Source organism: Lethenteron reissneri, chromosome 18 (genome assembly GCF_015708825.2).
Source record: "Lethenteron reissneri isolate LAM-NWPU_2019-01 chromosome 18, ASM1570882v1, whole genome shotgun sequence".
In the NCBI taxonomy this organism is placed as follows: Eukaryota; Metazoa; Chordata; class Hyperoartia; order Petromyzontiformes; family Petromyzontidae; genus Lethenteron; species Lethenteron reissneri.
In genome coordinates, this window is record NC_083796.1 from 5,370,736 (window position 1) to 5,442,824 (window position 72,089).

The 72,089-nt window shown below is 41.6% G+C and overlaps 2 protein-coding genes across 5 annotated transcripts in view; one reads left to right on the top strand and one right to left on the bottom strand.

The window, feature by feature from the left end:
• Nucleotides 1-20,021: 20,021 nt before the first annotated feature.
• GRAMD2B (GRAM domain containing 2B) lies at nucleotides 20,022-49,490 on the top strand. Of its 4 annotated transcripts, XM_061553520.1 has the most exons (15): nucleotides 20,022-20,143; nucleotides 23,236-23,362; nucleotides 38,390-38,512; nucleotides 39,432-39,504; nucleotides 40,776-40,848; nucleotides 40,944-41,047; nucleotides 42,199-42,294; nucleotides 42,506-42,577; nucleotides 43,368-43,457; nucleotides 44,270-44,369; nucleotides 44,810-44,917; nucleotides 46,081-46,177; nucleotides 46,296-46,403; nucleotides 47,250-47,346; nucleotides 48,102-49,490. In XM_061553520.1, exons 2-15 carry the CDS (start codon nucleotides 23,298-23,300, stop codon nucleotides 48,168-48,170), a joined length of 1,275 nt encoding a protein of 424 aa, XP_061409504.1. In that variant the 5' UTR covers nucleotides 20,022-20,143; nucleotides 23,236-23,297; the 3' UTR covers nucleotides 48,171-49,490. The 4 variants fall into 4 exon arrangements, with proteins under 4 accessions (XP_061409504.1, XP_061409507.1, XP_061409508.1 ...); XM_061553523.1 differs by lacking the exon at nucleotides 23,236-23,362 and having other exon boundaries at nucleotides 20,031-20,143; XM_061553522.1 differs by lacking the exons at nucleotides 20,022-20,143; nucleotides 23,236-23,362 and adding an exon at nucleotides 35,470-35,626.
• A 19,475-nt stretch (nucleotides 49,491-68,965) lies between these two features.
• ALDH7A1 (aldehyde dehydrogenase 7 family member A1) overlaps nucleotides 68,966-72,089 on the bottom strand; it is a 14,814-nt gene continuing 11,690 nt past the window's right edge. The window contains exons 16-18 of the mRNA XM_061553525.1: nucleotides 72,073-72,089; nucleotides 70,759-70,834; nucleotides 68,966-69,441 (exon numbers count right to left, since the gene is read on the bottom strand). The exon at nucleotides 72,073-72,089 is cut by the window's right edge and continues 57 nt beyond it. Coding sequence (XP_061409509.1) covers nucleotides 69,387-69,441; nucleotides 70,759-70,834; nucleotides 72,073-72,089 — 148 coding nt within the window. The 3' untranslated portion in view covers nucleotides 68,966-69,386. The remainder of the gene's footprint in view (nucleotides 69,442-70,758; nucleotides 70,835-72,072) is intronic.

A 72,089-nucleotide genomic window follows, 5' to 3' on the forward strand; every position in this document is an offset into this window, starting at 1 on the left:
TTCATACCATGGAATCGGCGATGAAAAATATGCTCATTTTCTTGGTTATTTCGGTAAAGTCACGTAGAATGTAAATAATAAAATAATAATAAAGCATACAAATATAATAATATAATAAAATATAATAAAATAAAAGTATTAACATTTTTTTATTTTTTTATTTCCATTCTACGTGACTTTACCGAAAGAACCAAGAAGATGAATCCCTGCAGGCACGAAAGCTTTAAATCGAAATATGCTCATTGTTCAAAAATGACGGTTAATGCAAAATATGCAAAACAGCCAAAACCAGAAGTAACAATGATGATGTCTAAAATCTTCAGCCTCTCACTAATGGATGTGTAAATCATCTTAACAGCTAGCCAAAGGTGGCATGTGTGCTTCATATTCATTAGAGTTGCACTTGCATACTGCCTTCATTCCTTTTTACTGCAGAGCTGCCAGATAATTACTGCCGTAAATCCCTTGTGCATTTCCCACAGCCCAAACAGATGTGACGTGGAGTTTAACATTGGATGGTGCAGGTTTCAAGGGAATAACAAAAAATTCTACACCGATATTTTGTGCCAAAATATAGTAATATAAACATTGGTACATTGGTATTATAAAAAAGTAGATTTACATTGTCTCAGCTTATATTTTACCATTACCGGCGGAGGAAGAAAAAAACAGCTTGAGATATAATTATATTCAGCCTCTAATTAGTGCATTACCAGAGATTAAACAACCATGCACGTGCTCAACATCATAATTCCACGAGCCATCTCTCCATGAGAAATGTAATTGTTTTCCTTTATCATAATATAACATGCCAAATGTTGCAACGCTACTGTGAGCATCGGAGCAAAAAAGTGGCAGCAATGGAAGTTGTTTTACGAGTTTTACAAAACGACTATCATCTATTTGACATTTTATTTGACCGATATTATATAAAGGAGAGCCAGTGGTTTCCAAAAAGTCTTGTTAAAGATCTTCACATGTCATATTTCACTCCATGGTCTTTTCCATAGAATATTTATTAATTACTCTATTCAGGTAATTGCACGAAGGTCACAAACGGAGGAAACCAACATTTTAAATAACAAATATAATATATGGTTTGTATTATGCTTAAACATACATTAAATGTTCCCATGCAAACATAAATCTATTTATATTTTTTTGGAAAAATAGCTTTATTTCCACAAATATCTTGAATAAAACGAATGTAATATTCGCTGTTCAGACAAGATGTCCAGATCCTATCAATATAATTTGGTGTTTGAAGGCCACAAATGGCCCCCAAGTGGAAGTAATAATTGAAAGTGATGAATCTCTTCTTATGCTTTAATTATTCATCATGTGCTAATTTCAGAATCCATATATAATTTAGCAGCATTGGCATAACATGTGGGTAGGCACAAATGGCAACGATTACCCATGCAAGCTGTTCCTGAAAAATAAATGTTGTAAAAATTAGGTGAAATGAATAGGGGACTCCATACACTTTGGAAACAGAATACAAATTTCAATTAAGTGACATAATGATAAATATGGTGATAACCTGTTGTTTTAAATAGTTTTTGTAGTTTCTTTGTCGATCTCATTTTTGAACTTTAATCACACTATTATCCCATCGCTAATGAGGCTGTGCAAATGCAACTTTTTTTTAATGAGAGAATGGCATCATTGCCAAATAGTATGAAAACATTTGCATGAACATTTATCATTGGGAATTAAAAGATGATTTCGTAAAATATGTGTTTCAAAGTCCCTCAGTTATATATATCTATTACTTCGTGTTCTACAGCATATGCATTATATTCGTTAATTTATTTCAAACTAGCATAAGTACCCGGCGTTGCCCGGGTGAAAAATATATTTCTTAATAACCTTACATATATATACAGATGGGCTGCTACCCCTGCCCCCCCCCCAGCCACGATCTCCTCGGCCGCTGTGCAGTAGTATGTACCGCCTATAGTGTGGTGGGGTGTCGAGGCCTAGTACCGTGCAGAGCCTCCGGCCTCGCCTAAATTGCCCACCCGGCTGAGGCTGGGTTTTAAAAATATTTCAAAACCACTGTTAATAATGTAACTGCAGTGCGTACTGACTGTGGTGGTACCTGCTTTCACTGCAGCAGTGCATACTGTGGTGGTACCTGCTATGATTACAGCAGTACATGGTGACTCTATAGCGGTATTTATGGACTGTATAGCACAAAGTACTCACCTGTCAGAGTGGCGTGGTGAGGCCTAGTCCCGTGCAGAGCCTCCGGCCTCGCCTAAATTTGCCACCCGGCTGAGGCTGGGTACTGGGGCCGCTACCCCCCCCCCCGCGCTACAATAATACTGTCTAATCGCTATAATTTTATTATCTACCGAGCCTATAATAGTAATTGCACACATTGTGGTGGGGGGGGAGTGAAGAGGACGTGAAACTTTGATGAATTTACCTCAGAGTCGCGTGTTAATGCATGCGCATATTTTTTACGGGAATTCAAAATGGCGTCCACCCCGCATTGAATGCGTCGCTACCCGTTGCCAGGGGCAACCGCCGTGGAAAACCAAACGGACCAATCGCGTCTCGCAAATCCCTGACATTTCGTCCAATGAAACTGCGTATGGTCCGGCGACACACAGACAGACAGACAGATTTGCGATTTTATATATATAGACTAGCTGTACTACACGGCTTCGCCCGGGACTTGGATCCACCACGCCCGGCCGCCTTTGTCTCCCCAGTGGCGATGTTAATACGCCACACCAGTTACTCGTTTTGAGGCTGAGTCCCTCCCTCACCACTCTCCCTCCCTCACCACTCTCCCTCCCTCACCACTCTCCCTCCTTCACCACTCTCCCTCCCTCACCACTCTCCCTCCCTCACCACTATCCCTCCCTCACCACTCTCCCTCCCTCACCACTCTCCCTCCCTCACCACTCTCCCTCCCTCACCACTCTCCCTCCCTCACCACTCTCCCTCCCTCAGCACTCTCCCTCCCTCACCACTCTCCCTCCCTCACCACTCTCCCTCCCTCACCACTATCCCTCCCTCACCACTCTCCCTCCCTCACCACTCTCCCTCCCTCACCACTCTCCCTCCCTCACCACTCTCCCTCCCTCACCACTCTCCCTCCCTCACCACTCTCCCTCACCACTCTCCCTCCCTCACCACTCTCCCTCCCTCACCACTCTCCCTCCCTCACCACTCTCTAGAGGACGTGAAACTTTGATGAATTTACCTCAGAGTCGCGTGGTGGGTGTCGAGGCCTAGCACCGTGCAGAGCCTCCGGCCTCGTCTAAATTGCCCACCCGGCTGAGGCTGGGTACGGGTGCCGTTCCCCCCCCCCCCCCCCCCCGCGCTACAATAATACTGTCTAATCGCTATAATTTTATAATCTACCGACCCTATAATAGTAATTGCACACATTGTGGTGGGGGGGGGGAGTGAAGAGGACGTGAAACTTTGATGAATTTACCTCAGAGTCGCGTGTTAATGCGTGCGCCTATTTTTAACGGGAATTAAAAATGGCGTCCACCCCGCGGCGAAGGCGACGCTACCCGTTGCCAGGGGCAACCGCCGTCCAATGAAACTGCGTATGGTCCGGCGACACACAGACAGACAGACAGATTCGCGATTTTATATATATAGATATGTAATTATTTCATCAAGGAAAATATAAAGCAGCCCACTTCAACTATCAAAAGGTAAGAAAACATTTGTTTTCTTTTCCAATATTTATTCGCCTTTATATTGAACCAATTTACTACAATTGTATTATTTAATAATGGGTAATAAGACGTAATCTATTCACAAATCTTGTAGACCAGTTCGCCTTCTGCGACAGAAAATAACGTTCCTTCAAGTAGCCTTTTTATTATTTACACAGCAGGGGGCGTAATTTCTCATACATTCTGCAGTTTGTCACTTGATAGCCAAAATAATCTTCTTATTGGTTCTTTCGGTAAAGTCACGTAGAAGGGTAATAGCAAAATAATAAAAATAATAAAACATAATAAAATACAGGTCTGTCGGAAAGACTGCGTCTGAATGAGATTCAGACGCTGTCTTTCCGACAGACCTGTTCTTCACCTGAGGAGGGCTGCTTGCGTTGTGGCCGAAACGTCGTGAGAATTGTATTTTATTATATTTTGTTATTTTTATTATTTTATTATTTCCCTTCTACGTGACTTTACCGAAAGAACCAAGAAGATGAAACCCTGCAGTCACGAAAGCTTTAAATCGAAAAAGCCAAACGAATATTTTAAATCTCAGAGCTGGGGACATTGAATATGATGGGGATTGTTGTGTAAGTCATTAGTGACCAGGCTGATACCATCAACTCATTTTCACACGCCTCAGAGTCACAGTCAGTTATGTCTGTGAAATATTATGTGTGTATCAAATCGGATTATTTTATTACTACAACGCCTACATCTGAGAACTCGGTTGAATAAAAGGTATCTACTATAAAACCCTTGATATAAACCCAGGACTTCTCACAAGTGCTGGCTCAATGCTTTGATCTGTGAGCCACCTGTATTTAGATACAGTATGCATTGTACGTGTTGGGCCGGTATTCTCCTTTGAAAAAAGCCACAACTCCCTATACTCTATGTTTATGTGCAGTATTTATGACCCTATACAGATAACAGATGTACTCCCCTAAATTGTGCCTTTATCATGAAATGCAAGTATAAGGTAAAATAATTAAAGTAAGTAAATTAACACGAGGTGTTATGCATGCTCAACCTTTGGAAATGTTACATTCAAAGTTAAACCCATTAAATCTTGAGTTAAAGCTTTCGTGACTGCAGAAATTCATATTCTTTGGGTCTTTTGGTGAAGTCACGTAGATGGGTTCAAATTAATAACAATAAAATAAACAAAAAACATTTTTATTTATTTTATTTTTACGTGACTTTACCGAAATACCCAAAGAATATTAAAACCATTACTTTATTGCATTGGCCTGCCTGTGACATTTAGATAAAATGCAGCAAGCAGCCAATCCATAGAATTAACATTTGATACTTAAAGCAGTAGACAAATTAATGGGCCATGTCTGCTGATGAAAGCTTAAAAAGCACTGTTTACATGGCATCAATGAATCATGACATATTCCATTCTGCTGAATAAGCCTCACAGCAGCATACCGATGTTGCTGTGAGAAGTAAATATTTACGATCAGAAGATTATTCCCAGTGGGAGTTAGAAATGCTCACGTTCGCCAATGAATCTCGTATAAACCAACCTTCATTTAATGAAACCGCCATTATTTGACACAGCGTATAAGGCAATTAAATGAGAGGACTGGTCAGAACAGCCCTCATGAACAATGCACTGCTCTGGAAACCAAAAATATGTATCTCAGGAACTCTTGCGAGCATCATCGCAACATTGTGTTAGCATATTTCTTACCAAAGTGGGTTTTCTTTTATCGTTTTCCATTTCTTACATTTCCTTTCAAAATATTCATGCACTGTGGCAGATAATAAAAGTGTTTCATCAAAGTGCGCAACAAAAAGCATATATTCACTTTGTTACATTTTTAATGCCCGTGTGTTTGTGTCATGCCTGCTACCACAAGCAATGGGTTTCGAGCCACTTAGCAATTTTCTAGCACGAGCTGATGAAAATGTGGTTATTATTATACACATGCATTTTGTCGACCAATTTATCTGGCGATTATTTTCCCAAAAAACACTTTGGTTTCAATTCAATGGCACTGTATTATGTTATTTTCAAAATGTAATTCTCCTGAGGGGGAAAAAAAAACAATTGTATATTTTGAAAAATAGTTATTCACATTCACTCTCCATTTTTTGTTTGATATAATTCGTTTATGAAATTCACTCCGGATTACATCATACTTCACTTAATGTGGAAGTGAATCCAGCGAAAGTATTTTTTTTTTTTTTACAAAATCACACGCTGAGAAGTGGCCAAGTGGCTTAGAGGTCAGAGTGCTGATGTGGCACCGCTGCGCTTCTGGGTTCAAATTCCGGTTCCACTCCTGTTTGTGATTAAACTGGGTTGTCGTGAGCAGTGAGTTGATGATGGTCTCCGCACAGTCAAGAATGATCGCACACACAAACAACACAATGCATTTGATTCTGCACGTAATTTGGGGATTTTTTTTAAAACTCTGAGGTTTGACGGTCATGCCACAAACATAACCCGAATACCAGGAGTGACTGCAGGGTTCCATACTCTGTGGTTCTTTCGGTAAAGTCACGTAGGTATAAATGTATTTACCGAAAGAACCAAAGAGTATACTGCCCTCTACTGTGAGGATCAAAGGGTCACTTTAAGCGACCTTGGAGGTATCACTGTGAAATCTGCTTCTTTTACGCGAAGGATTACGATGCCACTTGCACAATCGGTATAAAGTTTGTTAAAAATCACAATAAAAAAAAATTCTCAATCTCCAGGTATTGTGATAGAGGTTTGCTCGTCTGGCTGGTGGTCACGTGGCAAGCTGCAAAACTCCACGCTGGGCACACGCAGTGGCTTGTGCGCGCGCGCGAGCACACCCAGTGGTGTTAATCACATGGCTGCAATGAACAATGTTGGGCGCTTGGAACTGTGGAAGCATTCCATGCACGTTAGGGGCTTGCATCGTCGATCAATCATCGATTTCATTTCTGATTATTTTTAGCAAGGCGGGCACTTGTGAAAACACAGCATAACTTCCAATAGTAGTTATTAATTAGTGCAAGAACACAATTAATGAGCTAAATACATTGCACCTCCATTAACTAATGTTTAGAATTAGTTTTCGTTTGTATCAAGTTAGTTTTGTTATTCGTTTCCCATCATATTTACGTAATTTAATAGCGCGCATCACTCTTTTTTATACAATATGACAAAGAATGTAAAAGAGAGAGATTAGGATGTACTTAATTTGTTTTATCACGCGAGTTTTTTTTACATTTCTACTTAGAATGTTCCGTATAAAAGATTAATGCATTCGACAGTCAACTTCACATGTTACAAAGGAAGCATACGAATGAATGAAATGAGTAATTTATAAGTGGGCTTTATAAAGTAGTATTCATATTTAATGCTCATACTGTAATGAGATCCTTGGAGTAAAACGTAACTTTTTTTCTTTTCTTTTTTCCAGTGCAAGGACAGCCCCGACTGGTCTTGTTTCTTGGTAGCAGAGGTTTGCCACCTACTGAATCATTTTGTAAATAGGAACACAAAACAGTCAAGCCAACCCTTTCATGGTTAACGTGTTTTCCCTCATCCTCTATTGCCTCCTATGGGCCAGAGAGCATTATTGCATCTTGTAACGTGACGGACCTTCACACCTTTGTCATATTGTTTCAAAAGAGTGATGCGTGCTATTAAATTCCGTAAATGTGATGAGAAACGAATAACAAAACTAACTTAATACAAACTAAACTATAAACATTATTTACTTTTTTGTACCCTGGAATTTCGGCGGCCCACGCACACCGAAATTCTCGCTCCTGTGGAGGGCTTCTAGAACACATCGTGCCTCGCCCGTCGCCCCACTGATGCCACCCCCTCCTCCTCCTCCCACAATGTGTGCAGATGCTACTGACTCGATTGTATGTAGGGTGTGTATGCATATATGCCTACAAAATAAATTTCTGTTTTGGGGGGTTGGGGTCGGCAATTTTGTAAACATTTTCGATCAACGTTTTACCCCCATATCTGGACGGTGGGGCCCACTTTCTAATCCCTTTTTTTATTCAGGCCTTGAGAAAGGCTCCTATGATTTAGTTGATGGACAAACGGACAATCGGAACGCTTTTATAATAGATGTAAACACATTTAAGTGGTCATACTGTGTTGGTAGTGGTGCACACGAACATTTCACAAAAAATATAACAATTTCGATTTCATAAAACGTCGTTAAACAATAGGCCTCAAAGCGCCACGTATATACAGGAGGAAAACAAGTGAGAAGTAACAGGGAAGAGAGAACGACTAAAGAAATGCGATAGAGGCCTTTAAAAAATATTCAGCGTATTTGTTTTTACTGCCTCAAAAATAAAATAAAAAGTATATCCGAAGTGATATTTCAGGAAATGTCTTTCTTTCGCAGCACACTCAGATGCCTCTATATACTTGATATACTTTTTTAGCTTCTTGGTTCTTTCGGTAAAGTCACGTAGAAGGGACATAATAAAATATAAAATAATATAATAATAAAATAAAATAATACTAATGCTTTTATTATTTTATTATTTCCCTTCTACGTGACTTTACCGAAAGAATCACTGCAGTCACGAAAGCTTTAAATCGAAATATACTTTTGTACCTTAAGGAAGTATTATTGAGCAATTGGATTGTGAGGTTTTTTTATGGAATACAAGTCTGTATATAACTGATGTGCTGTAAAATTCTGCCTTATCACTGATCTACTCAGTGGCAGAGTGTTGTGCTCTGGCCTGGTCTGGAAGCTCGTACAAAAAACTGCTTTGTGCACAATTAAATAATGCAATGCACATTGTAAACGGCCAACAGAAACGGACACCAATCCCCTAGCTACCTGTGCTGGTGAATATTCTGCCAACTATCCATGGAGGCAAAGGAGTTTTCAAATTTTCTTGCCAACTACAACCACCTCCCCAACAACCAAGACCTCTTTAATGTACCTCGCCACCGACCCAATCCCCCTTCTGGGATTGTCCTGTCACTATCCTAGAATCTCATCCAGATCCAGAATAACGCTGTTGAAAAACAGAGTGGAACAACGGGGACTTCCATAATAAAATACCTCAGTCGGTACCCAAACAACGCACACACCTCTTGGCTTTGGCATTCCTCGACAACACCAGTGTAACCATCAACAGCATGATAACATCAACATACATCTCCTTCGTGAATGGAAGATTTAAAACAAGTCACAGCATGACTGTGGCCATGCAACCTCATCTATGGACCATATAGTCAACCACAGCAGTCTGCACTTCTCCAATGGAGGAAGAATTAAAACACTACACGAATTCTCTCCTGAAGCCCTCTCGTCACGAGCGGACCTCGACATTGGCAATTAGCTCCTGAATATATTTCCACATGCAAGAATAGTGGACGCAACTGCTAAATATGTATCTTACCAGCAGGAAGATAGGTGATGTCAACGTTGCCATGATTTTATTAGGACATATTAGAACACATTCCTGCAGAGGGAGTTGGGTTGCTCGGTCAATGGCCAGGGTCAACGGCGGCGTGGTGTATTCCGCAAATATGCCCGACTGTGAGGGTGGGCACAAGCCGGCGTGAATAGGTTAAACGTTGAGTTTTATAAGGGCACCAAGGGGTGACCAGCCCCTCCCCACCCAGCCCCCCCCCCCACCCAGCGTCTCCCCACCCTCCCCACCCAGCCCCTTCCCACCCTCCCCACCCAGCCCCTCCCCACCCTCCCCTCCCCACCCAGCCCCTCCCTCCCCATCCTCCCCACCCAGCCCCTCCCCACCCTCCCCTCCCCACCCAGCCCTTCCCTCTCCACCCAGCCCCACCCCTCCCATTTTTTGATGCACGACGGACGGACGGACCCAATAATCCCCTGTGGGCTGGTGGAACCAGGTGGTTCCTACCAGTACAATACTTAAGGCTGTGTATGACTTACATGGGAAGGGTGGTGCTTTAGTTCGGGCAATGCACTTTGAACCTGGTCACCTGAGGTCAGTTCCCAGTCAGGACAAACATGAGTGGTAAGTGGTATCTAAACCGGTCCTGGCCACCTGCCTGACCTCTTTCACCAATCCACATTGATATCAGTGGTGAGGTATGGTCAAACAATCCCCCATAACCAACGTGGCGTGGGATGGCCTAAGTCATCCAGTTGTGGATCAACATATGGCTTTGAGTGAAATTCGACTATTACAAAGAAATACATCTTCTGCATTTTTACATGTTATGCTTGTTTTTCACGTTGATCGAGGAAGTATTCTGTTCATCTTTTATTTTTTTGTGTAAAGTCAGTGGAATATAATTTCTGCTGTCGAAAGAAAAGTGCGACCTTATCAATGCTTAGACCTGCAGTACTTTGTCTACACAGAAGCCTTTTTTTCATGAAATTACAGCCCACGGACTTTGCACTACAATACGTCTTGTTGGCAGTGTGACACATTAACACGTGAAGAGATTGCACCACACTGTTCAGCGGTATAAAGTGCACACTTTATTGTAGATATGCTGAAAATTGCACACCAATCCAACCACGCTACATGGTTTTACAAATACCTACAATTCTGTTCTTGTTTAAGTGAAGGAAATGCTCGAGAGCCTAGCATAACTTTGTCAAATACAGCATCAAAACTTTCATTTAGAATTGCTCCACAACAAGGTGTATCTTCCTCAATGCACAGCCAGGGATAGTTAACGCACTGAGCTTACAATCCAGACGTCGCTGCTTCGATCGCCCCATCTCCCAACGCACCAGTTTGAAACGACGACGACGACGCACATTTGTTGAATCCCCCTGCCTCTATCCACCCAGTGGTAATAATTGGGTACAACAATATTTCGTTGATTGCCGAGATTGGCCTGTGGTCGTGTGTACTCTCACCTCTTCTTCAAAGATATGTGTGGCCAGTGTGGAAGGGTAGGCAAAATACTCTCTCGAGGAAGCTCACATTCTTGGTTCTTTCTGTAAAGTCACGTAGATAGAATTTTTTTTTTTATTGTATTTAATAATAAAATAAAAACACCGTTTCGATCGCAACACAAGCGGTCTTCATCAGACAGAAAGAAAAGAGGGCACAAGCCTCCAAATGCAACTGCTTTTCAGGGTTTACAAAGTAAGTGGGCTCTCTAGAGCTCCCTCTCGTGGAGACCCTTCTGGCAGCAGTGGCGCGAGCGAGCAATTGCAGGGCTGCGCCATTACCTCGAACACTTTTTAAAATCCTTTATATTAAGTTCGCTTGCTTGCTTGCGTGCTTGCTTGCTTACGACCGTGCAAATCTTTCGGTCGTTTTTTAACCCACTTCACGTGATCCAATCGAGCTGACATTTTGCACACAGACTCGTTGTGCGAGACAATTAATGTTCGTGAAATTGTTTTTCCAAAATTTTACACTGTTTAGGGAAAACAAATTAAATATTTAATTACCAATTGCTTAATACTGGCAGACAATCATCTGACCCATAGGTGGCAGCCATCTCAAGCCAGAGGACGAGAGGACTCTAGCCGCCACGCATATAAAGGATTTATAGTGAAAAACTTTGTTTTTACGGGTTATATTACACGGCGAGATCTGCACATCGGGTTATGCAAGTCGGGCAGCATAGCAAGTTCAGAATGGCCACGTCATTAAGCTATCGATGTCCAGGATGCACTGTTGCGAGTAGCGTCATAGGCAATAGCAAATGAAACGGCCTCAAGATTACAGCAGGCAAGGACATTGTGAGCAGTATAAGTTATTACGTCACTGGTATTCCTGAAGTGTTGTGAAAGCACGAACAGCTCCCAGGGGCAGTCTTACTCATCACAGAAACCCGAGGCTGCCATGGGCCCATTGTTGAGTGTGGAGCAAATGCATAGGTTCAGCAGTAGGATATAAATTAACTCGTTTATAACTAACAAGTCAACGATGACTTAAATAACAATACATATGTAAAGATGGGATAGCTTGGAAACCTAGCCATAGGTGGGTACCTCGAAAATCCTAATATTTCCTACTCTGACAACACGAAAAAAGATGATTTTCAAGTCAATTCGTTTCACCACAAATACTCTGCACACCGCTGCCATCGTTGATAGCGGTGACCTTCTATCTCGCTGTGTAATCCCAAGCATGCATCTCTCCACGCGTCTTCGCACACGTTTGAGCCCTTGGTCCACATTCTTCATCATTGTCAACGTTGCCGATCCATATGTTGTGGAAGGTGATTCGCAAGAATTCAACATACAATCTTGATTTGAAACTTTCGTGACTGCAGGAATCCACATTCTTTGGTTCTTTCTGTAAAGTCACGTTGGTGCAAAATAAAATAAATCACGACGTTTCGGGCGCAACACAAGCGTCCGTCATCGTGCTTTCCCACCTGATGACGGACGCTTGTGTTGCACCCGAAACGTCGTGATTTTTTTATTTTTACAATTCAACATACAGTATACATTTGGACGCATTGGCATATTGCTCTGCACATGGATTAGAGAACATACACACACACTAAAGACACATTATTGAATTTCGATTTTAAGCTTTCGTGACTGCAGGGATTCATCTTCTTGGTTCTTTCGGTAAAGTCACGTAGAATTCTACGTGACTTTACCGAAAGAACCAAGAAGACACATTATTGACTTAAGAAAAGTAAACTTAAAAACTTAAAGTTCGTGGTCTTGGGCAGAACATGTTGCTAGAAGGGGTGATGATCGCTGGGCAAAAATAACGATGCAGTAGCTGCCAAAAGAGGAAATGCGTCCAGGGGGAATCCGCCGTGAATATGGAGTGATGAAATGAGCTAGTTTGCAAATGCCAGGTGGATTTTTAAATCGCAAAAGATGGTTACAGCTTGGGGGGAGGGTTGATTCAGTGGTTGATTGACTACGGCTGATGATGATTCATTTCACAAACTATCTGTGATCAAACGTCACAAATTATCAAATGACAAAACCAGTACGTGCATTTCCAAAGCACGAACCAAATTACATCTGAAAATAGCTCCGAACGGAAGAACGCGGAAAACAATCTTACGAACTGACCACAAAAATTCCATATGTAGGATTTGCAGGCAAAAAGCATTGAAGCGTGTGTGTGTGTAATGTCTGTGAAGCATATGAGCGTATGCTGCCCCCTGATGTTGCATCCAAATAACAGGAGCACGTGTGACATTCTAAGATTAAAACATAAATAAATCACCGTGACTAATAAAAATACTGTATATGGCAGGAACCAAACACCCTTAATGTTCTCTTTAACAAAACCACTGAGCACATTCGTCAATAACACTGCCTTAAAATAAATATATAATCGGCGACATTTCAGGTCGTGCCTCTTCCTCATAGCACATCAATGTGTAATACCATTGCCATGAATGTGACTTATTACAGATGTTTCCTTATAAAGCGGTGCTATTAACGAATGTGAAGTTTTTGTTGTTGTTGTTTGTGCTTGTGCCAAAGCAACATCACCAAATAATTTGTTCTTTTAAATAATGTTAAATGTAAACGACGGTATATACGTATTTATGTTGTACTTCTTTCTCACCGTACGTAGCCAAACCATACCAATCGGAGGGCAGGCGTGGTGATGCAATGATGATGCAGTGGTGGGCAGACTGAGGTCAATTCCTGGCCTGTCATTAGAAACGAGTGACATCTAAACGAATGATATCGGAATCTTTATTGAGACTGGAGGAATCCGACTGAACGGTGAAGCTTTTGAGCTATGCAGCTATTTATTTTCCACACATATCTGAACGACCCTGCTCCCTATCCCTGCTTCCTATCCCCCTCCTCCCTCACCCATCTCATCACCAATATCCACTAACCAACATGGTGAAGTATGGTTAAACAATCTCCGGACTGACACGGCGTGAGGTCTTGCGTCGACAACAGTAGACTGGCGAAGGACCGTAATATTTTGAAATGAAAAGTTTTAAAACACGTTAAAGACAAACGTTACGTAGAATTTTCTACGTAATTATTATTGTATTACTGTGTGTAGCGTATGCATATGCTATCGATGCATGACAACTTGTGGTTATAAAATACCTATAACAATCCACTGGTGTCAGGTACTGTATTGTATTTCTGTACTGGACATAGTTTTTTTTTTACTTTTTGTCAAAAATTTTGTAGACTGGAATTTCAGTTCATACGTAAAAGTAGGGTCACAAACAAATAGAGCATACTGTTGTTTTGTTAGTTCCTATATAGCTCACTAAATATGTACCACAAAACGTACCCATTAAACTGTTTGTAGTGGCTTTTTCAGCCACACAGACATCCAGACCTCACCAAAACGATTCCTGTAGAACGCACACGAAGCCTTTTTTGTGATCTATGACACTCCGTGAACAACGCATAACAAAAGGTACATTTGAAACAAGTAAAACAAAGGCCATGTCCCACAATGAATGCTGTGCAGCTGTACGGCATACCCTTGTTTAAATGTTTGAAAAATACACGGAAATTAAAACTCAACGAGCAAAAACAATATGCCACGTCGAGTGTACTGATGATTGTTTTTGTTTAAGCCAAGAACAATGCAGGATATATGAGGTTTATGATACAAATGCAAAAAAAAATCACACAATGCAAGACAACTGTGGCTGAAAGAATAGATGTTACAGGCAATCTATATCCGTTTTAAGTCAATCACATACCATATTTTACATCGGCATATATTTAAAGGCGTTACTTCTAATAGCATACAAAATGTCATATTATCTTTGACAAGGCGTTTACAAATAGCATACACCCATCTAACGGTTTTAATTTTGGTTATGATTATCGGAATGGCTCATTTTATGAAGCATTGTTCCATGTAAATTATTTTTTGTGAGCCTTGACAGTATTCTTTGGGTCTTTCGGTAAAGTCACATAGATAGGTTCAAAAAAATAATCCAAAAAACTACGAGGGTTCGAACGCAACACAAGCGGTCGTCATCAGGAAAAGAAGGGTTAGCTTCGAAAGACAAACTGTTTATAAAAGTTTGAAATGGGCGTAGCCCAAATGTCAGCAGCCAATGCCAATGCAAGTGGTGGGCCGCAACCGCGGACATAGTGTGGATGCCTGGATGGCATCTGCCTCAAATTTTTCCATGAAAACGTTCGTCCTTGTGGAAGAGGTACATAGATGACACGTTTGTCATCTGGCCACATGGCCGACCAGCTCTGAACCAATTCCTCAACCACATCAATTCCATACACCCAGCCATCAAATTCACCATGGAGGTGGAAAAGGATGGCAAGTTACCATTCTTGGATGTTTTAATCGAAAAGAGACCAGATGGCTCAATGGGACACTCTGTCTACAGGAAAGCCACCCATACGGATGCCAACCTAAAACCTGACTCCCACCACCATCCATCTCAGAAGATTTCCCTCATCAAAACTCTACACCATAGAGCTCGATGTTTTTCTGACCATCATCATCCTAGCCAGAAAACTGGAACACGTACACCAAGCTCTTAAGATGAATGGATATTCAGACTACACAATCCGTAAAGCTATCACCCCAACCAGTAGGAAAGAACCATCTGAGGACCCAATCAAATCATCACCTTGCCATACAAAGCAGGGGTCATCAATTTTTTTCAAACATCATGAACAAACACAAGATCCAGGTTCGATTTAACACAGGATGTGATCCCTCACATGCAATACCCCGGCGTCTACAAACTACGTTGTGTCTGCAGCAGCAGCAGTTACATTGGGGAAACTAAGCGACATGTCTCGGATCGTGTTCATGAACATAAGGCAGATCTGAAACACGGTAGGACCAATACCTCGGCCGTGGCTGATCATTGCTTTTAACGCGGTGGGCTCACACGAAATTTATTTCTCCAAGACGAAGGTACTCTGCAAGCCCACTGGCTATCAACAAAGATTCGTTCATGAAGCCATCCAGATATATAGACACAGACATAATTTCAACCGAGAAGATGGGTACAAACTGAGCAATCATTGGAAGGACGTTATTAACCAGTTTAAGTCATAACTGGCTGTGATGTTCCCATCCTACCACCTTCCGATGTTAGTTGTTATTTTCGGCTCTCTGATTTTTTTACATTAACACAGCTACCTCGCGCGCCATCCTCGTAGCTGCTGCTTCACGATCTGCCATTAACATTCTAATCTCTCACATTAACATGCTCATCTGTCACATTAACAAAGCCACCTTGGCGCACACGCCGTGAAGGATGCTCGGCGATCTTGCATTGACATGCTAATTTTTCCCCGGCAGCCCTTTGATTGGTGGAAAGTCCACCACTTGCATTGGCATTGGCTGCTGACATTTGGGCTACGCCCATTTCAAACCTTTTATAAGCAGTTGTCTTTAGAAGCTAACCCCTCTTTTACTGTGTTGCAATCGAAACGTCGTAGTTTTTTTGTTATTTTGTTATTTTCTTTGAACCTATCTACGTGGCTTTACCGAAAGACCCAAAGATTATGAATTCCTGCAGTCACGAAAGCTTTAAGTCAAGATTTAGCCTTGACAATCTCAATCTTTCTGCGTTAATAAAGAAAATATCTGGGGAAATATATGCATATACTGTACCTGTTAATCCCTCACACGGACATTTATGTGCACATGTGAATAACACAATTAACAGTAGACTCACATTCGGACAAAATTAATAGATCAATGGACACACTTCATCAAGTTATATACCCACATGTAAAGTTAAAACCTGTTAATCATTGCAATGATGTCAGTTAAATAGCTATACACAAATCATGCTGTCATATAATGATATGGGGAGTCGGGGCTTAATTTCAGCCAGAGTCCAGAGCTGTCCAGGGCTGAGCTCTGGAAACATTTCCCCACAAGGAAGAGAGGGAGGGCAGGGGAGAGGGAAATTAATTCCTGTTGTAAGTAGATTGTTGATACGCTATATTTTAATACATGGTTCAATGTATTACTGTACGAACATTAAAACATCTAAAAGAATATACACTCAAACTCGTAAACATTGGCTGCACAGCTTGGCAAGTAGTGATTGATTGATTTTTTTTTATTTGTAAAATTGCACATTCCTAGAAGGACGATACATTAAAGTGAAAGAATAATGATAGTGGGAGGTGGTACTTGCTACAAATACCGGGAGCAGGTGTATACAATTAAAATTACAAACTTTGTAGAGGTGAAAGTAACACAACATGTTGATTTCCACATTTTACAAATGTCCTAATCATAAACAATGGCTCATAGCTTAGTCCCTTTTTGCCAAGCGTCAGAGAGAAGTTAGGAGCACTCACTTCAATTACACCTACAGAGGAACATGGAACCAAAAAAAGCTACATTTAGAAAAAATTTCCCCATTCATTTTATCATAACATGCGATCACATGCAAATGTTCTTCCTAGAAATGAGTCACGATTTCCATATCAACCACAAGGCTAGGTTCTCACGCAAAGGGCCTTTTAAAATGCCATGAAGTACCTTCCTGTGAATACAGTACACATTTAAACATACGTCTAACAAGTGAAACATTTGGAAATGATGTTTCAGAACTTGAAAATACCAAAGAATATTATGGGTCTTGGCATCTCATTCCGCCAATCTGCAAGGTAAGGTGAGAACACACTCTAACAATTGTTAAATCCCTCCTATAGCTTTCATTCCTTTCTAACAACTCCAGTTATTCTTGGACAGCCGTAATTAAATTCAGCTAACGGTCAGGCTTACTGAACCACATTAAGCCCACACATTCCACGAGCCCGGATTACTGAGGCTATGGCGAACACGCAACAACTGCACTCGTGATTTCACTGTGATGTTGCCAGTGAGGCAATATATTCGGTATATTTGTAAGTTCCCTCAAAACACTGCATAGAAACACATTTTCTTATAATGGGATATCAAACAGTGTCATCCTGGCGTAATGGTGGACTTATATTAAATCCCCCTATTTTGTGTACTAATAATAAAGCGTAGTCGATTAACCACGGTAACTGTTTAAAAATAATTCTAGATTTGAAGCTTTCGTGACTGCAAGGATTCATATTCTTAGGTTTTTTTTCGGTAAAGTCACGTAGGTAAAAATTTAAATTAATCAAAGTAAAGTGATACAGCTATCGTGCTGTGACGGTTCCACCTGAAGACAGAAGCTTGTGTTGCCTCCGAAACGTCGTGATTTTTATTTTATTTTTATTTTACTTTTATTAATTTAAATTTTTTACCTACGTGACTTTACCGAAAAAACCTAAGAATATGTTTAAAAATATGTGAGCGTGAGTGCCCACTTTATAATGTCCTATCCACAAAACATCGAACAGCTCCCAACAGCAGCACGTTTGTCAGAACATTAATCAGAGCAGGTTGGAGATACTAACATTTATAAGCGATTGCTACGTTCCATTGCCTTGTACATTTGGCGAACTAGTGTTTCAGCATTCCCCAACACATCGTCCACGCAAGCGGACATGCCCCATTTAGCATCTCCTCCGCCACGACCGCTCCGTTTGCCACGGAGGTCACACGACGCATTCTGCATAGATGGTGGTTATTGTGATGTTTTTTATGCGCTGTACGGTTCGAGAAAATGCTGACACGTAAGTAGAAAAAAATGGGTTTCCTTTTGCAGTTGAAAGGCACACGGCCGCAAGTACTGTAACGATCTAGTTCAACTCGAAGCTATTCAATTATTTGTTCGCATATAGATTACAAACGCGCTATTTTTAACTTCTAGCTGAAAACACCGCAGTGTTTACTCGTATATTTGCTACCTGTATTCCCACAGTTACATCCGGTAATGGATATACACATTTATTTCTTGCAAATTTGCTGCAACTAGGCTGCATAAAATTTACGTTTTGTGTGTTGCAGACAGTACTGAGATCCAGAGAGCCACCTTTGCTCTTTCAGGTCATCACGCATAGATCTTGCACTATCTTGGAGAACACTGACAAAGCACTTGAATGGCACGCTTTCGACACAGCGAATTTTCCCATGCAGGAATTTAATCGTTCACTCCCACTCTTCATTAATTACTACGCACTTTTGAGTCAAATTTAAAAGCCGAGGTCGAAGTATGAACAGCTATTTATGGCTTAACTATGTTCTGCTACTCATGCTACTGAGCCCCATAAAATATATATATTTTAAGTTGGATATTGTTGACAATTGCCTATGTACATTGGATTAACATACCTATTATATGAATAAAATAAATAAGCAATGTCTCTTTCACATATCTGTCTCCATATACAAAATATATATTTCTTACACAATCCATCAGCCACATGGCGTGATGGGAGTGCATCATTTCAGCAGCATTGTTTCAGTACAAGCAAACTGTGGACCGTTTTAAACACGTGTCTCCATCAGCGGAGTCAGACTTGCTTGAATCGGTCATAATGCACAATAACTTGACATCGTTTCTTGACCAAACCCACACTGACTGGAATGGTGAAGTATGGTCAAACAATCCCAACGACCGACAAGGTGTGGGGAGGCCTTCATCGTTGCAGTGGGTTGTGCTGTTTTTGTGTTGAACTTCTTTGGCGCCGTACGTAGCCAGCCATGCTCATCGGGGGTGCGGGTTTGACAGGGCTCAACACAAGTATTATTCTTCTTGGTTCTCTCGGTAAAGTCACGTAGAAGGGAAGTAATAAAATAATAAAAATAAAACATAATATTACTTCCCTTCTACGTGACTTTACCGAAAGAACCAAGAAGATGAATCCCTGCAGTCACGAAAGCTTTAAATCGAGATGTATTATTGACTCAGTAGGATAAAATGATATTAGGTATCACCATCGTCGTTTACGATTTTCTATCCGCTGCTGGATGTAGTCCTCCCCACACCATTCCCATCCTTTATGAACATTTATCTTACGCGATTGATTGATCCATGAAATAAAAAAACACTTCTGCAACTGCTAATTTATACAAAATTTTAGACGTGAGCTAACAACGTTTAGTACCTTAACAGTGAGACAAGCTGCTGCTATAAACGATTCATCATGTAACACATTAAGATTACTTCTTTGCTGTACAACTCCTCTGTGCCGGCCCGTGAAGTGTGATTGTCTCTTGCGTATGCCAGCGCGCTTGTGAGTGTTACCGTTAACATGTTGCGAATTTACAAGTCTCGTGTGACTCACAGCCCGCTCTCCCCCCCCCTCACTTATCTGGTTACACGCCCCATAAAGAAACTTTTGAATAGTTACGGTGCAACGTGGAGTCATTGGGCAAAAAGGCAACCTGTCATTTAAACAGCGAAGAAGAGGCCAACGGTAGGAAAGCAGGCTTGGTTGCTTCAACCAATTGTGACGATGAGATCACACCTGCTAAGAGTGACATATCGGGCCAACCCCCACCCACCCACTCTCTCGCCTCGAGTCCTGTTACATTTATTAGGCAACCGTGCCACCGCAATGCACACAACAGCGGGCGAATTTAAAAGTGCAGACCGCTGGCTGTCAACTGCAGCACTACTATTCTGCTGTCACCAAGCCAGTACAGCGAGGCCCTTTATTTGCAATGGATAAGTCACAGCAAGGGTAAGTGGCTTTTTTCATTTTCATAAGTGTCCCAGAGACGTATCATACACACCTTGCAAGAGACGGACTTTGTTTAAATTGGTTATCGAATATATCTGGTGAGCGACACCATCTCGTGTCACGTGCCATGTGCTTCCGTTTGTACCGTATGAGTTAATAATAGCTGCGTCATGTGACGTTATATGTGCGAAATGCATTTCCTGCACATTACTTGCTTAAATAATGGGAAGAAAAACCGATGACATTCTGTGATATCAACCACATGACATTACCTTGACATATATTTCTGTATATTATATGTATGATTATTTCAACCTGTGTAACATTTCATTGTCAATTATACATGTAATTTTAAGTACAAGACAATTATTCTGATAATAATTGTTATGAATAAGACACTTTTATTTCACTCCTGTGAATGTTTTAATGTTGCCACATAAGTGCAATACTTATAAATATTGTAAGTTATATAGTGGCATCAAGATAAAATGCACGTAATAACAAATATATGACATGGTTCAAATTGAAACCGTGGCTTGTATATCTGCAATATTTTTGAGAGACGCTATTCATACAGTATGTTACAGTGAAAATATATGAATTAATAAAGTGTTCCATAGAAACATGTAATAAAAGCTTGTAAGACATTCAGTATGTTTCCCATTTACCCTGTAGTTTATTGTATGAATGGAAACACAGTGTTTACTAAAATGGCAAGGCTTATGTACGCGTTCATAATTACCGGAAAAGAATGCAATGTTTTTATGCTTTCAGATTTTTAGGCCAACAACACTGTCACCCTTTAGCATTTTGGTTGGTATGTCGAGTGTAGAGTTCAGTGCATCCCGAACACACGGTGTGCGGCAACCCTTGACATAAAAAAGTGCAGAAAATATTTATGATTTTTGTGAATCCGCTCAAACAATTCACTTCTTATTGCGTGAGACTTACAGGCAGAAACTGCCTTGTCAGTTTTATGTCACTGGCTCGGAAACGGCTGCTTCGAGGGGGTCAGAAAACGTACTTAAACCTTGGCTTTGTGCCAAAGCACTGAAGCTTCTCTCTCGACATAAAAACCGGACATTGGTTCTCTGAGGAGGAAACTGGCATCGATCAGCCGGGTCGCGCAAACTACAGCTCACTTAAGGGCATCTATAATCATCGGAATGAGCACTCTCTTGAAAAGTTGCTGAGAAAGTGGTCTTCAAGAAGATATCCCGTCCATGACAGTTCAACCCCATGCCAGTCTCTCCCCCCCTGCCCAACATAAAACATTCCACACATAAGCCCCCACTACTGTGCACTAAACCACAACACAGTCGGGATAGTGCCAGGAATAACTGCCAGATTAAAAGATTTCAGATTTGAGGTTTTTAAGGAAATGTTTTAAAAAATATTCTTCAGATTTTCGGGTCATTGGCATAACATATTCATTCAACGTGCCTTCGTGCGAACCAAAGTGATGTCACGCAATGCCATGGTGAAGCCACTTTCTGTGGAATAAAAAGTGCTGAAGTGACATCATTTCATGTGATCCCACACGTATAAAACAGTCGGAAACAAAACATTTGCTTAGATCATCTAAAATGTTCTAATCTTGGCCTGATTATTTGATTTCATCGGATTAATACGAAAATCGGGAAGACATCCCTAAGTGCACCATTTTGTTTGGCGATGTCATCAGAAATTTATCTTGCTGTCTTGTAAATTGACCTGGTACATTTACATGCACACCTTGGTCCATGTCCTAATGTTTGTCTTCAGACGCTTGTGCGCTCACGTACCGGCGTGGCAATGTGTCGACACAAACGTCACAGACACGCCAGTAAAGAGGAGACAGGCATTACCAGTACTGTAAGGGACAATAAGTAATGCAGAAAATCATTCTTAAACATGAGACCCTGGTTACATTGAAAGCACGCGACACTAACTGAACTAGATTTAATATAGCGTTAGCTTTTCCATTAATCTTTGTCCTGAGCAATTGTGCATGACCTCACGTACCACCCCATGGGGATTCGTTTTCCTTATCTCGCTAATGAGGGATATGGGTCATTGTCATCAGCATACAATTATTTTAATTATTGTTGCATGGTATGCCCACTCAGTAACCAGAACAGGGCTCAACATTCAAAGACCTGCATTACAAGCAGTGTAAGTCAAGTATGGTCATTTGGATCTGCTGTTTTATACACATAAAACATCTGAACCCCTGAAGCATGTGTTTTTTTTTATTCAGACCGGCCATCTGCTTTAATTTTTTACAATGTTCTAAAGTGTAGACTAATACAGTCTAAAAAATATGATACTGGCAAGGGAGGTACCATGATGGAGGTCCCATGCTATAATGCAGTACTGTATTTAAAACTGCGTTTATGTGAAACTGGCTATTAAGGGCAGATTCTTAGGACTATATTTAATAATATAGGTATCATCTTCTTGGTTCTTTCGGTAAAGTCACGTAGAATGGAAATAATAAAATAATATAAATAAAACATAATAAAATAATTCTCACGACGTCTCGGCCACAACGCAAGCAGCCGTCCTCAGGTGAAGAACATTCTACGTGACTTTACCGAAAGAACCAAGAAGATGAATCCCTGCAGTCACGAAAGCTTTAAATCGAAATATAGGTATCCTTAAAAATCAGAATGAAGAAACTTTCACGCTACATCACTCTACTCTTTGAGCAATACATCGTACTTTTGTAAGTAGGTTAAATCACCCACTAAATTACTTTTAAAGCCCTATTGCAAACAAATGCCGTGTGAGGGGGTTACGTGACCGAACTTTGCCACACTACTCTGAAAGCTGTTGGTAACATTTGCCTATATTGAGAATCTTTTTTATATGAATATTACTAAACAGTTTTTTTAAGTTAAACTAACAACAAACAGTAGAGCCAAGTTAGTTTACTATTGTATGTTTAATGTTATATATGTCCCATGAGAAACAGAATGATGACATGTTTAATTTTACTGCATTGTATTAGCTGGCATAATTGACAAACTATTCGCTTTGAGGCAAATAATCTGAAGTGATTTTCTGCTCAATTGAATATTGAGGCATTGGTGCTTATTTCATGTTTACAGCCCTAAGCCAGTGGTGGAAATTCCACATTCCTCTGGCGGGGTCGAGTCCTCTCCATAGGACAATGACTGTTGACTTCCCCACAAAGTGGTACTCGTTTAATCGACCCCAGAAGGATGATGGGCTGAGGTGAGAAACCATTAGTTTAGGCACATACGACCTCATTCAGCAAAAAAATGTTGTACAGTATATGTTGTAATTAAATGTGAGTGTCCGTGAAAATGCAGGCACAGATCCCATAAGATTAATATTTAAGTGCATTGGCTTTCATTACCACCAGACCTACTTATGCAATAATTTAGATTATATTATACTGGCATTGAGGTTGATTCGGAAACATTATAACATATTTATTGCCAGCAGTTGTATGTCTTCCTCGTATTCAAGGCTTGTATTCAAATCAAGCTATAAACAAGGTCAAGGCTAAGTGACAGTGCAAAACTAAAACACCCATAACCACAAGCATCGTGCACTACGCTGAAGAGACATCTTGCTTTAACGATCCCATCAGCGCTTTGTGAGGTACTTCTTGCAGCATCAAGTATGTCCTTACTTAAATCCATAGGGAGCTCTAATGCATCATCAGCAACTACAACATATCCGTATCTTGTTTCTATAAATAACGTTAGTTACACGCGGATCAATAGTACAGTAAAATAGAGATATTTGTTAAACCCACCATCCAAGGAAGTTTCCAAGAAAAAGCCCCCCAATTAGCCACGATTTACATTGTGTTATATTGGACAGCCTGTGCAATTGCACAATATAAAAAAAACGGAAGATTGGCAAGAACTTATCTAAACTATTTTTTTTATTTTACCAGGTGAGGCCCACTGAGTTATTATATAGCTCTTTTTCAAAAGCGACCTGGGGAAAAATGATAGCTCAACGAAGTAGCTTATCACGTTGAATTGTATAACAGCCAAACACTCTCCACGCATGTTGATTCTAAATGTGGAGGGAAAACCCGCAGGATCTGGACAAAAATCCACGCGACCGCGGGGAGAACATGCAAACTCCAAATATACAACAGGAGTCAGGGTCGGGATCAAACCCACGACCTCCTGTATACCAGGCGAGGTAGTTAACATCTCGTCACCGTGGCGCCCAACCATCCTACATATCAGCATTTGCATCCTATTATTCAATATGAAGTTACAGTGTTACCGTGTCATTTTATTTTCCGTGCAAAAAGCCAAATATTTACGATCCGTGATGGGTATTTCAGAGCGCAAGGCAACAACATGCTGGGAAATATTGTTTTTTAATCTTAAACGATGGACTGAGCATCAGATCAATGACAGGTGGCTCTCCGCAAAAGCACTCCTGTAATGTGCCGTTTTGTTTTTCTTTTCAAGCGAAACAATAAGCCACGCGACGACGAGAGATGACAAACAATGCGTTTCTGCTGTTGATGCAGATGCGATCAATTATTCAAAGGGAGATTCTTCAGACAATTCCTCGTGGCTATAAAGCAAACCCCGTTGCGCCCACTTCAATGGCTAGACTCCTCTCATTACTTATTAACTGGACGAGAAAGTCATTTTCTCCTGTCATTTCCACCCGTGGTTATTTTGTTGTCTGTCGCCCAAACAAAGAATAATGCATTGTTTTTCATGCAAATTGCCTTGGACGCCGGTGCATGCATTGTCGCTCACTGCTGCTCCCTAGACATGCACATAAGCTAAATGAGAAATCCCTGGCTTATAATTTATAAGACTGTGCTAAAATCGTTGTTAAATAAGAATATACACGTGGTAACACAATATACAAAGATGCTTAGTTCAACGATGATACACTGAAAACAACATTCATACGTAATCGGCTCTCATTAAAGTACAGCATTTTGTTCCGAATGCCTTTGTATGGTAGTTAAAGTGCGTATTTTAGACTGGAACATATTACGTAGAACAATAACAACAGTGGGGAAAAAGAAGAGCAGAGCCTATACTTGAACAAAGAGGACAAAGCAATTTCTTAAGTTACGCCTATTTCCACGGTGGCATGTTTGTGTACAATATACAGTCTTGTAATAATTTCTGGTGTTTAAAATGTTTACTCTTTCACCTACACGTGATTGACCCTTGGGTTACACCCATCTCAAACCTTTATAACTCCCTGCCTTAGCAGCGCTCACGCCAGATATTTGTTCCTGCTTCAGCAGCTCTCACCTGATGACCATTGCTTGTGTTGCGATCGAAACGTCGTGTGATATTGTGATTATTTTTATTATTTTTCTATCTACGTGGCTTTACCGAAAGACCCAAAGAATATGACCTGAATAGTTTTTACAGCCTCTTGCATTGTCACCTAAGTTCACAATCCTGTCATGGAACTTATTTACTACTATAATGGGCCAAGAATGTCTGTGTGTCCCGCGTGTGACGTCACTCCACGTCGGCCAGCCCCCCCTCATTAATAATCATGACCCTGTGACGTCTTCCAAATGGACACCCCCCCCCCTCATTAATAATAATTAGCGGCTGACGTCACTCCACATGGGGGCCGAGGCACCTCCTCCCCCCTCCTCAGCGTCAACTCACAGCCCTCACTACAAAGGCAGAACCCTCACGTCACGTGATCTCCGTAACGCTATTGAGACATCGAAGTAAAAAGGACGTCATGATGAACAAGGGATTACAACCTTGAAATGAAATAAGTCTGTGTCACCGCGGCCTTACAAACTACACACGAATTGATGCAATGAATATCACGTCGCAATCTGCTTTTCGCTTGCAAGTTTCAGATTTACTGCAATACACCCGTCGTCCTTGGACGGGCAAAAGGCTAGTTTATGTTATAAAAGGTCAATGTTAAAAGCAATATCGTGGCAGTGCTTAAGTGTCTGTCAAATTATGATTGCAGTGCATCGTTTGTTAATTTGTTATTTAAAGGTTAATCAATAGATGGCTTCAACAGCATAATTTATTTGGTAAATAGTATACCAGCACATATTACAATTAAGTGCGTAATTTCTGACTGAATATTTTCCAGTTCTCTGGCAGACTGGAGTAGGTACGTAAATAATATCCATATATCTGTTATAACCACACCAAAGATCGTGTACTTGAAATAACTAAAAAAATGTAATTGTGCTGTTACTCTCCTGCAAACTGTGACTTCAGAAGCGATAATAAATTAAACAAAAATCATAAATCATGTAAATAGCAAAAACGACTCTCCAGTCTGGAAACATTCTTTGAAGTTAAAAAAAAATATCTATCAGTGATGAGACAAACCTATTAAAAGTATATCCACATAAAAGCTTCTCTAGATTCTATACTTTAAATCTTAACTGGGGTACACGTACCCCCTGGGGTGAGAGATGCCCTTTCTGGGGGTGCGAGACATTCCAGATTTTTTTCAGAAGGTTAATAACCGAAATCAAACTCATGTATTTGTTAACATTATACAAAGGGGTGCAAGGTTGCAGTAAAGGTTAAGAACGACTGATTTAACTGAATGGAATAATGTAGAGTGCAGTACTTCCTCTATGGCATCATGTCAAACGTCTAAGATAAGGGACACGGGCGTTTCTATCGCGAGTGGGTTTTTTTACCATACTTCACCACACTGGTCAATGGTGGTCGGTAGTAGTTGGGCACCTCGACACGAAAACACAGATCTACTGGACATCTGTGAAAAGGAGCTTCATAGCTCTTCGGATTCCTCCAATATGAATACATATTCCGATTCTGATTCTACAATACATCAATGTTAACCCACCACATAGCCGCACAGCCTATAACAACCTGTTTGTGCATGGTGATTACCAATAGAAGCAAAATACAGGCTGAAGATCTGCCTACTTTCCCAGATCGGGCACATTCCAGGCGATTTGGTCCGAGGCTAATGTGGAAACAGACGTGAGTCGGTGTGCATCTGGCTGATATCAATTACGTGGAAAGTTGTCATTACGTAAACACGTGAATGATGAAAGTTTCCTTTTTGGCGTGTCGGAAATCCTGAGTTGACTCATTTTCACGTCGACCGTAGGCTAATAAAAAAAAACCACTCCACCCTTCACCCACATTCATTCGTTATCTGCTATGACAAACATTGGCAAGATATGAGAACTGGCCAAATATTACGATACCGTACCTGCAATTGCTTTCAGGATCAAAGATAAACCTAGCAAACCCCTTGTCAGGTAATCGATAGCTACTATTAGGTAACTATGCATATGCCTATTTGTATGCATGTGTGTATGTTGGACTTCTTTCGCACCGTACATGTCATCATAAATACATTTTAATTTTCATCAGGCCCAGTAGTGATAAGTGCAGTATCCAACGCGTATTAACTCTCATCTCTCTGGTCTCTGTTCATGTGCTATGAAGAAGGACCATTGCCAAAACTGTCACCGATGACATTTGTGTACATGTATACGTGTTCTGTTGAGGCCGTGTTGTTGATTGATGTGTGTTGAGTAAAACTGTGCTTGTGCGCCGCTGCCAACACGACATGATTTCCTAATATTTTGTTTCAACAAAAAATTACGTGAGTGTGTCTCATTAACTGGGCAGCATGTGTGTGTGTATGTGCGCAAGACCACATTTTTACGTAACTTTGCCGACACGAGGAACACTTTGTAGTGCGTCTTACTCTCCGGAGCCACTTACAATCTGGAGAATATGTTATTTAATGTAATGACTTAAATTAATGTCAATATTGGACTCTATGTAATTTTAAAAAGTGACATTTATATATCAAGTGTCTGGGCTGGCTTCGGGTCCAGGTGTGCTGTACAATACAATTGCCCCACTTAAGTATCCCAAACGTGTAATTAAGGAACGTCCTGATGAATTATTCAGACCTCGGCAAACATTCCACCAAATATAAAATATGTATGGCACACACATCAGCGGTATTCTCCCAGCGCCCCCGGTGTGTCTGTTCCAAAGACAGGAAAGGAACTTGTAAATATTACTACAACATCCTGGCTTGGACATACTTACTGTACGTGGTCCTGAATGAAGCATCATTTGAAATATGCATATACACATAGAAATATTTTGGTTTACTGGAGATATTTCTGGGATAAAAAAAAACATGTTTAAAAAAAAACATCAATAAGTTCGTATCTGTATTACTCTATAAAGTATCACTTTTGTAAAATATTTATGAACAATTAGTGTAGGATTCTTTGGCACTGCCGCCGTGTACAAACGGGGCTCATCCTTACTCTCCAGCCCTTTCATTTCTAGAATCCAAAAGTGACATTACATTTTCAAATACGTCAATAGAACATATTGAACATTATGAAAACATTTGTTGAAAGAAATCAATACCGTAGTACATTCGTACGATTTGAAATGTGTTATTCTGTCATCTGTCAATAGGAGTCTCTCTAGCGAGCAATCAATCAACAGACCAAGCGTTCCCGCTCGCTCTCCAGATCAAAACTTTCCTTCTGCAAAGGTGTCAATTTTTGCTCATGTCTTTTCTCATTGCCTTTGGTTTTTAGAGTTGTACAACCGTGCGTAGCCAACCGCACCTTCGAATAGCACGGTTTTCTACAAAGGAAGTTTAACATACATACAATATTCTTGGTTCTTTGTTTGAATTTTTTACTCTTTCACCTACACGTGATTGACCATTGGGTTACACCCATCTCAAACCTTTATAACTCCCTGCCTTAGCAGCGCTGCCGCCATATATTTTCCTGCTTCAGCAGCTCTCACCTGATGACCATTGCTTGTGTTGCGATCGAAACGTCGTGTGATATTGTGATTCTTTTTATTATTTTTCTATCTACGTGACTTTACCGAAAGAACCAAGAACATGAATCCCTGCAGTCACGAAAGCTTTAAACAAAAATACATACAATAACACACACACGTCATGCATTAATAGTACATCGGTTTTTTTTTAGGTAAATGTCTGAACGTATAAATATAATACACAACTTTACCGAAAGAACCAAGAAGATACACAGCTCCTCTTAACTGTGGTGATGTGAGACCAATATCACTGATCCTATTATCCGCATTTGCGATATTAATTACTTCGTTTATTCGCGGGATTGGGCGGGGGGGGAGTTGCGGATAATAGGATTCGCTAGTAATAAGATCACAGCAAAGAGGAATTTCTCTATAAAAAGCTGGATACAAATTATGGTCTATACTCTACTCTGCGATAAATGCAGTTCCAGAAATAAAATGCTACATTTGCGTTAGTAACTTATATGACAGCACACATATCACCCTTCACAGATATCAATGCCGTGGCTACTTTGTCAGTGACAGCAGCAGCACATTAGGGTCAGCTAATGTGGCAATCACACACGCACATACAGATATATATTAACCTTTGCGCTGATAACCGAGCTCTCAGGGAGAAATGCCGAGCCAAGCAACACAGCGAAATGAGCTCAACAACCAAAAAGAGACAGAGACGAAAACTGAGACCTGTCGGCTACAATACACACACACCTCTAACACACACACACACCTCTTACTCTAACACACACACACACACCTCTAACACACACACACCTCTTACTCTAACACACACACACCTCTTACTCTAACACACACACACACACACCTCTAACACACACACACCTCTTACTCTAACACACACACACCTCTTACTCTAACACACACACACCTCTCACACACACACCTCTTACTCTAACACACGCACCTCTTACTCTAACACACACACCTCTTACTCTAACACACACCTCTTACTCTAACACACACACACACCTCTTACTCTAACACACACACACACCTCTAACACACACACACCTCTTACTCTAACACACACACACCTCTTACTCTAACACACACCCCTCTAGCACACACACCTCTTACTCTAACACACACAAACACACCTCTAACACACACACACACCTCTAACACACCTCTAACACACACACACACCTCTAACACACACACCTCTAACACACACACACCTCTAACACACCTCTAACACACACACACACCTCTAACACACACACACATACCCCTCACTCTAACAGACACCGCTCTTACTCTAACACACACACACCTCTAACACACACACACACACCTCTTACTCAAACACACACATACACACCTCTAACAAACCTCTCACTCCAACATACACCTCTAACACACACCTCTAACACACACCTCCAACACACACCTCTAACACACACCTCCAACACACACCTCTAACACACCCCTCCAACACACACACACCTCTAACACACACCTCCAACACACACACCTCTAACACACACCTCCAACACACACACACCTCTAACACACACCTCCAACACACACACCTCTAACACACACCTCCAACACACACACACCTCTAACACACACCTCCAACACACACACCTCTAACACACACCTCTAACACACACCTCCAACACACACCTCTAACACACACCTCTAACACACACCTCCAACACACACCTCTAACACACACCTCTAACACACACCTCCAACACACACACCTCTAACACACACCTCCAACACACACCTCTAACACACACCTCTAACACACACCTCCAACACACACCTCTAACACACACCTCCAACACACACCTCCAACATACACCTCTAACACACACCTCTAACACACACCTCCAACACACACCTCTAACACACACCTCTAACACACACCTCCAACACACACACCTCTAACACACACACACACCTCTAACACACACACACCTCTCTTACTCTAACACACACACCTCTCACAAAACAAAGACAAAGATCCCCCATGTAGCCTTCACAGACTGTTGGGGCAAGTGCTGTTAGCGAGCAGGCCGGCACGGCACACGAGGGGGGTGAGTTGGCCAGCACCACGCCCGGCCGCCTTTGTTTCCCCAGTGGCGATGCTTACACACCACACAAGATACTCTTTGAGGCTAAGTCGACCTAGGGAAGGCCCAGCACCGGTTCAAATAATCCGTGAGCGGGAATGGCACCCGGATTGCCAGGTTCGTAGCGCAGCGCGCTAGCCACTACACCACCGCTCCCCTCTCTTCCTCTAACACACACACACACACCTCTTACTCTAACACACACACCTCTGGGGCCGTCCATAAATGACGTCACGCGATTTTGGACGATTTTTGACCCCCCCCCCCCCCTCGTCACACGGCGTCACAAAAAGTCAGACCCCCCCCTCAAATATGACGTCACAAAGCTCTGCCCCCCCCCCCCCCAAAAGAAAAAACATGCTTCAAATCGCTTTAAACTATTGTCATTGTAGTGCGTATTTAATGTGGTGCTGCACTCTAATGTTGTAGGAGAAAACATTTATTTAAAAGTCTATTTAATTAAGTAGAACGTGTTGTCTATATTTATTTAAAGTTGCGGATTTTGATGTGACGTCACATTTCTCAACCCACCCCCCCCTCGTCACACATCGTCACAAATGTGTGACCCCTCCCCCCGCTAGGTGCGTGACGTCATTTATGAACGGCCCCTCTCTTCCTCTAACACACACACACGCCTCTAACACACACACACACCTCTAACACACACACACACCTCTAACACACACACACACCTCTCACTCCAAAACACACCCCTCTAACACACACACCTTTAACACACACACCTCTAACACACACACACCTCTAACACACACACACCTCTCACTCCAAAACACACCCCTCTAACACACACACCTCTAACACACACACCTCTAACACACACCCACCTCTCACTCCAACACACACCATTAGCACACACACACCTCTAACACACACACACCTCTAACACACACACCTCTAACACACACACACCTCTCACTCCAACACACACCATTAGCACACACACTCCTCTAATACACACACACCTCTAACACGCACACCTCTAACACACACACACACCTCTCACTCCAACACACACCATTAGCACACACACTCCTCTAATACACACACTCCTCTAATACACACACACCTCTAACACACACACACACCTCTCACTCCAACACACACACCTCTAACACACACACACCTCTAACACACACACCTCTAACACACACACACCTCTAACATACACACCTCTAACACACACACCTCTAACACACACACACCTCTAACATACACACCTTTAACACACACCTCTAACACACACACACCTCTAACACACACACCTCTAACACACACACCTCTAACACACACACACCTCTAACACACACACACCTCTAACACACACACCTCTAACATACACACCTCGAACATACACACCTCTACACACACAGCCGCTAACACACACACACCTCTACACACACACACACCTCTAACACACACCTCTAACACACCACACCTCTACACACACCTCTAACACACACACCTCTAACACACACACACACCTCTCACCTCAACACACACACCTCTACACACACACAACCTCTAACACACACACACCTCTAACACACACACACCTCTAACACACACACACACCTCTAACACACACACACCTCTAAACACACACACACCCTCTAACACACACACACCTCTAACACACACACACCTCTAACAGACACCACCTCTAACACACACACACCCTCTAACACACACACACCTCTAACACACACACCTCTAACACACACACACCTCTAACACACCTCTAACACACACCCACACAACCTCCTAACACACACACACCTCTAACACACACACACCTCTAACACCAACACACACCTCTACACACACACCACACCTCTAACACACACACACACCTCTAACACACACACCTCTAACACACACACACCTCTAACACACACACCTCTAACATACACACACCTCTAACACACACACCTCTAACACACACACCTCTAACACACACACACCTCTAACATACACACACCTCTAACACACACACCTCTAACACACACACACCTCTAACACACACACCTCTAACACACACACACCTCTAACACACACACACCTCTAACACACACACACCTCTAACACACACACCTCTAACACACACACACCTCTAACACACACACACCTCTAACATACACACACCTCTAACACACACACCTCTAACACACACACACCTCTACACACACACACCTCTAACACACACACACCTCTAACACACACACACCTCTAACACACACACACCTCTAACATACACACACACCTCTAACACACACACACCTCTAACACACACACACCTCTAACAACACACACCTCTAACACTACACACCTCTAACACACACACACCTCTAACACACCACACCTCAACATACACACACCTCTAACACACCACCTCTAACACACACACCACCTCTAACACACACACCTCTACACACACACACCTCTAACACACACACACCCCTCTAACACACACACCTCTAACACACCACACCTCTAACACACACACCTCTAACACACACACACCTCTAACACACACACACCTCTAACACACACACCTCTAACACACACACCTCTAACACACACACCTCTAACACCACACACCTCTAACACCACACACACCTCTAACATACACACCTCTAACACACACACCTCTAACACACACACACACCTCTAACACACACACCTCTAACACACACACCTCTAACACACACACCTCTAACACACACACACACACACCTCTAACACACACACACCTCTAACACACACACCTCTAACACACACACCTCTAACACACACACACACCTCTCACTCCAACACACACCATTAGCACACACACACCTCTAACACACACACCTCTAACACACACACCTCTAACACACACACCTCTAACACACTCCTCTAATACATACACACCTCTAACACACACACCTCTAACACACACACCTCTAACACACTCCTCTAACACACACACCTCTAACACACACACACCTCTAACACACACACCTCTAACACACACACCTCTAACACACACACACCTCTAACACACACACCTCTAACACACACACCTCTAACACACACACCTCTAACACACACACACCTCTAACACACACACCTCTAACACACACACCTCTAACACACACACACCTCTAACACACACACACCTCTAACACACACACACCTCTAACATACACACCTCTAACACACACACCTCTAACACACACACACCTCTAACACACACACACCTCTAACACACACCCCTCTAACACACACACACCTCTAACACACACACCTCTAACACACACACACCTCTAACACACACACCTCTAACACACACACCTCTAACACACACCTCTAACACACACACACCTCTAACACACACACACCTCTAACACACACACCTTTAACACACACCTCTAACACACACACACCTCTAACACACACACACCTCTAACACACACCCCTCTAACACACACACACCTCTAACACACACACACACCTCTAACACACACACACCTCTAACACACACACACACACCTCTAACACACACACCTCTAACACACACACACCCCTCTAACACACCTCTAACACACACACACACACCTCTCAAGAGTGGTTGCGTCTCCCTGTCCTGCAGCTGACAGATTGACCCGTGAAATATTCATGCTGGGGGTTTTCGTTGGCTGCTTGGATAGCCACAGGACAGGGCAGGGTGGGTGCGTGTATGTGGTGTGCGTGTGTAGCGTGTGTAGCGTGTGGTGGGTGCGTGTGTGTGGTGTGTGTGTGTAGCGTGTGGGGCGTGTGTGTGTGTGTAGCGTGTGGTGGGTGAGTGTGTGTAGCATGTGCGTGTGTGTGTGTAGCGTGTGGTGTGTGCGTGTGTGTAGCGTGTGGTGTGTGCGTGTGTGTGTAGCGTGTGGTGGGTGCGTGTGTGTAGCGTGTGGTGTGTGCGTGTGTGTGTAGCGTGTGGTGTGTGCGTGTGTGTGTAGCGTGTGGTGGGTGCGTGTGTGTGTCTAGCATGCCCGTGGGTGCGTGTGTGTGTGTAGCATGTGCGTGGGTAGCGCACAAACCGGTCAGGGATTAAAGGACCGCAAGCAGCGAGCTCCTGCGAATGTCCCCATGCTGTGACCTGCCCCCAGCCGGCGTGCTCCTACCCCACCTTGCCTGCCATTCGATTGGCTCCAATGAATAGCCACACGAGCTCGGCAGCCCAGCCCATCAAGGTCTCCTGCTCCTCCTCATCCTCCACACAGACTGGTGTGGTGTGTGTGTGTGCACAGGGGGGGTTTGGCTTGAACCCTCCTGAGCTGTTTCATCACTGCATTGAGAGCCGAGAGGAGGAGGAGGTGGTGGTGGTGTTGGTGTGTGTTGTGGGCGGGTGAAGGAGGAGGAGGGGAGGGCATTTGGTGGCTTGCCAGAAAGTGGTGGCCCGCTTGGTCAGCCACCACAACTCTCAGAAGGGGCAGGAAGCACGTTGTGCGTCTTTTTCATGGAGAAGTACTCAAGAAGATGACCATGATCAGGACGAAAGAGGAAGAGAATTGCACGAATTGGTGAGGCCTTAGTAGTGTATGACCGTTTAAATGTTTAATGGAAACCGCAGCTGGTCTCTCGTTCTCTCGATTTCTCTGGGGCACCACTGTTGTGTCTGTCTGTATGTGTGGGGTTTTTTTTCTCTCTCTCTCATCTCACACTTTCCCAGTGGCAAGAGTGAACGATTTGGTGAAGGTTGAGTGCCTTGAAGGAATGGGTGTTCTAAGTTGAAGAAACAACTCTTAGTTCGGCACGTGTTCTAAATGCGCCTGCCAATGTACATACTGTACTGCAGTGTGGTGTTGTCTTTGTGTGTGTGTTGACTTGTACCGAACAAAGTGACACCTCCATATGTATGCACGGTGACTTTCTTTCGCACCGTACGTAGCCAACCTTGTTCATCGGAGGTGCCGGGGTGGGCGGGAGGAGGACCGTATACTGAAGCAGTTTCTAAAGAAGTTAGTTTTTTACGAATGATGCGAATTATATTCTTGCCCCCGTGGAAATGTGTTTGGAAGCTAAATGCCACTGCCGAAGACTGCTGGTCACGACGAGGGGACTTTTGCTGTGCTAATTACCTCCTAATGTAAATCTGTTTCTGCTGGTTGTAGAGCATTGTGGCTGTACCGTATTGAAGTCAAAAAGAGGGCATAACAATTGTTTAAATTCGGTTGCCAAATAATTAGTTTTCAAAACGTATAGCAACTAAAATTAAACTTCTGGTGGTTAAGCGAAAGTTATTTAGACTCGTGTAATACATGGTTCGTTTATACAGGGTAAGCTAATCTAATCCGTGGTGGTGTGGAGTTACAGATGTTGACGATATTCACATTTAGGCCACTTACCTGCTTGGGAAAAATCGCGATTAATAATATCGCGGATTTTAGGAGTTTTCATAGAACCTGCAGCTGTGGATAATCGAAGACGCGGATATCGGGAAGTGTTGTTCTGTATATACCAAGACCGTAATTATAATAGATATTGAGGGGGACACCCCCCCCCCCCCCCCCATATTCAAATATTCTAAAAATGTCCCCCCCCCCCCCCAATATATTGCTATAAAATAGATTTCTGTTTATATGACTGTGGTTATGGTTGTACTTTATGAATCCCTAATCTCTGCCATTATATACAATGAAACAAGAAAAGGGGGAAAAAAAGAAAAAATAGCAATGTAATACAATACACTAGTAGACATTATTGTAAAAAATATATTATAATATAAAAGTCCATCCTATGTGTTAGATAATTTTTTTAATATTTCAGGCAGGAAATTCGTTTTCAAATTTTAATTTGTTTTCTGTGGGGGGGGGACCCCCAGACCTCCTGGAAGATTTGGTCCCCCCCAATGTTGACTCCATGGCTACGGCCTTGGTATATACATTCCTACGATGAAAGTGCTATTTAAACGAGTGTTACCTAATTAAAACTCTTAAGCGTAGTTTTTTTATACTAAATAAACTAGAGGACACATAGGCCTATGGGTAAAAGTACAACACTGTACAATATGTTGGCGTGGACGCTTTTGACTCATTTGAAATTGACAAGCTAAACTAGTGCATTCTATGGACGGGGCCGCCAAGGCAAGAATCGAAATCTTTGATCTTGGTTAGGTGGGATATGTGCAGTATTTTGCAATGGACCAAGTAATGTTGACCAACAAAGTTACCAGGTGTGTCTTTGTGAACACAGCTGCAGTATTGACCCCGTTTCCATGAAGCACACAAAGTCCCGTTGAATAGTTTGGTCCCCTGCTAGCACCCCCACGGTTAATGGGCACAAAAGCTATTTCCAACCGTGACCTGCAATTATCAACATACTTGCAATCGATCGGTAAATATTTGCTCAAATTATGCACTCGCACAGGTGCACAGCATTTCACCGTTTCGTGTTTAGCAATGCAATATTTGTGGTGGTCTACTTGGCGGAAACTAAAGTTTGCTCATAGGCGCCACGTCAGTCAGCTGACTCAAGGTCTTGATAGTTGACACTTGATGTTGTGTGCAAGTCATCCATATAGGCAGAAGCCACACAGCTGCTCAGTTCTCCAAGGAACACGATTGTGGCGAAGCTAATAATGGTTTTCAAGGGCTAGCCTGAGGCTAAGTTCTTATATACATTTTACCTATGACAGCATTACTTTTTTAACCTTTATAAACATGACTTCCCTTATGTAAGTTTATTTCTGAGGAGCCTCCAATATGCAACATTTTAAACTGCTTTGGATGCGTCCAATGTCCTGACTGCAGCCAACGCCTGTTAATAAACTTGCCAAAAATATTAAAAACTCAGAATGTGCACGCTAAAGTATCTGCCTTTTCAAAATGTCGTTTTAGCTTTTAGCAGTGTTTTACAGTCATTGGTTTCACAGCTGCAATTGTTTTGACCATCGACTACAAAAACACAACAGTGGCACCTATTGTTCCCTTTTATGTAGGTTTAAGGGCTTTACTCTGAAACGCAGTTTACCGTACATTCCAACCATTTTCAATCCGCCAACGGATGAAGGTCTCCCTCCCCAAGCCATGTCATTCATGGGGAGAAGGTTGATGAAGTTGGGGGTGGGAAGCTGCAGGACTGGTTCTGATCTCGATTGCCCACTGATGTCAGGTGTGGCCGGGAATCGAACTAGGCAGGCCAGGCTCGTAGTGTCGCAAGCTCACCATTGTACCACCAATCCACTCTTTAACAGCGTAATTCAAAGGGGGCTATTTAATATTGCTCACATTAAAATGTATCCAAAGTAACAGGATTTGTCTCATTGTGCCTCTTCTTTTTTCCAGTCGTTCTTCAGAAACCCCCATCACAACGCAAGTAGATGGATTCAATCAACGGGCAGACACGTTCAGCAGTGAAGCCGATGCCTTGATCGATATTAAAAAGAAGAAAAAGCCCCCCATCTTGAGGTAAACAGATCACTCTTGAATACATGCGACCCACGTGCTTTATCATTCACCGCAAAGCAGTTCAAAACATTCTTGGTGGAGCAGTTTACCCGCGCAATACGCCTTTTCAGACCTTTGTTGAGTACGCACAGTTACAATTGGATGCTGTTGAAAATTACTTTGTGTGCATGTGCTCCGATCTAATAATGGAAGCATATAATTACACAGACTGTAATGAATACTTGACAACAAATACACATTATGACTGCGGATACAATTCTCCTTTACCCGTATAATGAAGTGAAGGCCCTCTCATGCACCATTCTATTTCTGAATCTGCTGATTCCTGTTACCTGCCCTCTCAAATCAATCTATGGATCCTCATATTCATCATCGTCATGGTCCATGATCTATCCATCTCTGAATGAAGGCCTCCCTTTCTCACGGTCTCGCAAAGCAACGCTCCATCTGGCTTCTGCACATGAGCTGATTTCATCGCTCCATCTCCACAATGGATACCCTCTCGGGTTTGTTACCCTCCTTTGGCTGTCACTCTCGTTATTCTCCACAATTGTCCAACATCTTTTATTGTCACGTGACCTATTCTTGTCTCGTCACCAATTCTCAATCCTGTTTACTTTTAATGAAATTCAACTTGCGGGCGTTGTCTCATCTATGTATTCCTCTTTCTGCCTCCCAGTGTAATTCCAAGAATTCACATCTTCAAGCTTCTTCTCTGTGCACTTTTCAAGTATTGTTCTATTTTCGGTTACCGTTCGGATATCCATGCTTACCCGCAAATAAGAGTAACCAGGGAGTGCAGTTAAATTCATCCTATTACAGTGTTTGTGTTAAGTCTGGATAATCGGATCCACCACCAAAATCCCCACCTCCCCCTCCCCCATCAGCATGAATCTACTTTATGTTACTTTCGCCACAGATCCAACACGTATCATCCTTCCTTAGCAAGGACTGGAGAAGTTGAGAAAAAAAACAAGTCCCCATCAGTCTCTGTGAGTAACTCACTGCATATCACAAAGTATCGCCTTCTCAAAACGTCGTGTATATTGCTTGAAATATAACATCTCTGCAGCACCGCACAAACATGCATCGAACACGAGGGGCCAATCGTGCGTTCTTGCGTCAGTAAAGACGGTTTATCTAGCTTTGAGGTGCAAGTGTTACGTCAGTGATTGAACACATCTGTCGGTTTATTGGACAATTCACAGGAATCTTGCACTCACAATGGAATGTTCACCTAGGCACTGTATTTAAAGTGTGAACTTAATGACAGCCGTGCGCGTGACTTAACTCGATTGACGAGACCCCCATAGAGCAATAAAAGAATGAGGCAACGGAAGATAAGGGCCTTGATTCGAGGTCAAGGCCTCTGTAATATGACAGGCTGTACACCTCGGGGTTCAGCCGTTTGTTACTTTAATGGAGGGGTTACTTTCGAAAGATTGCAATTTTTGGTACATTGCACAGTTAAACTGCTTGCGGGTTGACCACCAATCAGGATGCAGAAAAGTAACAATGGTTGCTGATCGTATTGAATCTGACTTAACAAAAAAGAACGTACTGTATTTGCACAGCAAGGAGCAATGGAACTGCTCAGAGCCATACCGTTCTAAACCACACGGTACATAAAGGTTATTTCTCGCTAATGACAGGGTCATTTTTTCCTTTTGGTGCAGCATGTTTCACATCCTGGTGAGTTTTTTCTCAAGTGTGGCACAGTGGTTTTCTTGTTTTGGCCGTGTGTTTTTTTTTAGGGAAGCACAGAGCATCACGTCAACTAAAAACTATGCAAATAGAACGTTCAGACATCTGGTCGCAAACGTGCGCAGTGACGATGAAACTTGAAAATAATGGCTGACCTGATTTTAATTGTTTCCAACGTGGATGGTCATTACTATTTTTACAAATATTATTGCTTCGAATTAATAGTGAAATTGAACACTTTATTACATGGAAACATGACTTTCCAACATCTAAGATATGAGCCATACACGACACAATCATTGCATATATGACTTGCGGACCACTGAGGTTTATGCGGATATGGGAAACGTCTTGTTACGTGAATTTAGAGAAAAATGACATATTGCTGCACATGTAACCGCACTGGGCGTGGGCCGGTAAGTGGTCAAGGTGGATATGTGACGGTTGGAAATGCTGCATACTGTACACACTGTAGAAATTAAACAAATGCAGATTGTTGGTGCCCTTCCATAACGTGGCGCTTTGTCGGACTTTTATTTGCTCTATATTTGCTCTCTAGCCCCAGAACAAGTACACCAACCAGTTCCACAAGTTGTTCAAAGAAATTCCAGAGGAAGAAGATCCCATTGAGAGTAAGTATAATGACAGTTTTGGTTCACTATTTTGTATTTGTAGTCCATATTTTTGTTTCATGCAAACTTTGTATGTGTGCTTTCTCCCTCCACAGCCTTCAACTGTGCACTCCAAAGAGACCTCATATTTCAAGGCCGAATGTTTGTCTCCGAAAACTGGATCTGCTTTTTCGCCAACTTCTTTGGGAAAGACGTGAAGGCATGAAACACTTTCATTCTGCTCTTGGTTATGCAAGGGGTTCTACTGCCCACGTTTAAATAAATAAAAATACATTGAATATTGCTGTAATACATTACGGTACAATTCTAGTTTTTCTTTGATAAGAAAAGGTCCAATGTCTTGGTATACTGTTTTAGTTACACTTGTTAATACAATATTTAAACAAAGTAAGACATATTCAGAAATTAAATATTTTTAAATGTGGTAGCGATGGCCGACGCAGCTCATCGTGTCGTGCGTGGCATGTGCACTGTTAGTTGCCCCAGATGGGCACACTCGGGTAAATTAAAACTCAACGAAAAAGGGACCCATCTCTTCTGGCTTATTACGTTGCATTCACAATCCATTGCATTGGGGTGTCCTGAGTGGTCGTGGCTGGGCCATGGCAGAGTCAGATTTTATCTCGCATTTAAAAGCATTGTCAGATCTAATATTCCCACAAGCTCATTGAGCTAGTGGGTAAATTTGCGTTGACTCAATGCTGACCCAAGATGAAGGATTTTTTTTCCAGCAATGTAGCTGAAATGTGTGCAATAAATCAATAACTTTCTAGAATAATGTACCTGCCTACCTTGCCCTGTTCTGTAATAATATTAATAACCACATGTAACTCATTTGCAATCGGGCGATGTCTCACTTCTTGGTGATCAATTTGCATAATTATACAAGCATGGGCTTGAGTTCTCGCATGTCCTAAGAGACCAACTTATTGAATCCACCATATTATATTGCGATTTTAAGCTTCCTCCGAAGATCGTCGGCACATTCATAACATTCTCAATTTAGCATCAACACTCCCACAGCAGTCGGTAAAGATGAATGGTCATATTCGTAATGAAATGAACATGTACTTTCAATTTAAAAGGTGCTAATGATCCATCTGAATGGCTCAGTGGTTAGTGCACTGCATTTTTAATTCGGTCAATGGAGTTAGATTCCAGTCATAGCTAAAATAAGGGGTGAGTGATATTTTCACCAGTCCTGAGCATCACCTTAGCCAATCCAGACTGGTCAAATAGCCCTCATAAAGAGCGTGGCATGGGTAGGCTCGAGTCCAGCAGTAGATTAACAAATGGCTGTAAATGAATATTATTATTATACAATGATCGTGTTTTCGCATGTAATTTTAGGTTGCAATTCCGGTGTTGACTGTGAAAGCGATTAAAAAGCAGAGAAGTGCGCTTCTGCTACCAAATGCCATTGGCATAACATCTGCCTGTGAAAAAGTAAGTTTCATTTTGTTATCGTCACGAAGCTGTTCAATGTGTAATTTTTCACATTAAAACATTGCATACCAATTAAACATTTTTACAACACTGCCGCTTGAATTACACGAATATTAATTGTATGGACCAATAATGTCATTACATTATATACGTATATAAAAATTGCACTTGATTTTTGTATGAATTAACAGATGTGGTGTTCCGTTTTTAGCACATGTTCATCTCCTTCTTGGCCCGGGATGCCGCATACAAAGCCCTGCTGTCTGTCTGCAAGCAAGCCGAGGTAAAGCAATAGCCTCGTGCAAGCTGCTTCCTCTGTCATCTCATCTTTCTTTCTCTGAGCTGACTGCTTAACCCCTAAGTGATACTTACACTGTATCTGATACTAAGTTCATACTTACACTGTACCCCGGTGGACTCGATGAGAGCGGCTCTTTGCATACACTTCTTGATACTTAAAATGTCTAATTATAGGATCTGTCATTTTGGCAAATGTTCTGCTGTCTTCCACCCGATGGGCAATTCTCTCATGGTTGACTAAGCAAATACATTTTTCGTCCCACAAGACAGATGGGAATAATTTGTAGAGAGAAAAAAAGAGCAATAATGAGGAGGTGGCCATAAGATGGGAGAATCCATCTCTGTAAAGGTTTGCGTGTTATCCCTTTTTATATGTGTGGGTTTTCTCTGGGTACTCCTATTTCCTCCCACATACCACACTCAATAAAGGAATTGGCCAAACATACCATGGCAGACCCTTGTTGAAAAAGATTATCGAGACTATAGGGCATTACTGTGCTTTTAGCAGAGCTAAACGTCACTCCACAAAAGAAGTGACTCTCAAAGCATGCCATTTTAAAAGAACAACATAATAGTGAGTATTCTTAGCCGTCTTTAAAATGCATTTTAAAAGCATGTAATTAAACAAATGTTTTATCATACATTCACTATATCTGTCACAAAACTATTGGTCATGTAAAGAGATCTGTGGTGTATAGTGTTCGTAGTTTTAAAAATATATCAGATGTGCTGCATGTTAGTGTCAAACTAATATTTTGAAATGTTTCACATAGGCAGTAAACGAAAACAGTTCCAACAACCTTGTACAACTTGGGCAGGAACAAGCCTCCAGCAACTGCGCCAGGCCTGATGCCTTCAATACGGTAAAATGCTCATGTCTTTCAATATAAGAGTCTGGTGGAACAATTGCTAAATCCTCTTGACAGCACTGAGGAATACAAATTGTGTAGCATGGACCCATCTCCTGCATTCCTATATACTGTACTGAAAAATAAAATAAATAGATAAATGGACGTTTAGTATTTTCTGAAACCACAGTGGATATTTGCTTATTTCACCTTTTTTACATTCAACAACATTTAGTATAACAATTTCAATATTAAAATTTCTTTAAATCGAGGTAGCTATAGAGATTGGAGCCCTGAGCTGGCGTCACAGAGGCCCCTGGGCTCAAATCCAAGCAGCCACCTGTGTTTAAACTGGCTCTTCGACTGTACGGAGTGGATGGCCTCAACCAGTCAACCAATGACTGCATGAAAAAAATCATTATATGTGTTTTTCCACTTAATTTAATGCCAAAGTTTAGTCTTGAAAAAATATATAGGTTTCACTATCATGTGCCAATTGCAGCAAAATCATAGCATCATTGGAGGGGAAGTACAGCCTCTATTGTATAAATATAAAAAGGCCACTTGAAGGGTTTTTCAGAAGAGGTTCTTTAAAAATCTCTCTTGCAGTTGTTCCACATGAATTCTTTTTTCTGCAATTTTGCTAGCAGTAGACTGGAAATAAAATTCAGAAAAAGATTATAAATATTCATCCAAAAAAAAAGACGTGACACTTTACGTTAAATATTCATTTGAAATGCACATCATGTGAATGGGATTAAGGGTAAAATAAATTCAACACAAATCCTGACCTTAGCTTATATGTGTTTTTACGTGTTTTCGTTTAGACCACCACTGATGGATTGCGCCTTGAATTGGTCCCTTCCAATCAAACCACTCCAAGTACACAAAGCAGCAGCACCAGCTCTGTGTTTGAAGAGCATGAAGGTATGCAGCTGGAGTCCAGTCAAACATTTTCCGTTTTAAACATACAGTTCCTACTTAAGTCAAACATGTATTTAAACACTGTATCGCTGTACCAAAGACCTGTTGCATGATGGTGAACAAACTGGACTTGCAATCCAGAGGTCACCAGTTCAAATCCCCTGATGCAGCAGTTGAAATAGTGGTGATCTCTTTTTAAATCTCTCACACCTCTGTCCAACCGGCAATATAAATGAGTGCACCCACAGTGAATCGATCGGCAGGTCACGTGTGGTGCTCCTGCTTCAATCCAAGATGTCTGGCCAGCGTTGAAGAGTAGGCCAAATACCCTCTGTAGAGCTCCCTCTAATGGAGGAACGTCCACCAGCGATACTGGAAAGCACAACTTTGCAGAGCTTGTACCTTCATCAAAGATAACCTTTCTGCCCTTTACTTTATTATAGAAAGCAGCCCGACAGAGATCAAATGGAAAAACGGTCTGCATGAGACTGATGCCATCTCAAGGCCATCATCAACCCAGACAGCGGCTCCCCCAGCCCCCTCATTTACCAGTACGTATTTTGTTTTCCGCACGGCACAAAATAAGGAGAATAAGTGCGATCCATACAAGTTTCATGCGTGCGTCTCATACAATTGAAACCGCTCATGTGTATTGTATTCACACAGGTCTATTCATACTTTGAATTTCACTGATTCTGTGGGGAAAGTGGGGGTGTCGCCCGGCCAGGTGTCTCAGCAGTAGAGCGAATCAGCTAGCGGTTGGAAGTTTCGCGAGTTTAAATCCTAGTTGGGGGTTGACTCTGCCAATCATTCCTCCAGGGTCAAGGGATGATGTGGGGGGGAAGTAAACTGGTTTTCCCATGGATAGACTCGCCCCAGCCAAAAGATTGTTGAATCTCCATTGCTGCCTCAGGGATGTGAACTGGAGATGTACGTTGCCTCAATGCTCAATTGAGCAGGAAATGGCTTTGACTTGGATTTCCATTGCTCTTGCGGGGAAGGGGGGAGGTGACCAGGGGAACGATAGGATAGGGCGAGGGGAGGGCATTCGTTGGGAAAGAGTCCACAACCGTTTCGAAATATAGAGCTTTGTCTAACGTGTCAGGTCAGGTAGAGGGCATAAAAAGGTGAAAGTGAATGGGGGGACTATATTAGCTGGTAAACTGTCATCTTGTTCTAAATTGTATAAGCTGAAATGTTCCAATGCATAAAGCCCATAGAGCATGTGCACCCAATGCGCCAATCCAGTATGTATTTTAGAATTGTAAAAAACGCATTTTCTGCTTACCGTTAGAAAAGCGGCAGGTTTGTGTATGTTAATATTTGGTCAGGTGCTGTGGTTTTGTGCCAATTTGTATTTTCAGAATAAAGAGTGATGTGCACTGGCACATAACCATATAGAAGAAAAAGGGAAAAAATGAAATAACACTGCTGTAAAAGAAAAAAAAGGAAAATTAATATTTCAGGGCAATGGTCCTTATGCATAGCTCAGCTATCAAGTTGTGCCATTGCCCAAAATGTCAACTGTTACATACACTTGTTTTCATTTTGTATAATCAGTTGAAGTTGCATTCACGGAGCATTGATTCTTCACCCAGGTTGTCCTCTTGTCGGCATAGAGGTGTTTTGGGGCTTTCAGAGACTTTTGCAAAACAGCTACCATTCACCTCCTCGAACTGTGCAGTGACATGCTACTCTTGTTGTCTCTCCTCAGGCAGACTCCAACAAAAAATGTCTTACCTCTTAAGTTCAACACCAAGGACAGAAGATCAACAATCAGTGCATTACATTCTGGTTGTGTGCACTTTACTGTAAGTGTAATCAATTGTCGTGCATTAACAATACACTCGACGACAATTTGCATTATCGACGGATGCACGAGGAAATTACGCTCACGAATTGTAATTAACTCTGCCTCTCCGCTTTCAGGATCGTGTTGCTTATGGTGTCGTCTTGTTACATGGCGGTGAAAATAGCATCTTTGGAGGCTCACCTAACTTCAATCGGGATGGGACCTGAACAGCAATATGTTCCTGGGTAAGCCACTTTTTGCCATATATAACATTACCTGATAACTGCAACTCAGCAGAATATTTTTTATTTGGAAGAAAAAAAACCCATCATAGCTAAATTAAGAATTGTTTGAAAAGTTTCAGATTATGTTAAACATTACAAATCAAGCATACAAATCTGTTTAGTTAAGGATATGAGCCACATATCCACTGCTGAATGGAGGCCTCCCTTTGCCAACATCTTCCCTCATGGTCCTGTGATGCCACAATCCATCTCGTTGCTAGACACAAGTCAATATATTTCGCAACTCTATTTGCTTGAGGGTAATCAGTAATACGTTAATAATACTACTACATATTCTTGGTTCTTTCGGTAAAGTCATGTAGAAGGGAAACAATAAAATTATAAAAATATATAAGACAATACAATTATCACGACGTTTCGACTGCAACACAAACAATCATCGTCAGGTGTGAAATCCACAACAAGAAAATTTGAAAAAAGGTTTTTTTTTCTAAAAAAAATTAAAGGTTTTTTTCTCAATTTTTTTATTTTTCTTGCTGAGGATTTCACACCTGATGATGATTGCTTGTGTTTCAGTCGAAACGTCGTGAGAATTTTATTGTCTTATATTTTATTATTTTATTGTTTCCCTTCTACGTGACTTTACCGAAAGAACCAAGAATATGAATCCCTGCAGTCACGAAAGCTTTAAATCAAAATAATACTACAGTAGTAATGTGCATGAAATATTAAGCACTTTCACCATTTTTTTTTACAAAAATAAGGCAAACAACTGTTATGAATGTTGTCATGTAATTTAAATACATTAATACAAAATATTAACACTACCCATTTTATGCATTTTAGCCTTCCCGACCGAAGCAATTTGAATCCCATGTCATCTGCTGACAAAGTAGACCTCACCAACAGTGAACTGATGACTTCTCTGGCTACGCTAGGCAGTGTAAGTTCCTCTAACTACAGTATACTGTAGTGTGAATAGGTAACGTAACATTTGGTATATTGAATGCTAATCCCTTAGTCAATTTACAAGGTTTTCTTCACTAATAAAAAGTAAATATGATGAACCATGGAAGTGCATTGATGCTGTATATTGTGTGTTATATGGTATGGTTAAATGTCTTGTTCGGGGGGGGGTTACAGGTTAATGTGCTTGTCGGAGAGGTGCCATGCAAATGTGATCATTTTTAATCTAACTGTCACTAAGTAATGCTATGTGGCATTACCATCTGCTGTAGTGCTAAATTAAAAAGGGTATATATGCATGCCATTTTCTGTTGGCCCAAATCCTACATTTAAAATCAAATGGTAATGATATTTTTTCTTGCATGCTTGCGGAGGTCAAAAAGATTTGATAATTGACTATTAAAATTCAGCAGCCTGCACTCGTTAATTTACTTTGCAATGGAGTAGCCATGACGTCATTGTGCTCGATTATATTATATGATTGAATAAAGAAGGAACAATATAGGAAACTGTGTGCTGAACTAAGATATGCTTTTCATCAAAGTCTCATGAGCATATTCATCCATAAGCAAGCACTAACAATATATTGAATGCATATACACGTACCATATTATTCTGTGCACTGGACAATATTCAGTTCAGTTTCTAAACAATTCCTTATTCATGCATATTTAGCAAATAAGTTAACGTGATATATATGCAGTAGTAACGTTGAACCTCTTCTCGTTTCAGGTTATAAAAAATCTGGATGAATTGCTTGTTGAGCTACAGTCTCTGATCACTACTGCTTCACTGTCATGATTTCAAGACCTTCTGCAGGCAGAAGATTGTTGGGACCATTGGCGCAGAAAAAAGGGGACCTGTCTCCATAACTGTATTTATGCACATGAAGGGATATACTGAACTCCACGATGATTCGCAACATTTTCAACCCAGGATTAAAAATCTGCAAGTGGAGCCAACACAAATCCAATTGCAATAAAACATTTAAATAATTACAACTGCCTTGGTGTAGTTGCGTTAGATACGTTACCACTGTATACAACTCGGTGGGTAATTTTGATTATGGATGTGGAGTTTTTTTTTATATCTCTTTCACAGTCTGCAGAATTTGAGTGGTATTTTCTAAGTTTACATGTGAACAATGACATTCCATGGCTCAGGGTACAGTGCCATTGCCGGACTGGATGTTGCTGTGCATTCATGCATGCTTTAAAGTGAGGATGCGCTAATTGGTGCTGATCGATACTGACCTTTTTGTGTTGAAATATCCTGTAAAAGAAATCCCCAGCATGTGTGAATTTGCAATGAAGTCATGATATTAGCACCTCACTTTCAAAATACAGCTTATCCTGCGTTCGTCCAGCACTTTAGATTATCTGCCATCATGTACATTACAGTTTTTACTGGGGACTTCTTGCCCATTACATTGTATAATGTACAAGCAATATCCTGAAAGCTAATCATGCCAAAAATCTTTCATTAAGAATTTTTCTAATTTCGATATCGAAGAATATTAGGATTTAATAATCCAGACGCCGTAGGAAAACAATGTTTTATGTGTGCAAATCAAGCTTTTTCACATTTTATTGAAATAAGCCGTGAAAAGTGACTCACCCGTAATTTCAGATTCGCTATTTTTATCGCACATTTTAAATTGACAATAAAGTGTCGGGAACAGTGCTTGTCACCTGTAATGAGAATTTGGTAATCCATTGTTCTTTTACATTTCCGTATCAATTCCCATTTAAACCAAAGGTGCAAAGATGAGGTCTGCAGCAAGACTTGTGTGCTTGACAGCACGATTGGTTGACAGCTCTTTAAAGTGCCTATACTGTATTTAAAAAAGGCCCATCAACAGCAAAAGATTGTAAATTAAGTAAATTATAAGTAACCTGCAGGTGTGCAGTGCATATGTGCAGAAGTATATCTGTTTGTTGATGTGTTGAATGCATTTACATCAGAACCAGTGTAATTTCTTTAGCGTGTGTTATTTATGGATTTCTCGTTATAATGAGTGATGTATGATGTTTATTTATTTCATTTGGTGAAACATACAATACTGTAATTAGCTATCTGTTATTAAAGTGTAATTTATGAATTAATAAAAAATAAAAGTACTTTTTGTGTCACATGCTTTGCATTAAAATAATAATGTGCCAGTACTCTGCTTTGGGAGGGGGGGGGGGGTTAACAGAGCTTTCTCCTACAACCCCTTGAAAGACTAGGCAAAGGAAGAAGTTAGTCATTTCCTGCTCATGAGCATTCAGCCAGTGGGTATCTCCCTGTTTACAGCCCTGCGGCTCGTGGTGAAAATTCCACATTCCATTACGATGGTGAGTTTAGTAATAGGTCAACCACTGTAGACTTCCCGAGCAAGTGTTATTTTTAAATCATTTATATTAAGTTCGCTTGCTTGCTTGCGTGCTTGCTTGCTTACGACCGTGCAAATCTTTCGGTCGTTTTTTAACCCACTTCCCGTGATCCAATCGAGCTGACATTTTCCACACAGACTCGTTGTGGGTGACAATTAATGTTCGTGAAAAAAAATTCCCAAAATTTTAAACTTTTTAGGAAATTTTTTTTTTTACATATATTCAAATAGAACTCATTCTTGGCTTTGGCTGAACGTCACAGTATAAGAGCCCAGAGCGTAACCCCTCCACAGGCCGTGGCGGAGTAGTGCAGTTGGTAGCGCCCTCGCTTCCCATGCCAAAGGTCGCGGGATCGATCCCCGCGTCCTCCACAGGCGAATATATTTTTAAATCCTTTATATTAAGTTCGCTGCCACGCATATAAAGGATTTATAGTGAAAAACTTTGTTTTTACGGGTTATACTTATTTTTAAATCCTTTATATTAAGTTCGCTTGCTTGCTTAGGACCGTGCAAATCTTTCGGTCGTTTTTTAACCCACTTCCCGTGATCCAATCGAGCTGACATTTTCCACACAGACTCGTTGTGGGTGACAATTAATGTTCGTGAAAAAATTTTTCCAAAATTTTACACTTCTTAGGACAAAAATATTATATTTAATTACCAATTGCTTAATGGTGCAATGCAATCATCTGGCCCATAGGTGACAGCCATCTCAAGCCAGAGGACGAGAGGACTCTAGCCGCCACGCATATAAAGGATTTATAGTGAAAAACTTTGTTTTTACGGGTTATACTTATTACAGAACCTGGAAGGATGGTGGGCCGAGTCAACTCGCAACCAGTATTGGAACTCGCAACTTTCAGGATCACGAGCCGCTTGCTCTACCACTGAGCCATATGATCGGGGATTTTTTATTTTTGCATTTAGTATGGTTCTGCTGTACTTTAATCCAACCAACAGTTCATAATGTAGAACGTATACAATTGCACACGTGTGTACTTCATACAATATACTGTGCAAACATATCCGTATTAGTGGTGAAGTGGTTAGCACACTGCAATCTGAATCCAGTTACCTGGGATAGATTCCCAGCCTTGGCACGCGATGTTAGTGGCACGTGATGTCTGAACTGATCCTTGGCACCCTCCCCCCAACCCGCCCTTCACCAACCCACACTGACCAGCGTGAAGTATGGAAACAACCCCAACCACAAATGTCTGGGGTTGTAAAATAGAAAATGCGTACTGTACATTATGACCATGACTGTGTGGAAAGGCCTTCATCCAGCAGTGGATTGGCGTCTATACTATATATTATACAGTTTAGATCGCAATTCCACTGAGTGAAAACATGAAGTAAATGTGACCTACCATCAACATTTACATGGTGTGATATTGTAACTTTTGCAATTTTTAAACAACGCTGCCTTATGTCGATATTAAAAGTCGCGTTTTCAACCTTTGAAATAATCGTGAAAAAATAAACATTGAAACTCCCTCTGATTCACAACCCAATTACAAGCACATCCTGTTTTATGTGGTACTTATTCATCCGAAAAATGTCTTCCCATTTTTTTCATGAATAAGAGTGGCACTGCAAACACTATCTAAGACGCTTTATCTGATGAGAGAAGAGTCACGGTAAAAATCATCCTATTGGCAAACAGCCGCGATCCATTCAAATGATGGATGAAGACCTCCCCAAACCGTCTCCAACACCATATCTCTCCTGAAACGTAAACTGATTCCATTACCACCATCTCTGCAATGGATGTCCTCTCTGGGTATGTTCCTTCTGTTGGCCGCCATTCCGTTGTTTAGTCGTGACCGGCAACCATCATATCTTCAAGTGACCTTCCAAGGCCTACGAATATCCACCGTGTTGTTGATAAGCGGAATCGTTTTTACGAATAGGCATGCATAATAGGGTCCACCAACAGCTTCCATCAATGCAGATGAGGGAGGTTTCACTGCACTGCAATGCGTAGTGCACACACACATCCCTTTACTTTTAAGTAATTACAACCGTACGCATTTAATCACTTAGAAATATAAAGGGGATAAAATAAAATGCTACTTAATCGAGAGAAGCCCCCAAAACTCCAACGCGTTGTGATATTTTACACTGAAATACATTCGAAAAAAGGAGCCAATGATCTTTGCCCTGGATCCTCAAGCAAGTTTGACGTCTAATAAAGATTTATTTCTTTATGACTCTGGAGTTCAACCTCGGTGACAAGTGACTGACGAAGGTGGAGCAATCTTTTTTAGCGAGAGGTTCAAGAATCAAAAAGTTGCATTTGTCTGGAACCAATGGCAATACCGATGTCATAAAAATAGATAAAAGGTTGACCTTGCACCGGCCATTGGCATGGTTATCAACAACTTGAACTTAGATCCCTGACACAGCCGACCGCCTGACCCTGCCACAAAATAACCTCACGTATGCACCCTGAGGGTCTTACGCACATGTGCAGTGGCACAGTATTGCCATCTCCCACGCGATAACGTAAGTGTTCGATTTTTCTGGCTGCCAATCACAAGACATTTCTTCCGCTCCCGCACTGGGAGAGTATAGAGTATAGGAGTCATTAGAAGGCCTCGTCGCCTTTTTAAGTTCTTGTTTAATTTGCTTTGTCAGTCCATGTGTGACCCTTTAATGTGTATCTCTTGTCCTTATGTCTCCCTACTCTTTGGTTCGTTCGGTAAAGTCACGTAGTTATAAAATAAAATAAATATGTCCACCATCTCTTATATTTATCCATCTTTCATCTCAGTAATTTTTATTTTCTACGGTCCTTTCATATCTATTTCTTGATTGTAACTCTTTCACCTCACTTACCTATATTTAGATCTACACAAGCCATTTCTTTCTCTGGGTCACAGCTGCAAGGGCCACATCTGGCCCACGCCACATCTGGCCCACGCCCCAGCAGTTGAAAAACCCTGAACTCTGGCTTGCCAGAGGTCAAGGTTGGGCTAATGGAGCCATATATGGCTGCAAGATATGCATCCAAATGACATTTAAATGTGCAGTCCTGCAATGGCTTGCTCGGACCACTGGTGGCAGAAAGGCCCCCTGGACGGTATTTGGCCTACTCTTCCACAATGACCACATGCCTGTCAGAGGTGGGAGTACCGACACTATCCCACCACACGCGCCATGCCGAGTGACTAACTGTGGTGTATCCACTTATATTGCTGGGTAGGACATGCGCGGTTATTTTAAGAAGAACATTTTGCTCAATGTTTCAACGGCCTCGCGACGAGATTGGATCGACCCGGATAACCCCTGGATTTAAAGTCCAGTATACTAACCATTACACCACGCCCAAAATTCGTGTAGCCATGTATATACGGCACATTAAAATATCAAGAGCACGTTCGTGCTGCGATTAAACGTGTGAATGTAAAAAGGCGATGTTTGCGTGTGATTGTGCAAAGCCCTGCCACATCAGGGGACACCTGCTCGTTCTGAATCCGCATTCACAACGACGCGTGTATATGTTCTGCTCCGCTCGGCCCTTGTCTTTAACTGATTGCCAAGTGGCGACAAAGATCGCCCGTCCGTGATCGTCTCCGCAAACACGATTTGCGAAACATGTTGAAAGCATCGGGAAAAATTCGAAAAGATCCAACAATATATTACTCCCGCCTTCAGACGCCCAGAATTGGCACCTGAAATCTTGTTAAACGGTATCAACGTGATGACTAATGGACACAGCCCCCTTTCGTCTACATCACGGTGGAATCAAATGCACTCTCGCTTCCAGCTTCCAGCGAGCACATTACTCTTGCGGTCGCCATGGCAATCTGGTGAGCTTGCTGTCTCTCTGGGGAATGGGGGCTTAGCCGCTTTGGTTCTTCCATCAATGACAATTTTGCAGCTTACGAATACAGTGCCATATGGTCCTCTGGTCATCGCAGAACGTGGCGATAGTGCTTTCTGAGCGGAATACGTTCACTCGGCGCTTGTGTGCCTCTCCGTTCATAACGTAAAGAAATGTTTTAATCCGACAAAAAAAACACAGAGTTGATGCTTTGATGTGCACCGTTTATGGATAGATGGAGGGCACTCCGCAACATTACCGTGTGCTCCGTACGTACAAATAATGTTCTTTGGGTCTTTCGAAACGTCGTAGTTTTTTTGTTCTTTTCTTCGAACCTATCGACGTGACTTTACCGAAAGACCCAAAGAATATGAATTAATGTTGTCACGAAAGCTTTAAGTCAGGAGAATTAATGTTGCAAGTGGTTTTCCGCCATTTACACTCCACCGAAGACCAGCTGCTCCGTATCACCCAGTCAATTAGCGACGGCATGGCCCCAACGTCAACCTCAGTGAACGGCACTTGACCTCATTGACCCCAACCGAGCTTTTGGCAAGGTCTGGTCCAAAGGCCTGTAACGTCAAAATTAATTATTTCCATGCAGACGCCGCGCTGCATCAACCGATGGGTGCAGGCCGTTCTCACCGGCAGCTGTGTCTGCGTCGACGTGAAAGGTCAGCACAGTCGATACCGCTATTTCAACAACAAGTGTCAACTAAAATTGCGTGCTTTCACCAATCTTATTTATCATGCATATGAATGGAATTCTTCAGAATCTACCGGCTTAGAGTAGATGGGAGCCCAATTTAAGATGAAGTGGCACTGTTGGACATCCAACAATTAATCGGAATGCGCCGAAAGGCTCGTGCAGCCGCCAATCGAGCAGCTCGATCTGTGAATGCAGAAATCTTAGTCGAGAACACTTTGGAGACACTGCTGCACTCGAGACGCCCTGGTCACATCCCTAAAATGTTGTGGATTTGAGAAGCTGGCCGACTAGGCCACCATCAAAATGTTTTTTGTTTTATCTCGGACGTGAAGAAGGCAAAACATGAATAAATGTGAATTGTGATTACTGAATTCGTGGACACATTTAAAAATGATTCTTCTTAATAAACGGATGTGTGCAAGCATGTATTTTTTTTTCAGGAAATTACCCAATAAACATGCAAAATTGGCCAACGTTCGCATGCGGTTAGAACCGTTAGATCAATTATGGCCCAAAGTTCCATGTTTCAATGCTATGCGGTCCATGCTGCCTACAATTTAGTGGCGGCAATGAAATACTGCACCTGGACATTGATGGCTCCATTACCATTTGCCAATCAGTAACAGACAACTTTAATAGCCATTCTTAAAATTAAATAAAAACTTCAAACGTCAACGACGCGCTGTTAAGTGCGTTTCACGGTGTCAGTAAACATAAACCGCAATTTTGGCTTTTTTATATATTTCTCAACACATTCGGCCGCAGTAAATCTTCAAACGTGCTAGTAAAAATTTAAGACCACGGAGTACATTTGCGAGCTTTGATATGTTTTGGAAGATGCGTGCAATCGGACGGCTGTAAAACTTATAAACACACCTGCCTTTGTCGTCATATATTGGATGACCACAGTATAAGGAAGACATAATAAAAAAAAGGTTCTGCTGGCTGGCGTGCGGGCACGTGCGTGGTGGCGGTGGTGACGTCACCCAACACGTCTGCGTGATTACGTCACCTGCATCCCAGAATTGAGCCGAGACCGTGCGTGCTGACGTCATGCCTCCGTCCACATTGCTTAAGATATTTTTTTTAAAATGTGCAGTGAAATTCGTGTTATTAACAGCCCTAATATCCAATACTCATTATCCAGGGCACCAATCGATTTGTAGAAAGTTCTGTTATCTGCATGCAGATTCATCATTTCTATCACCTGTGCTCATGGAGGCCGCTAGACCAATGGACTTCCAGGCAGCAGGTGGCCACAGATTGCGATCGTCACATCTCAGCTGTTGCTGCTCTCCATCGCACGGTTTCTCCCACTCCATCAGTCCGTCTTGTTGTGGTCGTCCGTTCCCTTTGTTGCCTTCCGCGTGCGTTGATAACACTGGTCAACAACAAACAAAAACATTTTTTCTGGCCTGGACTTTTGCAGCTGTTTCAGACTAATTTCAGGGTGCTGATTCCAAATCTGATCTCAAATTTGCTCTATCACATCTCATTTTTATGCTATCGGCATACCCCATTTTCATTGATTTTACCCGAAATTAACTCTGTCACTTATGATTGCAAGTTGTTGCGAGTCAGTGACTGCTTTAGTGTTAAAATAGGGTGCTGTATTTTTAGGATAGTGTGTTTATAATATAATTGTATGTAGATATCCACATTTATTTAATAGTTTTCTTCTGCAGTTTTTATAGAAAATGCAATATTTTATATCTCAAAACCCTGATGTGATAGACAAAAACTGATGCCAAATTTGGAATCAGCACCCTAAAATTACATTAAAACCGTTGGAATACCTATTGCCAGAAAAAGTGTGTTAACCAGTGTAATAAACGATAACCTTTTTTAACATCTCAACACATTTTAAAGGACACCCCCAGTGGCAAGCTGTCTTTTGGTATAAGGTTGACCCAGCATCTGGCATGGAAACTGGCTTTTGTCTGCCAGTAAGGGGAAATATTTGCTGTGTATTATCCCAATAATGTAATTTTGCAGGAAGAGTTATTTCGAGTTTGGGAAATTTTTAACCCTGACACTGGCACACAACTTCTTGCGAATGGCATCAGGAGATCTTTAACGTCCACTGTGTGTACTATTGTAAGGGTCACACGAGGACACTTTAAGTAAATAATGAACGGCGGCTGTTTCATGGCCAGGCACGGGAAAGCAGGGGATTGGTCGAGGACTTGGAGAGAGTTTTATTTATACTGTACACGTTTTTGTAAAAAACATATCAACTTAATCCATAATAGAGGTTTTTGGGTTAGATTGCGTAAATATATGAATGTGTCGTTAAAACCCACCACCACCCGACACAGCCAACTAGTAAGGGTTGTCACGTAAACAGAACGTGGCCAATTAGTCACTTATAGTACAGCACCACCGGTGTGTTGGAGAGCCAAGCCACAACATTTACAATTACGACTGTTGTGTTAGCCGACTCTCTGTGTTGTATTGCCATTATATTTCTACGTTTACGAGGTGTGTTTTCTACCTGATGACGATTGCTTATGTTGCAATCGAAACATCGTATTCTATTATTTAATTTATTTTCTTTCTACGTGACTTTACCGAAAGAACCAAAGAGTAATTCCTGCAGTCACGAAAGCTTCAAATCATGTTTAATTACAACTAGCTTCATCGAAACATCGTCCTCAGATTGTAAATGTTGTGGCTTGGCTCTCCAACACACCGGTGTGCTGTACTAGTGACGAATTGGCCAAGTTCTGTTTACGTGAAAACCCTTACTAGTTGGCTGTGTCGGGTGGTGGCGGGTTTTAATGACACATTTGTATATTTAGGGGCCGTCCATAAAATGACGTCACGCGATTTTTGACGATTTTTGACCCCCCCCCCTTCGTCACACGACGTCACAAAAAGTCAGACCCCCCCCCTCAAATATGACGTCACAAAGCTCTACCCCCCCCCCCCCCAAAAAATATAAAACATGCTTCAAATCGCTTAAACTATTGTCATTGTAGTGCGTATTTAATGTAGCGCTGCACTCTGATGTTGTAGGAGGAAACATTTATTCAACAGTCTATTTAATTAAGTAGAACGATTTGTCTATATTTATTTAAAGTTGCGCATTTTGATGTGACGTCACATTTCTCAAACACCCCCCCCCCCCAGGTGCGTGACGTCATTTATGGACGGCCCCTTACGCGATCTAACCCAAAACCCTCTATTACGGATGATATTGGTCGCGAAAGCCTACTACGTGTTAAACTGCCATGTCAACTTGTAATACCGCGCTTGCTTTCTCACGCCACTGTTGGCAAAAAGGCCTCCACGAGATGGATTTCCAGAGTGCCCCCATCACTTTCCATGCTGACCATATGTCCTGGGAGAGGTCGGAGTACCCACGTTCTACCCCACCTGTGGGTGGAGAGAGGTGGTGCGTTTGGAGTATTTGGCAGCTTGAAATATCCACATGATAAGCCAATTCGTTGAGCTATCATTTGTGATCGCCGGATCGGTTCTGAAAAAAATCTATATAGATCAGTGGGCCTTACCTGGTTCAAAAACAAGTATAACCCGTAAAAACAAAGTTTTTCACTATAAATCCTTTATATGCGTGGCGGCTAGAGTCCTCTCGTCCTCTGGCTTGAGATGGCTGCCACCTATGGGTCAGATGATTGCATGGCAGCATTAAGCAATTGGTAATTACATATAATATTTTTGTCCTAAAAAGTGTTAAATTTTCGAAAAAAATTTTCACGAACATTAATTGTCACGCACAACGAGTCTGTGTGGAAAATGTCAGCTCGATTGGATCACGGGAAATGGGTTAAAAAACGACCAAAAGATTTGCACGGTCCTAAGCAAGCAAGTGAACTTAATATAAAGGATTTTAAAATAGTTTAGTTTACGTAATGTGTCTGTTCTTTCAACTGCCACGTTGACAGATCGAACCAACCCGTCGACTTCTCAGCTGTAAGTCCAATATGCTAATCATTACACGAACCGTGCCAATCGCGCCTCAGATTAGCGCGGTTGGCTATGTACGGTGCAAAAGAAGTTCAACGTACATACATGACCGCATCAAAATATACATAGCGAGCTGTAATTGTATCACGTGGGAGAGCCCAAGTGAGTTACATACAGGTTAATTGCAATAGGCCAATGTTTGTTTTCAGTGAACAGTTCTTAAATATCACAGGTGTTTAATTTGGCCACAGAGTGGTAAACAGTGCCCTTGAAAAGAAAATAATTTACTTAAGGTCTTCAAATGAATGGGACGACAGACTGCTACACCAACCCGCATGCACCTGAGCAGCAAGAGGACTTGATATCCCAACACATTACGAAACACGGGGGCCCAAAAAATAAGCACACCATATGCACGTCCCAGGGAATTAGATTTTTTTTCGTGAATGTTTTTCAGCCTTTCCCCTGTCTTTATTGTATTTCCAATCATTTTTGCATTCTAGTTTTAATTTTGTGATAATGTATGCGTTTTTTTACCTATGCTCCAATGTTTATATTTGCTTTTTCCAATAATTTCCTTAAATTTTCCAGTGAACACTTACTTTGTCTGCTCACTTCAACTGTTTAATTTCCTCTCCGTTGCAAACGAGCTTTCAAGAAATGTTAATCGCAAAGCAGAATGTGCAAGGAGACGATCAGCTTTTCATTCTGCCATCATGCATTCTACTCTGGCTCTTACCCCTCGTGTATAGGATGAAAGACCATTGCTTAATCGTGATAATTTTTGTACCCACATTTTTTTTTTACATGACTCTAAGAGATTCGAAGCTTTCGTGAATTACTCTTTGGTTCTTTCGGTAAAGTCACGTAGAAAGAAATACAATTAAATAACAATAGAATACGCCGTTCCGATTGCAACACAAGCAACCATCATCAGGTAATGAGTAAACAAACATAGTAATCTTGGAAATATAATGCAATACAACAAAGAGAGTCGGCTGACACAACAGACACAGCGGCACAGTGTCTCCGTGTCTATGTTTTGTCTCTCTCTCAAATTTAACAGAAGGACGTAATCAACCAGGCGGGGTGTTGACTGTTGTGTTGGCCGACTCTCTGTGTTGTATTGCATTATATTTCCAAGTTTACTCTGTTTTCTCATTCATTTGTACCTGATGATGGTTGCTTGTGTTGCAATCGAAACGTCGTTTTCTATTATTTTATTTATTTCTATTTCTTTCTACGTGACTTTACCGAAAGAACCAAAGAGTAATTCACGAAAGCTTCGCATCTCTTAGAGTCATGTAAAAAAAAAATGTGGGTACAAAAATTATCACGATTAAGCAATGGTCTTTCATCCTATACACGAGGGGTAAGAGCCAGAGTAGAATGCATGATGGCAGAATGAAAAGTTGATCGTCTCCTTGGACATTCTGCTTTGCGATTAACATTTCTTGAAAGCTCGTTTGCAACGGAGAGGAAATAAAACAGTTGAAGTGAGCAGACAAAGTGAGTGTTTACTGGAAAATTTAAGGATTTTATTGGAAAAAGCAAATATAAACATTGGAGCATAGGTATAAAAACGCATACACTATCAGAAAATTAAAACTAGAATGCAAAAATTATTGGAAATATAATAAAGACAGGGGAAAGGCTGAAAAACATTCCCTCTAAGAATTTAGCAGGAGTGCTGGCCCTTCCACAGGAGGGTTCAACCCCCTGCAAACCCCACTTTAGTCTCCAATATTTTCTTCTCTTTTTTTTGTTCTCTCACCACCCACCCCCACCGTACTGCCCTTTTTGAAATGTGCATTTTTTTTATTCCCTTTACTTTTTCACATTCATATACGTTTTGTATGTTTTCAAAATGTATTCAGTTTGTACTATTGGTGCCACGTCGTGAGCTGAAGATTCCATACTCCAATCTCACAGAACAGGATTTCTCGTGTGTCAGAAAATGGCTGCAGAAGAGATATTTCACAGAACCTTTCCAATTCAAATCCTACACGTGAAATATTAAAATATGCACAGTTTGTGGCACAACAAAATTGTCGCCTGAAAACACTTTTTTTTTATCTCAGAACTCGTATGCAGCCAAATAAAGTGAGTATTATTATTGCAGTCATTGGTGACTGAGTTGCGACCATCAGCCCAGTCTCAAGACAAATATACCTTCACTCGCTTACAGTTCTCTGAATTAGCTTTTAAATGTATTCTTCGGCTTTCATTCACTTGCGATCTACAGCACCTTGAGTACTTAGCAGAAATACACTCTATTATTAGTAACACTTGAAAACCCAGTGTATTATTCCCCCATTTGACGTGTGGCATTTTCCCCATATTAATATGGCAGTAACAGCTTGCATTTTCTGATTACATTGTTTTAAAATTCCTCAACCCTCATGCCCACCAGGTAATTTTTACAGCAAGTAAATTTCCTCACATGGTTAACTTACACAGACTCAGCATGTTATTCATGCACTCTTCGAAGTATTCACATCACAATGTTTTGTAATAATATAACTGTTATCTTGTAACAGGTATTTTTTATGAATGGTTAAAATGCGGTATTTCAGCCGATCGGTAGGCAGGTTTAGTGTAGAGATGAAAGGTGTGGATACTCCCAACTCTGCTAAGATGTCTGGCCAGCTTGGGTGAGGAGGCCAAATGCCAGAGGTGTGGACTCGAGTCATGTGACTTGGACTCGAGTCAGACTCGAGTCATGAATTTGATGACTTCAGACTCGACTTGAACTTGCATAACAATGACTTTGTCCCACCTCTGAGGTGTGGACTCGAGTCATGTGACTTGGACTCGAGTCAGACTCGAGTCATGAATTTGATGACTTCAGACTCGACTTGGACTTGCATAACAATGACTTTGTCCCACCTCTGCCAAATGCCCTCTAGAGTAGTTCTGCCAGCAGCAGCGTGAGCTAGCAATTGCAGTGCTGCACCTTGGCCTTCTACTCTCTTGTACTACACTGATATTTGATATTCAGGGGCAAACAGCATGTCCAGTGTTAGCATTGTAATAATTCACCCTCAACCCCGTAGCCAGTTTCTGATGTCACGATTTAGGGTCACAATTTGATTCGAGATTCAATGTGATTTCATTTTGTGCGAAATTTAGCGGCCACTAGTGGTTGCAGGGTTATATAAGCAACAATGCTTCACACCCTCACTTTGATGCATGTATCGTGAATTGAACAACTGTTACACCGATACATAGTTACGCCTGAATTCAATATATAGTATATTAATAAGTGGTTAGTACTGTAAACTCATAAATAAATGTATTGTATCCAAACAATGTCACTTCGTGTTATTCTAGCAAGCGGCACATTTTAATAAATAAGAAGCCCATCTCTGTGAGTAAAACAACACGTTACCAAAACAAATTCTGAAATATTTATTTCTTCAACAGTGTCAGGGCAACACCAATTGTGTTTTTCTGTTTATACAAACACTGCATTAACAACATTAACAGTGCATTTCGAACGTGTACATAAACACATCACATGGCTAGGTATTTGCATTGGAAGCACGCTATATTTTACAGTGGCGCGGTTTTAACGTGCCTTGTCTTCTGCTCGTGATGGATGTTTTTTTTTGTAGTCTCTTGGGCAAATACAAGCGTAACAAAAAAAACCCACGTTTTCTCCCAGAAGCCAATCTCTGTATTTGTCTAGCTGTGTCAGGGGACAACTTAAGGCCTTATGGACCGGACACAGCCCATATTTCCGCGTCAACCAATCAGCAAACGTGAACATTGCTCTATGTTCAATTTGCACGTGGGCACAATACTCTTTGACGAGGGAAGATTGACTGCGTTGGGCCCGTGATAACACCAGGTCTTATCATAGACGGCCACTGGCCTGCCCACACCACATAACAATACACACTTGCTTTAAAATGGCAAACACGTGAGCCACCATTACAACTGCATTATTGTTGGCCACTGGCAAAGCCTTTATGAGCGGAATGTCAGAAACTGTCCGAACAGTGTTTTACATTTATGTATACAAAGTTTAAGGTGCAGCCCTGAAATTAGTTGTTGAGACTACTGCTGGCAGAAGGGCGTCCACGAGAGAGAGAGAGAGAGCTCGAGAGAGTCCCCCTAGAGGGCATTTGGCCTACTCTTCCACACTGCATAGATGTCTTGGAAGAAGTCGGAGAACCCACACTTTTCCGTTCCACACTTAACCTGCTGATCGACTGTGGCGGACCCATTTATACTGCTGAGTGGAAAAATGCAGTGGAAGATTGATGCAGTCATCCAAGATCTCACAAACCAAGGCCTCAATAAAAAAAAACATGTAGACAGCCTAACTGTATGCATTTTATTTGTTTACAAAGGAATGTTTTATATATTGCAGTACGTGTACAGCCATGTTGTCAATCCACTGCTGGATGAGGGCCTCGTTACCCCCTGCAGGTCGTGCATTTTTAAATCCTTTACATTAAGTTCGCTTGCTTGCTTGCTTGCGTGCTTACGACCGTGCAAATCTTTCGGTCGTTTTTTAACCCACTTCCCGTGATCCAATCGAGCTGACATTTTGCACACAGACTCGTTGTGCGTGACAATTTATTTTCGTGAAAAAAAATTCCAAAATTTTCCACTTTTTAGGGAATTTTTTTTTCATATTTAATTTAAAATACCAATGTGATAAAAATGAAACTCTTACTCAAGAAAAACAGAAATGAATAATAAAATAAAACCGATGCCACGCATATAAAGGATTTATAGTGAAAAACTTTGTTTTTATGGGTTAATTTTTATTCGCCCAAATCTCACCACTGGTCAGTAAGGTGGGAGCATGTCCATCTAGCACTCCACACGCGGTGCAGACACCTATTGGCAACCTGGCATGCATGATGGTCACCCAACCAAACGAAATCAAGGCTCAAACCAAGCTTGGCTTCCACGATGTTATGAGATCGTGCGAATTCCAGCTCATTTTGGCTTTCGGAAAAATAAACCTTTTTGGGAACCCGAACGTGTGCAAAGTTGACTTTGTAAAGCTTTGTGGTTTCAATTATTTGGGAAATAAGTCATCCACTGGCGGAAAGTGGCACTTCAGTGCCAGTCGTGATTTGCCATTGTGTCCTGATGGATGGGCCGAATAAGCCACGGTATCAATGACCTCTGAGCCATAACATTGAATTGTGCGTTACAATCGCTGTGTTGACACAGCGATAGATGCCAACCAAAGAAATACAAATGCTCGTGACATATTCGCCGTCATTAACCTTCAAAGTGAATGTTTACATAATCGTGAAAGCCAATGTACCGTGTCAACTTGTTCTATTAAACTGGAGGTCAGCTTATCTACCATGTAACTTATTTGCGCCACCTCCTGGGAACTCCTTAACATTGCAACCCAACAGCCACCGAAAGTCTCACGCCATTTACAATATTTCCCCCCATCAAAATATTATTCTGGAAAATTTACCCTCTTGAGTTACCGACTGAATTGTGCACAGCACTTAAATAATAATAGTAATAATAAAAACATACGTAAAATTGTACATATCCTGCAAAATGTCGGTGTTCTGTTTGTTACTTTTCATATTCCTGTTCCTATCATCATCAGCAACGAACTATCCTCTCCTACTGGAAGGAGGCCTCCTCGAGCCATCGCCATTTGTCATAGTCTGGCAATGTAATCCATCGAGCTCCTGCACACGAGCTGATTCTGTCGTTCCGTTTCCACGGTGAGCATCCTTCTTAGGCTTGTTCCCCAGAGGTGTGGACTCGAGTCATGTGACTTGGACTCGAGTCAGACTCGAGTCATGAATTTGATGACTTCAGACTCGACTTGGACTTGCATAACAATGACTTTGTCCCACCTCTGTTGTTCCCTCTTTTGGATGCCACTCCGTTGTAAGTGTTGACCTCTGCGATATGTTTTACTATTCTTCTCGGTGAATAGATGGGTCTCTAACTTGCGTATCTTCTCGAATCAATGTGTTCCACTTTCTGTCTCGGTGTATTTCTAAGTGTGCACCTGTTCACGTTTTTGAACAGGTGCACACTTACCATAGTTTGCAACGTTTACTGCTTCCTTAATGTCTCATTTGTAAGAAATTGTAAGCTGAATATATATCTGTCACGGGCAAATAATAATGATAATGGTGTAATTATAATTCATAAAGTGTCTCAATACATGAGCATCTCAGGGAGTTTTAGAAAGCAACCACAAAAACCGTAAACACAGACAACGTAAAACAAATAATTCTCAAATACTGGAATGATTAATTCTCGAAGGCCGGGTGATTCAGAGGTGAGATTACTGAACTGGCACAGCTGAGAACATGAGTTCAAATCCAGGCAGCCGCCTGCAATTAAGCCGGGGTCTCAAGTTTCGGGAGTTCATGATCTCAGCCCGGTCACCAATGACTGCACAAGAATCGTAACAATAAAATTGCTTCTCCATTTCAGTTCTGAGAATTAAACATTGTCCAGTACATCAATGTGTGTCTGCAATACCATGGACATTACTCATGCAGAGTGGGTAGGAAAGTGCTACCCTCGACTGAGTGGACCAGAAGTCACTTGAAGAGGTAGCTCTGTTATATCCACTTCTCTGACACGAAGGCCTGCACTGCTCCGTGAGAGATCTGAATGGATTCTTATGATAACACATAAATCATAGCACTACAGTCTGTTCTCCTGAAGAACACCGCGTTATGGAAAAATCGCGTTATAATAATAGAGTGTAAAGCACAGTCCGCGATAACACGTGGGATGCTTAGGCAAGCTGAATAAATACTGAGGAGCGTGAGTAGCATCTCGAAACATCTCGAAGCATCCAGCAGCATCCCGTCTTGTGTGATGCTATGCCGAGGCAGCCTTACCACCGCTTATTCTTACTCTCGTGACGGTCTGTTCATTCAATCGCGTTATATCCAATTCGCGTTATGAAAACACGTGTTATATGGTAACAGACTGTACTGTAATGTGAGTTTTCTTGGCTTAAATACACTGCATTTCATGGAATATTTCGCATGAATTCCTTGATTCAAGTTCTGAATATGTTATGCCTAATGTCAGCATGCATTTAAATGCCCTATTATCCGAGAACCATGTTAAGAGCCAGTCTGCTTAGCTGGTAATAACCATGCAGTGCGTAATAACTATGCAGTGTTGCAAGTGCAATTATGGCACATGGTTGTGAAATCTGCTGCTCTTGCGGGTTTCGTCTGTTCAACCTGGCCCAGTGAGAATGAAAGCTTCATCCACACATTTCCTCGACTCTGTCACATACATATATTAAGGAAGAGTACTCCACTCGTGTGTTTTGTCCTATCTACATACTTATCGATATACACTTATCTGAAAGAAAACTGGATAATTACAAAAGATTTGAAGATTATATGACCGCGTTAAAGCTTTCGTGACTGCAGGGATTCATCTTCTTGGTTCTTTCGGTAAAGTCACGTAGAAGGGAAATAATACAATAATAAAAATAAAACATAATAAAATAATTCTCACGACGTTTCGGCCACAACGCAAGCACCCGTCCTCAGGTGAAAACCAGGTCTGTCGGGGAGACAGCGTCTGAATGTTGTCTCCCCGACAGACCTGGTCTTCACCCGAGGACGGCTGCTTGCGTTGTGGCCGAAACTTCGTGAGAATTATTTTATTATGTTTTATTTTTATTATTTTATTATTTCCCTTCTACGTGACTTTACCGAAGGAACCAAGAAGATATATGACCGCTGATAATAGTTTTATGTGGAACGGGGAATAATAGGGTCACGGATAAACGTTTTGTACATGTTCTGCCCCATGGCAGGTATGGGGGTGTTGATTACACACGAATTTCCTGATATGGTGTTGAGTTTGGTCACGTGACCAGGAAGTTACGATTTAAGATTCTCTAAGCCATGAGGCAGGGTGTCAGCCATTACTCAGAGTGGGAATGCTGTTATAATGTTTGGATTGCCGTTATAATGCTGAAAATGCCTTTATAATGCTGTTAAATGTTTATGTTAATATGAGGCCTAGTTAACAACGAAGCATGCCACTTGCATTATTGGGAATGTTACTTGTAATTGGATAAGTCGAGCCAGACTTGTACCCATGTAATTTTAATGCGATCTTGAGAGCAAGGATGAAGAAGTATCTCATCCACAGTTCAATGTGATGTGCAGTGCTGTACATTTAGGCTGCAGTATGGTGATTACACAATGTGACCTTACTTAACACAGTAGCTTATTCTCTTGTGTAGCTATTCAGTGTTAATTTAGGTACCTGGTCCAACCAGGACCTATTGTTGAGTTTCATGTTATCTAAGACAATGTTATGATGCTCCTTGTGTTTATTAATTGTATCGATATTGCAAGTATTAACAGATGCTGTATTTTGTGTTGTTTTTCCATCAGTTTTACCTCGTTCTATTAATTAAATACGTTTGGATTCAGATGTTCACCCTGGCTCTGAAGGTTTATTGAATTTCGAGGTTAACTACTCGGATAGTGGTGCAACGCAGCACACAGCGAGGCCGAGACAGTACACATTTCCTTGTTCTGCACGTTTAAAAATAAACCGTGGAAATAAAGGGAAATTCATAAGTACAAATTCCCAGTTCAAACTTACACCTTCAAATACACGATGAACCATAAACATGTCTGGTTTAGGCAGACGGCGCATTTACATTGCAAAACTGGTTTATAATGACGTAGGTAAAAATTTTAAATTGAAATTAATAAAAGTAAAATAAAATTAAAATAAAAATCACGACGTTTCGATTGCAACACAAGCAATCATCATCAGGTATAATTTTTATTTTTTACCTACGTGACTTTACCGAAAAAACCTAAGAATATGAATCCTTGCAGTCACGAAAGCTTCAAATCTAGAATTGGTTTATAATCAACAGAAAAAAAGCTAAATTTCAACAAGGGCTCAATGGCTCTCTCTGCTGGCTGAAGGTTTTCCCGATTGACGCAAATCGCCAATAATGGCACAGCTAGTGCATTGTCTTTGTATTGTTCGCCTTTTGGCCTTCTCTGGCCCGACATTGGCGAGACTAAAGAAGGCTGCCTCTAGTGCAAGCCAATCAGTTTCAAAGACAATGCCTATTTAATTATCGGAGCACGTTTGTTTGCATGTACGTGTGGTTAATGGCGACTTGATTCCTTGTAACAAAAATTATATTTAGTTGTTAGACATCTTAACACCCGTTTTATTGTCAGAAAGGGTAAAACATATTCTTATGTTTTTCAAGGTACAGCAAGCATTAGAGCCAGGATTAAAGTCAATCTTGCCCCAAGGCCAGTAAACATAATTTGGTCCCATCTGCGTAAATGGCAGTCTATTACCTCAACGTTTTGAGAATTAGGACGATTACATCAAGAACAGCATAAGTGTAATGCATTACACTTAAAGCCCCCCCTCCCCGCACAATAACGCAGCAATGCGTAATTGCGTTTGATATTGTGGAACAAACACCATGAATTTCGATTTAAAGCTTTCGTGACTGCAGGGATTCATCTTCTTGGTTCTTTCGGTAAAGTCACGTAGAAGGGAAATGATAAAATAATAAAAATAAAACATAAAATTATTCTCACGACGTTTCGGCCACAATGCAAGCAGCCGTCCTCAGGTTCTTCACCTGAGGACGGGTGCTTGCGTTGTGGCCGAAACATCGTGAGAATTATTTTGGCCGAAACGTCGTGAGAATTATTTTGTTTTATTTTTATTATTTTATCATTTCCCTTCTACGTGACTTTACCAAAAGAACCAAGAAGATAAACACCATGAAGTTACTTTCTTCGCCGTGCATTGAATTTACGGACCCGAGTCATGCCCGCTGCTTTATTAAGGCCCCCCACCCCGCGTGGGCATTGAGGGTTTTGTTTGGCCATACTTCCACCATGCGCATCGCAAAACAAATTCAACGTAATCAAGGCTTATGCCGTGTCCATGATGGTCCAGATGTCTTGTGACCCCCCCTATTCAATCCTCTGAAGCTTAATATTTGTATACCAATGGGTGTGTAATGCAAGCAATTTAAAAAGGACATAGCTTAATTTAATAGCATCGTATCAGTCATCTGAAACAAATACGGTTTATTTAAAACAGGAATATGCAAAGGGGGAAAAAATCGGTCAATTGGGGGAGTTGAGACATCTGGACCACTCTGGAGATGGCCTCCGTCTACAGCTTGCATTATCCAATTAAGTTGGTCAATCGATTGAAAATTGTCAACTTTTGCGTGGCGGATGACTCAGAATCCCCGCAGCATCGTGCACCTCCGAGGTCAGCAGACCCCCCCACCGCCCCAACATTACGCCAAGTTCGTCACCAAACCCTGCCCAACAGCTCCCATCCAGTAGCACACGTGGGCAAAGATGCAACTCTGTTGCAAATTGCATTGCCCGATTACTCGAGTAATTGAATCGATAATCGGTCACCAATCAGATATCCCAACTCTAACCTCGGTGACGCAAAGCCAGATTCGGAAATGAGATGAACCTTCATTTTAACTTGTATGTGAATATTCACTGAAACTAATTGTGTAAATTACTGTACTGCAAAAATGTGTCTTGCCACTGCACCGAAAAAATGTCCTCACCCGTATTACTGTGCAAACATTGTGTTCCAATGGCAGGTAAAAGCCTGCAAGCAAATGTATGGTCGTACAACTTTAATTAAACAGGTCGGAGTAATACCACAATGAGCAACAAGACAATGGGGAGGGGGTCATTGGTTTGCTTTAATAATTAAAGGCCAAGACAAAAGACTTTCAAAAAGCATATTTTATTCATCGCTCTTTCTTCATCTTATCACTACGTGTACACAGAACAGTAAATTATATCAAAGCACTATGCCAGATAAACCGTGTCATTTCCTTTCCTGGTAAATTATAGCTTGCAAAGCAACGTTTCATTTTAAAATGAAATGAAATTAACCGTTTGTGTGAGAAATAATGAACACATTTTGCTGTGTTTTGTGATTAGGACTCAGCGTTTGGTACAAACAAGACCGGCTCCTAGTTGCAAAAAAGGGCACTTGAGATACGTTTATGAAAATGGAAGCATTATTCTAAATCTAAATGAGTTGTCTCGTAAATAGCAAAAATGCCTTAATCAGCACAAAGCCACTTTTCTTGGGTCCTTTTGAAATACGAACATCGCGATCGCCAATGCTTGCAGCCACTCATTACTCAAACTTGATGCCTTGTGCCAATGGTAGGTTCTTGCTGTAGTTGATAGTGCTGTGAAACAGTAAAAACGGTGTATAGATATAATTAGCGGCATTAAATATTGAAAAGGAACAAAAGTAATAATCACCAACTATTCTTGTTAAAATGCATTGATAAAATGTGAATTTTTTTCGTCTCATTGTACACCTGCAATTGAATCACAAAATTAAATATTTTAATGATCAATATTGTAAGGTTCAAATGTAACTTGACGTTATTGACAAATGTGTTGAGTTTTTTTTTAATATATACACACACACACAATGAGTGTATTACTATTTACTTAAATTATTTATAGTTAACTCAATAGCAACTATTAGTTAACTCTTAATATGCAGTTTTTTTTTAACTGGTCATGTTTTAAAATGTAAAAATCTAATCAGGCCCCATGGTGTAGAATGCAGTATCAAACCCTTAACACCCTCTCTCTCTCTCTAGCCTCTCTAAGAAGGAACATTGCCCTAAACATCGCTTGTGATATGTTCATTGAGAGGCCACTCAAGGTGTTGTTGACGAGCCTGTTAAGTTGCTTATAGTAACCTCAGATGCATTGTGTTTTCGACTCGCATAGGAGAACTATGCCCAGTTATCAGAATGGTTGATGGACAAACACATTTGAAAGGGAGGTGAACCAAGTTGACTCGCTCCAAGTGCGGTGTTCCGGATTTGGGCTGCGTGTCGAGCATTTCCTCTCTCAAGCTTCCACCACGCACAGCTGCATACATCTTCAGGAGCTGAGTTGTGCGCGGCGAAAGCCCGAGAGAAGAAACACTCTACATACAGCCCAACCCGGAAAAACGGCACTTGGATTTTAAGCGGCTGCGAAAACTCAAGTGTTATCAAGTTTAACTTTTCAATTTAAAGCTTTCGTGACTGCAGGGATTCATCTTCTTGGTTCTTTTGGTAAAGTCACGTAGAATGGAAATAACAAAATAAAACATAATAAAATAATTATCACGACGTTTCGGCCGCAACGCAAGTAGCCATCCTCAGGTGAAGACCAGGTCTGTCGGGAGACAGCGTCTGAATGAATGGATGTCTCCCGACAGACCTTCACCTGAGGACGGCTACTTGCGTTGTGGCCGAAACGTCGTGAGAATTATTTTATTATGTTTTATTTTGTTATTTTGTTATTTCCATTCTACGTGACTTTACCGAAAGAACCAAGAAGACAAGTTTAACTTGTTGACAAGCAGAGTAACTACGGGCACTATTTGCTTTTGAACATATACAATCATCGTAAACATAAATCATTCATTTACGACTTGCATTGCCTTACAATGCACATTTGTAACTGTCGCAGGCTACATTTAAAGGCCTCGTTCTCACCAAGTGGACCGCCGCATGTAGTGCTTCCAAGAATCGCTGCCAGACTCGCGGCCCCCACCAGTGTGCTTCTCTCCACCTGCACGCAAAGAGATACAGGGACAGTGGGGGCATGTGTACGTCTTTTATATTCTTAGTTTTTTTCGTTAAAGTCACGTAGGTAAAAAACATTAAAAAGTAAAATAAAATAAAAATCACGACGTTTCGGAGGCAACACAAGCTTCCGTCTTCAGGTGGTACCGTCACAGCCACGACAGCTGTATCAAGTAAATGAGAGATTGCAGAAGCTACCACTCCGTTTATATAATGGTTGGAGAAGGTGGTGGGGCAAGGGCTGCATACTTTTATTAATATTGCAGTCACGAAAGCTTCAAATCTAGAATTAAAACCTATGTCGGTAAGAGGATAAAGGTGCGGCCCTGCAATTGCATGCTCACACCACTGCTGATGGAATCATCTCTACATGACTGAGAGCTGCAGAGAGCCCCTCTACATGATATTTGGCCTCCACTTCCACACTGGTCAGATGTATTGGATGAGGGTTTGAAATATTCACACTTCACCTTCACCAAGTAGACAGTCTGGTCGACGAACTGTGGTGTACCCGTGTATACTGCTGGCTGAACAGAGGCGGGTGAGATTGAATAAACCTTCACTGGAACCGGTGACCTCTGTAAATCTCGTGGTGCTAACCACGACGCTACGGCAATGCCATGGCAGCATCAAGCCGGGTGCATAGTCTCATGATTTACAGCCCATTTGTCAATCTACTGCTGGATGAAGACCTCCCCATGCAGTGTCAGTCCTTGGGGGATTGTTTGACCATACTTCACCTTATTGGTCAGTGAGGGGTGGAGCGTTGAGACAACATTGAGCGCATCGTGCTACGAATCCGATGAATTTGCAGTCATGGAGAGCTATCACAAGTGGCGAGTGTGACCTTAGCTGATCCTGTACCTCTCCCATCCCCTCCCACCAAACAGCCCCCCCGCTCCCCCCCACTTCACCAATCCAAAATGGATTTAGAAGAGATGTAGAATGGTCTGAAGGATCAGTCAACTGTTGCCACATTTATATTTAAGATCTGCAATGTCTCCAAAGTCCATAGTCTTGCCTTGACCGTTCTCAAAGTCCTCGCTGCGCACGTTACATAAAGATGCTCTCCGCCAGATGGTGGTTGTACACGGCAGAGATGCAAGAGGAATTTTAACAACCTTAGAACACTGCAGCGGAAAGTTATTTCCAACCAAATAAATATCACTAAATCCATTGTTCCGATAGCACATGCATTAAATCAGCAGACAAAGCAGCACTCACCAAAGGCACCACCAATC

Excerpts from the sequence above, each read along its gene's own strand:
- GRAMD2B (XM_061553520.1), top strand. The coding sequence starts at position 23,298 with ATGACTGTTGACTTCCCCACAAAGTGGTACTCGTTTAATCGACCCCAG. Across the intron at positions 44,918-46,080 it reads CCCAGCCCCCTCATTTACCA|GCAGACTCCAACAAAAAATG; the intron begins GTACGTATTTTG and ends GTCTCTCCTCAG. Across the intron at positions 46,404-47,249 it reads GAACAGCAATATGTTCCTGG|CCTTCCCGACCGAAGCAATT; the intron begins GTAAGCCACTTT and ends TATGCATTTTAG.